The sequence below is a fragment of the Emydura macquarii genome, unplaced genomic scaffold, assembly GCF_026122565.2.
Source record: "Emydura macquarii macquarii isolate MOO-44397 ecotype Brisbane River unplaced genomic scaffold, CSIRO-AGI_Emac_v2 contig_2734, whole genome shotgun sequence".
Taxonomy (NCBI): domain Eukaryota; kingdom Metazoa; phylum Chordata; order Testudines; family Chelidae; genus Emydura; species Emydura macquarii.
This window is the reverse complement of record NW_027132871.1, coordinates 1855156-1927244: the sequence shown is the minus strand read 5'-3', so window position 1 is coordinate 1927244 and position 72089 is coordinate 1855156. Positions and strand designations below refer to the sequence as shown.

General features: G+C 41.2%; 1 protein-coding gene across 1 annotated transcript; it reads left to right on the top strand.

The window, feature by feature from the left end:
- Positions 1 to 37283: 37283 nt before the first annotated feature.
- GRPR (gastrin releasing peptide receptor) lies at positions 37284 to 70412 on the top strand. The gene is made up of 3 exons (XM_067566144.1): positions 37284 to 37702; positions 63606 to 63957; positions 69362 to 70412. Exons 1-3 carry the CDS (start codon positions 37284 to 37286, stop codon positions 69752 to 69754), a joined length of 1164 nt encoding a protein of 387 aa, XP_067422245.1. The 3' UTR covers positions 69755 to 70412.
- The last annotated feature ends 1677 nt before the right edge of the window (positions 70413 to 72089 follow it).

Here is a 72089-nt window from a genome sequence, read left to right as displayed (position 1 = left end):
GTGTGATACCTTTGAAAAATCTCATCTAAGTTTTTTTTAAAAACTTAAATGCCATCATTATGACTCTTATGAACTGTTTTTAGGGCATGAATTAAGGGCTTTGCATCAAGTCCGTAATGAATTTTACATCCAAATGCATATATCTATAATGGCACTCTTTAAACATTGAAATATAATGAATGTAAAGGAAATAGCTCTCGGAGAGGCCTATTTGCCAGATTTCATTAACTGCCTTTTAGATTTGGCCTATGTTAAAGTGGTTTCAGAGCATGCAGGAGGAACCTGTCCCTTTCAAAATGACCCTTTGGGCTACCATTAAAGGAATGAAAGTCCATTTAGAAACAGAGTGAGAAAAAGGTTATATTTCCTTAAACAAGAATATAAAACAAGTTGATGGAACAAAATAAGGACTGTTGAAGGCTAACACAATGTCTTTGCATATAGTGGTCCAGATAATTCCCACTGTACTGGCATAGCTGAGCTCTAACTCTGGCTCAGTATATCTATTCAGAATGTCTTCAGCTTTTAGTCATGAGAATGATAGGTGATTGTCGCTGCAGAATATACCTGCTACTGTACTGAGAATACACAATACATGCGGCTCATCAAACCCTCTGCCTTATGGTTAGCCTGGGAAGGCGAAAGGCTAAGGAAGCTGCCCCTGACAGAAAAGCCCCACTCTCTTGTGAGTGAATTTGGGAGAATGTAAGGCTATGAGAGTAAACTCAGAGAGAAAATCCAGAGTGGATCCCCTGGTCTGGTACTAACATTTTAGTATAATTTCAGCAACTCCTGAAGTGGATTGGGTACCAGATGTACTGGTTCTTCCTCTCCTCTGGACTTTACCAGTGACACCAAGGGGGGAGGAGCCCTGATGCCTAGGCAACTCAGGACCTCCATATTATCTGCTCAGGCCTGCACCCTGGAGAGGTCCTTCAGCTTCACCTTGAGCATCGATGAACAAATTTTTTACCTCTCGGGGTGCATACCCATAGTCTCTTGAGACTGAAGGATGCCTACTATTGCTGTCATTGCAAGCATGATTTAGTCATTGAGAGGCTGGTCTTAAGCAGCCTCTTGAGCATTCAATAAAATCTGCTAGGGGAAGAAATGTAACCTCTTCAGAAGCAGAGAGCTAGAAGTTTTGACATAGAACTAAACAGTTCCCAAATCCCTGTCAAATAAACACATTTCGAAATTCATTCTTCTCTTTGATATTAAACTACATAAATTAGAGAATTCAGCCATCTATATATTTTCCTGCCAAATTTTTATCTGATATAAGTAAGTTTGGCAGAATTCAATTTTTAAAAAAAATAATGTTAACAGGAAATATCTGTTTATTTTTAAGCATTTTTTATTTTTATCCATTTGACTTTTCACAGTTGCAGGAAATTATGTGGGGGGTAAAAAAAATGACAGTAGACATTGAGATTAAAAAAGTTAAAGCTTTATAACCGTAAAAACACAAATTGTCAACATTGCATGTCAAAATATACAAAATAAATATCCTTAAATCAAACTCCTGCTAAGTTCTCAAGCAGCATTTTTCTTACTTTGCCTGTCTGTATATCTTGATTATTATTGATAGAAATATTTTTTCATAAGCTTGTGTATGTACAGTAAAATTGATGATTACTGACATTTACTAATAAAAATCTAATCCTTCCAATCCTAGATATAAATTTGTCCAAAGAGAACTCAGATCAGTTCCATTCTCTACTGAAAGTATGAACAAAAGGAGACCAACTGACTTCTGAAGCCCAATATCCTTTTTTATTGTCATGAGGTAGCTATACCAGTTTATTTGCATGCACCTTGCTCTTTTTTGCATAGGGTTAGCTTTATTGTTCCCCCATTTTTAATAGAAAAAGCAAGGGGAAAAATCACTGATAGTGGTTAAAAAAAAAAAAAAAAAGGAAATGTCTTTACATCCTTGATTTGTGACAGAATTCTACTTCCATTGTTTAGTGTCCAGACATTGGAAAATACTACTGAAAACAAAGAAAATAAGCCACATGTGATTAATACATTTGGCCTTCCTATACATCAAGCTGAGGCCAGTGAAGGTATTCAATTGTCATATATGAATGAAGTGTATGTTTTTAAGTAATCCATTTATTGGATTTGATTTAATTATATGTCATTTATTTGTATTTTACATTTAGTTGTGTATTCTTGCTGCCTTTGGTTCTTATCTTCAGGTTGTAGGTTCTTCTTCCGTAAACCTTTACTGGTAATATCACATTACCCATAATTGACATAAGTACTGCTTGATATGTTTTTGAGATCTTTATTTCCAGCTTGTTTGTTCTATATTCTATACAAAATATACAAGCTGTTGTACCAAGCTTATTCTTTTCCTTATGGCATTTTTCAAAATCATACTTAGACTTATGAAGAACAAAACCATTTTTTTTATCATTTATCACATTAGCACTTAATTAGCACGTTTATTGAGCACCAATCAAGGCCTATTTTACGCAAGCTGATGGTGTGGGTTTTTTCTCTTTTATCTAGTTTATATATGCTATGGCCAAAAGATACAGGTATCGATATCACAAATAAAATCAGCAGTACTTGGAAAACTGGTGAAAACAAGGTTAAAATTGCTTTCAAGTCTGGAGTATGACTTAAGAAGAGCTAAAGGGAAAAATATATAGATTTACTTCCTCGATAGATAGCAGAATCTGGGTTAGAGGAAAAGAAAATTATAGAAGGTTGCCATGATAAAGCCTGGTGGTATGTTCAGATAGAATGAAAGTCATATTATAACTCAGTAGCTTGATTTGAATGGGTTGTCCCCTTCTAGCCAGTGTGGGTTGATGGTGCTTTTTACCTATTTAAACATTGTTCTCATCTTTGGTTATTGGGCATCTCCTGTGTGTCTGTCAAACCACTGTCCTGACAAATGATGTCTTTTATAGAAGAAGACTCCTTAGTCCATGGCCTTTTGACTGAGGATCCTGAGTCGATTAAGCTCCAGATGTCCTTCCTTCACTTGTTGATAGGCCTGGTCTATTCTGGGAAAATGCACGTGAACTTACAATTTAACAAACATAATGTTAGACACCTTGTGCCTTTAGTGTGATCAGGATAGGTGTGTTTAACACGTTTGCTGGATGTGGTTAACTCTAGGATATGTCTAACATAACTAGCATAACTAGCATAACTAGAGTCTAACATACTCTTGGCAAAGTAAAGTTAGGTAGATAATTCTAATGTTTCAAATCAGTATGGTTGAAGATTTCTTAGGTATATGTCCAGACAGTGCTTTTCTCAACCTCTCTAATCCATCTGACAGGGACACATCCCCTTTTTAGGGTTAAATCCTGATTCTGTTGAAGTCAATAGGATTAAATTGCTTGTGATAGGAAAAATCTATGAAACCTTCTTTTTTAAGCACGTCATCACGCCTACCTTTCTTATCCAGAGCACAAACAAGTACGTGAATGACCTCTGATATTTTTCCTTTATGCTTTATTGATGTTTTTGCAAAAGTTATCTAAGGTGTTACCAGATTTGCCCTTCACCTTGGGGTATGCTCATTTATTAGGGTTACCTTCCTGGAAGGGGGTGTGATTCTAGGGGTGTGATTCTACTAATGTACTGCTTGTGTTACTTGTGTGTTCATAGGGCTACAAGCCCCCTCCCAATGGAGCTACCCTGCAGGACCTAAGGTTTTCAGGGCTGGGTTCCTCCAGCACCAGATTCAAATAAACCCCCCACAGATACACACACACATTCCAGATTAACTGAGCGCGTCTGAGCGGACCGGGCTATCAGCACTGTCAGCTGATCCCTTATGTGTCCCTGAACTCAGCAGGCTGGGTGACACCACACTTTCAGTGGCTACTCTTATATGCCCCTTTGCCACGCACCAGAATAGAGCACACTTCTTGAGCAGGCTAGGTCCAAACAGCACATTTTGGCTACTCCCCTTAATTGCCCCTGGACTCAATCAGGCTGGGTCAAACAGCACTTTGAGCCGCACCCTTATTTGCCCCTGGACTCCATAGGCTAGGCAGAGTATCACTTCCCGGCTGTCCCCTTCATATGCCCCTTTACACCACAATTGTTCTAGCAGTAACCCCCTTGATGAGCAAACCTCATAGAATTTTTGGGCACTCCCGAGATCTTTGGCTTAGGTAAGAGAAGCGTTACTACAGAGCAAGATAGGGACCAAGAACACAAAGGAGTAAAATAAAGTTTGGGGGGGGAGAGAGAGAGAGGGGCAACCAGCATGATTATAACAGTTATTTTATTGCTAGGTTTATAATACCATACAAGGAGAGAAAAACAATCAAATGCTTACAATACTACACAATTACAGTTGGGGTATTGGAGAAAGCTATCCCAGATTTGATTACAAAAGTAGAAGGTTATACCTGGACTAAGAAAGAGAGAGGGAGAGAGACAAAAAGTGTGTTGGAGTAGAAGGGGGAGGAGCGGTCTCACCATTCCATGCAGCTCAGAGGATCCCAGGAACAGGCTTGTCAGCTTAGGGTCTGGAGCGCTTTGAGTCTGGCAGAGTCCCCAGCCCGATCAGTCAGGAAGAGGGGGAAGTTATAGTGGAACTGATGCACCATTATGGATCCAAGCATCAGAACAGAGGTTTGACTTCTGATAGGGGGTTTTGTAGACCCCAGATTTGTTTATGGATAAACAATGTCTGGACAAAAGGAGCTGATCCTTCCTGGAAGGGCGTCTTTCCTTGAAAGAGAGCTCACAATGCAACCAGGATATATTCAGTGTTTTGCATATCAATAACTAGAATGGTCTGATAACTGTGGAGCTGGATGTGTACAGGTGTTAGTTCATTTACATCAAGAGCATAGATCTCCCAACATGCAGTGCTTCCCTGCTTTGGAAATCCCAGCGTTTTCTGCTTTACCAATCCCAGAGTTCAGTGCGTGTTCCATCTTCGATGTAGATGGGGCTTCTGTATGCCCCCTTTTTACATCTTTGATGTAGATGAGGCATGTGGAGTTGTATCACCCTTGATGGGAGGGTTTTCCACTGCTTTTTCATATTGAAATGTCTTTGGTTTCTGGTTCAAGCAGCCTTTGGTTTGTGGTTCAAGCATGGGCTGCGTAGGGGTATTGAGGAGGTGGTATTCAGATGAGCCAGCGAGAGAGTCGGGATTTTGCGCCCTGGTTCCCCAAGAACACAGAGCTGCTAGGTAACAAAGGTCACAAAAATTGCCAGTCAGAGCTGTATTGCTCCTTGACAATATGGGTGTTCATCCAGCCAGTGAAACATTATGAGTAGTTGATAAACTCTGGTAGTTTCGCCTAGCCAACATAATAGCAAAAATTCAACCTATGGGCCAATGAAGTCTGGAAAACTGAAATGGTGATACAGAACCAAACTTATTCCAGTGACTGTAAATGAAGAGCACTCTTTAGTAAAAGTGATAAAGTCTGTTTCAATTAAAGATGCACTATGCATTATGTCTAATGCATGAAGTGACAAAGTAATTGACACTTTTCATTACGTGAGCTTCAAAATGTTCAGGAGGTCATAGCACCCAGTGTGGATCTACAAGAAGAATCCAGAGCTGCACAAGAACTATTTATATTTGGTCTTTGAAAATACATAGAAAAGAACATGATGAGAATGATGCAGGTGGTAGGGATAAAACCAACAATAAGATTTTAGCAGCAGTTCTGTATAATAGGGACTCTATTCTAAAAGTAATTTGCCATTTGCTATGACAAAGAAGAAGAGAAAGTTGGGAAAGCTGTTCCACTTGGAAGCCATTTAATCTTTTGGGAAATGCTTTTGTGTGGGTAGAAAAATAAAAATGTTACTGATTGTGTGCACCTTCTTTTAAGGCAATGCTTCAGAAAGATGAAAGGGAAAATAAATAATATAAAGAAACAAACTGTCATTATGGATTTCACATCTTATATGTTTAAAGCAGTAAAGAACACACAATTTTAATTAGATAATTCATTAATTTAATTGGTTTAATATATTGGATTAAAAACTGTTTTGCAATTAATTGGACTCTGCAGTTTCTTAATTGCAGTGTTATTTAAACATTACATAAACTCAACACTGAACATTAATATCTTCTCTTTATACATATTCAGCTATTATGGGTTTCATGTATGAAATGTATAAATAATAAAACCACACAACTATTATTTAAATTAGATAATTAATTAGATTGTTGATGGATTAAATAAACACAGCCCTGAACATTTTTATCTCTGCCAGTTATTCATTGGCTCCCAGGATCTTAGCAAAATATGGGTTTTTTTAGCCGTGATAATTTTGAATTGCTGCTCTAGTACGTACCTTGGGTAACCTACATACTATGTGTTTTTTAAGTTATGAGGTTTTTTCATGTTGAATATATTTACGTTCCTGAACCACTTTGCAGCTACTTGAGGGCATGCCCCTGAGTTGCTACACAGAACCTTTCACTGAGTCCAGAGAAGAAAGAAGGCTGTTTTGATCTTTAGGTTCACAACTCTTTGCTGCAAACTAGATCTTTTGAGATGAAATATACGCATGATATAAAGACAGACCAAGCAAGCCTGGGTACAAAGATCAATGAATCTAGAATGATAAAGGAGCTCAGCCATGACAAGCCAGAAGATGACATCTTTAAAATGTATGTAGAAAAACAAAAGGTCATTCAGCAAAGATACTTAGAACAAAGACAAATAAACATGACTCAAAAGCATCATTGAATACACAAAAGGCATGCAAAACAAGCGAAGATCATCAGAAACAAATATCAATAGAACACATGGAAGAGTGAAAGATAGCAAGTCAACACATAGGTATTTTTAGAAAAGATTTTAGAAAGACAAAGCTGTTTCAGAACATTCTCAGTGGATACAGAATGAGAATAAAATGACAACACAAAGTAAAATTTTGGATGGAGAAAAAGAGCAAGCATATGCAATGCAAATTTGAGCAAACTATCAAAGAGAGCATGATTTATCCTATTAAATTAACTGAAAAAAGTTCTCCCAGGGAGTCAATTTATATAATGTGAAGAAAATTAGTATTACTTATAGAATTATTTTAAGAGAGGGCCTGAATCCCTGAACAGTGCAATAAAAGCCATTGTTAAAATAGTAAACACTATAATTTAAGAGTCACCTTCTTTAGACTTTAAACAAGGAAACATAGAGTTGGGGTGAGTGTTAAAAAGCATGCAGGGAAATGGCGGCGGGGAATAAATAACTAAGGGGTAAACAATAGTCGTAATATTTACATTTGCACAGGACCCATGGACCCAAGAGTCCGAGTCTCAAATGGCTGTAAATCATGGTAACGTTGTTTACTTCTGGGAGTATATGGCCTCAAGTGTTTAAAATTTGCAATTAAGTGGCTCAGACAGATGTCAAGTAAGAGGGAAATACATCACAGTAATAGTATAATTGCCTGATAATCTGAGACAATACTGTGGTATTCTTAGTTTGCAGTGCAGATCCCCACCAAGAAAAGTCTCAAAATCTGGGAGGTAGCCAAGACTGCACCATTAATAGCTTTAAAAGTCAAAGTGCCAACTTAGTCATTCTGTCACTTCACAGAGAGCCAATGTAATGAGCACAGAGAGCGCATTACAGGGTGATGGTCACCCCAAACCAGGAGACAAATGTTTCTGCATTCTGAAAAAGTAGAAGTGTTCTGCTGAAAGCACTACTAAGCAGGAATTGCAATCATAAATCCTTAGTCACAGAGGCATGTGTTGCTGTTACACGTATGCTATTATGTTATGGAATATATATGGGTACAGTCTATGCACAGTTCTCCACTTGAAACAGCATTTTTGTACTATATCCAGCTCATGCCTTTCCATGGAAAGAGTATTTTGAAAGCAATGCTAAGATTCATAATGTTTCTTAACTACCTATGATTACTGTTCTGTTTATTCACTCTGACTCACCTGGCATTGGCCACTGTCAGAAGACAGGATTCTGGGCTAGATGGACCATTGGCCTGACCCAATGTGGCCGTTCTTATGTTCTCAAGGTCTAATAAACTGGACATAAAGAAAAGACAACATCCTCCTAATTAGAACCATGACCTCTACCCCACAGAAAGATTTGTGTCCCATGGTTAATGCCAAAGTAGCTTTGATGCAGTCAGCATTCCTCCAAAGCAGAGACCCAAGATATATCTATACTAGACTTTTTACTTTGAGCTAATTGACACGAGGTAGTTAACATATTTGTGAAGACTAGGGTGGACACTTCCCAAATCTTTGTTCCAGGTATGCTAAAGATAAAGCATACATGTTTGTTTTTTGGAACAAACGGTCGGAGACTGTCCACATTAGCCTTTACAAATGTGTTGGTTACCTTGAGTTAGCTGGCTATCAATTAACTCCAGTTAAAGTTTATTCTAAGTCTAGACATATCCTAAATGTACAGATTTCATGGGGAAAGCGCTACTGTATGTCATTGCAGTACTGATGATAGTTTTAGAAATGATCGTGCCATTAGGCATATTTTAACATGGGAGAGATTCCACACAGAGAGACAAAGCGGGCGAGGTAATGTCTTTTATTAGACCAACTTCTGTTAGTGAGAGAGAGAAGCTTTTGAGCCACACAGAGTTCTTCTTCAGGTGACCTCACCCACCTTGTCTCTAAAATCCTGACTTGGCTACAACTATATTGCATACAGATTCTACCTAGAAAATCTCGCTCTGTGTTGAGACACAGTTGGCATATAAGCAATGTACATTCAGAAGCTAAAGATTGGACTAACAGGATCAGTTTGACTGCAGAGAAGACTAACTTGTAACTTGTCAAAGCATGAGGAAAGCAAGAAGAAGCATGCCGTAAAAGTGGAGGCTGTCTTTTATCAAAGGAAAAATTGCTGTGGGAAAAGGAGGCTTAAGGATCATCCACAAAGGACAGCATCCTAGCAAAGCTTTTAAAAAAGAAACAAAGTATGTGGTGCTATTTTTTTTTTATACGTGAGGCTAAATTGTAACTTTTGACTGGTTGAAATGGAAATGTGTATAGGGCATATAATCATCAGCTACACAATTGGTTTCTCAGTAAGCATGCCATATGGAAAAAAAGGTGGGAGGACTCTCACAATAGTTTGCCCAAATTCTGGCAAATCATTACAGTACCATAAAACCTGGGCTAGAGAAACGTTGAGCCATGATACTAGACTTTGGGTCTGCAAACTTTGTTAAGGAACTAAAGCAAAAGAGCAGTTACAGGAGTCTATGTTCATAAGATGAACTATGTTTCCAGGATCGTGCATATATTTTTAGAATAGTTCACCAATTACTAATGGCACAGAAAACATTTCTGTGTGTGAATGTAATGATCTAGATCCTCAGCTAGCGTAAAGCAGCATTACTCCATTCGAGTCAATGAGGCTATGCTGATTTACACCAGCTGTGGATCTGGCCCCACTATCTTTTTCATTGTTTCTCCTGACTTATCTGAGGCAGATAAGCATGGAATTTAATCACCAAAGTATCAAGCATTTTTCTCAATAAAAATGTGCTACACACAAACTATAAAACTTAGGCAAATTATGTGTAAGGCTATACATAAATTCTGAATGCCAGTTTGTATGGAGATCCTGCTTTATAGCTCACAGTTATCATAGTTTCCAAGGCCAGAAGGGACCATTCTGATCATCTAACATGGTCCAAAGAACTTCCCCAAAATAGTACAGCTTTTAGAAAAACATCCAGTCTTGATCATGGGTAGAGTTTGACTGTTTAAGGGGCAAGGGGTAGGGAGGTTAGATATATATGTGGCCAGAAGCAGGAGGTTCACGAAGCGACCAGCCGAGAATAAGCTGCCCGATACTCTAGTTGCCAAGGTAGCTTAAGCAGAGCATTGGCAGTAGCTTATTCATGTGACCAGAAGCTGGAAGTGCTTGTTTTTCCACCAGGCCCACCCAAGTCAGCTGAAGGCCCTGCCAAAAGATAAGTCCTAAAAAATCATCATAAGTTTGCCGGTGCGATGCCCTCCATACCCCTCCAAACTCCACCCATGTTCTTGATTTAAAAATTGTCAGTGATGGAGAATCCACCATGAGTTGCCTCTTGGTAAGTTGTTCTAACTGTTAATTCATTAGAACAGTTATTCTGACTGTTAAAAATGAATATCTTCTTTCCAGCCTGAATTTGTGTCTATCTTCAAATTCTAGCCATTGGGTTGTGTTATACCTTTCTCTACTAGATTGAAGAGCCCATTATTGCATTTTTTTGTTCCCCATGTAGATACGTATAGACTTTATAGTCATCCTTTATCCTGCTCTTTGCTAAGCTAAATAGACTAAGCTCCTTGAATCTATCACTATAAGCCATATTTTCTAATCTTTTAATCATTCTCATAAGTCTTATCTGAACCCTCTCCAATTTATCAACATCCTTCTTGAATTGTGAGTGCCAGAACTAGACACAGTATTCCAGCAGTGTTTGCTCCAGTGCCAAAGATAGAGGTAAAATAAGTTCTCTACTTCTACTCAAGATTCCCCTGTTGATGCATCCCAGGATCACATAAGCTCTTTTGGCCACAGTGTCACATCGGGAGCTCGTGTTCTGCTGATTATCTACCATGACACCTAAATCTTTTTCAGAGTCACTGCTTCCCAGGATAGTGTCCCCCAACCTGTAAGTATGGCCTATATTCTTTGATCCCAGATGTATACATTTGCACTTAGCTTCATTAAAACACATATTGTTTGCTTGCGCCCAATTTACCAACTGATTTACCCTGAATCAGAGACATGTCCTGTTCATTATTTATCACTGCCCCAATTTTGTGTCATTTTCAAACTTTATCAGTGATGATTTTATGTTTTCTTTTACGTCATTGATAAAAATATTAAATACAGTTGGACCAAGAACTGATCCCTGAAGGACTCCACTGGAAATACATCTGCTCAATGATGATTCCCTATTTATAGTGACATTTTGAGACCTATCTGTTAGCCAGTTTTAAATCTATTTAATGTGTGCCATTTTATATTTTATATTGTTATACTTATATTTATATTTATACTTTTTAAATCAAAACATTGTGTGGTACCAAGTCAAGCATCTTACTGAAGTCTAAGTATATTATGATAACGCTATTACCTTTATCAATCAAACTTGTAATCTCATCAAAAAAAGAAATCAAGTTAGTTTGACAGGATTTATTTTGCATAAACCCATGTTGTTTTGCATTAATCATTTTAATCTACTTTATTTTTTTATTAATTGAATCCTGTATCAACCACTCCATCATTTTGCCTGGGACTGATGTCAAGCTGACAGGTCTATAATTAACTGGGTCACCAATTTACTCTTTTTAAAAATTTGAATGGTATTAGCTTTCTTTCTGTCTTCTGGAACTTCCCAAGTGTTCCAAGACTTATTGAAAATCAACATTAGTGGTCCAGCGAACTCCTAAACAAGCTCTTTATACTGTATTGCCACTTTATAAATCCATGATACATCTACATCTTAAATACTGCATGCAATCTGGTTGCCCCCTTTTCAAAAAAGATATATCGGAATTGGAAAAGCTACAGAAAAGGGCAACAAACATGATTAGGGGTATGGGAAAGCTTCCATATGAGGAGAGATTAATAAGACTGGGACTTTTCATCTTGGAAAAGAGACAACTAAGGAGGGACATGATAGAGGTCTATAAAATCACGACTGATGTGGAGAAAGTAAATAAGGAAGTGTTATTTACTCCCTCTCATAACACAAAAAGTAGGGGTCACCAAATGAAATTAATAGGCAGCATGTTTAAAACGAACAAAAGGAAGTATTTCTTCACACAACACAGTGAACCTGTGGAACTCCTTGCCAGAGGATATTGTGAAGGCCAAGAGTGTAATGGGGTTCATAAAAGAACTAGATATATTCATGGAAATAGGTCCATCAATGGCTATTAGCCAGGATAGACAGTGATTGCTGTTTGCCAGAGGTTGAGAATGGCCAATGGAATGGATCACTTGATTACCTGTTTTATTCATTCCCTCTGTGGCACCTGGCATTGGCGAGTGTCGGAAGACAGGATACTGAACTAGATGGACCATTGGTCTGACCCAGTATGACTGTTCGTATGTTCTTATGTTCTTTAAAAACTCTTGGATGCAAGTTATGCGGACTTGCTGATTTTAAAATGTCTAACTTTAGTAGCTTCTGTTTAACATCCTTCAGGGATACTAGTGGACTGGAAAAAGTGTTCTCATCACCATATGATGAGAATATATCATTTGTTGTTCCTCAAATACAGAACAGAAATATTTATTGCCTTTCTGAATTATTATTGATAATTCTACCATTTCCATCTGGAAATGGACCAATACCTTTGTCAAGATCCTTTTTGTTCCTAATATATTTTAAAAACTCCTTCTTAGTATTATTATGTTAGTGTGAATGTTCTTTTAATTACAAATCCAGTTCTCTTTAGACTCTAGCATGTTCATGTTATACTGTTGCAGTGGAATACCAAGGGTTATTTTAGAGTATTTGTGATTCAGATCAATTGCCTCTAAAATGCCAGCATGAGTGATCTCAGCACACTGCAAGGAGAAGTAAACAGATTCTAAAGCAAGCACAGATCATTTCAGGCTTCAGTGAAATACACTCTGACATCAGTCAGAGCAAATACACTCTAAACCCTGGCAGGAAAGCACTGAGCATACTACACATGTATTCAGGAACAGAAACTCTTGGAGAATTATATTGCAGTTCAAATACAATCAGCTATAGTGTGTCAGTGACAACAAAACAGGAAAAGGACACCGTGAATACTATGATAACAAGTGCGACTTAACAGATCATTGCTTATGTGCATATGGACATTTCCATCTTTTTAATTACATTTATTAAAAGAAAAGGAACATTTATTTCCAGCAAGGCCTGCACTTTTTTTTTTTATTCTGCTTGTCGTATAATAGCACTTCTTTACTTGTATTCTTCCTCCCTCCTTCACTTTCCTTTCCTAGTGTTCATCCTTGTTCTCAACAAACTGTGCTGTCTTAGCAGCAGTAAGACTCAGGTGTCTGAGTATTTTGTTCCAGGAGGATGGCTAAGTTTTAGATTGTCTTCTTGGCCTTATACCACTATTTGGTTAGTAGTTTGCATTTTTGGTGACATTTTAAACAGTTGTTGTGGACTTCATAACTGTTTGTTCCACTGACTATGGAATAGCTTAATGATTATGTTGATAATGAGCTGGTTGAGTATCCTTATCAACCTGAAGACATTGTTTCTATGACTCATGTAGAATTATCACCCACAAGTTTATAATTTAAAAAAAAAATTATTCCTGTTTATGGATTCCAGAAAAAAAACAAGAACTGTATTTATAAAGGAAGTTATTTAACTTTTATAACATTGCTGATTTTCCATACAAATGCATGGACCTCTGATTAAATGCTTATTACATTTCAATTATAGTTGGACTTTAAACAAAATGCCTACTATTGTATGCAGGAGCCTATCTGTAACTCCCAAAATATGTATTCCAGGTGTCTGAACATAAAAGGATGGTATTAAGCCAAAAGAGTTGCTGAAAGAAAGATAAATTAAATGCAGCATCACTAAGAGTTGTTCTGTCTCATATTAGAAATTGTAGTATAAACATGTTATTAAAATAAAAGGGCCTATATAGACTACTGGATCTCTCTCAAGTCTTACTGATATCTCTATAGAGAGAAGGGTACTTTTAATTGGTTTAGTACTGTATTTGTTCAGTGATTCTCCTAAAAGCACTACTATCTCTGCCCATTATTTATTAGTCTTTAATTAAACAGGATAGTTCAAGTCTAATCAGTTGTTAATCTTAGAGTTAGATATTTCAATTAAATGTTCACGGCTTGGAGCAATCCCAGGGGTTCACCAGGGCTCAAACAGAGGCCCCACCACCCTTGTGGGTACTAAATAGAGGTTTATTTAAATACCTTAGAAATATTTCCTCCACCAAAAGTTCCTGGTTCACCAGAGAATGCTTCAGCAAAACCGAGACTCCTAAAACCATCTAGATTCAGAGTCTCTCATCCTCCAGCAAAATGCAGTCCTTCTCTGGTAGCCGGAGCCCAAATCATTCTTTTAAAGACTCAGGCCCGATCCACAAAGACATGTAGGCATTGCAATGCTCAGCTCTCGCCCCATCAATGCATAGGAAGGGATAGGCGCCTGGAAATGAGATCCACAAAAACCAGCACAGTAGGGGAGGAACCGTCTAAGCTAGCCAATAGCAGACACCAAGGAGAAGAGGGTGTCCCAAGTCTTACACCTTCACAGAGCTAGACACCTAAGTCTGATCTGCAGGGAGCACCTATCTCTGCTTGTGATATGCAATCATCCTGAAGTTAGGCACCTAAGTCGTTTCTTACCAGAATGGCAGCAGAGCACGACTAACTCCACACAAAATGGCAGCACTCAGGGTCCTCACCCAGGATATGTGAGACCCAGGTTCCAGTCTCCCTCTCTGCCGTTGTGTCCGTGTTAGAAGTGCTCAGAGCACGCCTGCTGGATCAGTCCCTGCTGGCAAGATAGGCAGGGCTTGAGGATCGTGCTGGGGTTTAGGCATCAGATAGGCATCCCGGTTCTTGCCTGAGGTAGCAGTGTCCCTGCCCAGAGGCAGAAACGTAGGTGCCTAGGGGATTTTTACATCAAACATTTAGGCACCTTCAGGGTTAAGTGACAGCCAAGGGGGGGTTTTGTGGATTGCAGTAGTGTGTAAATCGGAGCTTCAGGCTCCTTATTCGCTTTGTGGCTCTGGGCTTTCCTTCCTTACCAAAACCTGTAAGCCACTGCTTTCAGGACATCTTGTCTAATCCCTAAGGGGGTGAAAAGTACTCTTCCTACTTTAGAAGCCTTTTTTATCCCTTCCCCCTCCCCAGCTGGGACTTGTCTACATACACCCTATCATTCTACTATCGAAACAGTGAATGTAGCAAGAATTTATGCACCAGATTTATCAGAAGTGAGTGGGGTGCCAGGAAATTCTCCAAAAATATAGTGGGCAAAACAGTTGTCCATGCTCATAATGAAATTTACACTGATGTCAGTGCCAAGACAGAGGGGAGGTGGCTCACATCTACACTGTTCAGGGGTTTGTCTAAGGCCAGTACCTTAACCACGCCTTAACTTTCATACCTCTTCAGTGATCCCCGAATGCCATTTCAGGGGTGCAGACTTGTTAGGCCATAAGATCACCATGCCTCTTCCTGCTCCTGATATGTGGTATTGCTCGTCTGGCCTAGCCAGCCTCTGCTCCCTCTCTCTCTCCCCAAATGCTCTGGGTGGTAGGGGAGTGCAGAGCTGATGAAGGTATCTGCACCGAGGACATTTGTGGGGGGGAAAGAGGGTTTACACCCAGCCTACTGTGCCTTTTTACCACCCTAGCACCCTACCTCTGTCCCGAGTCAGTGACTGATTTTTGTTGATTTGAAAGTTCTTCAAATTTTGGCTATTTTTGCATAAAAGGTGCCAACTCATCACCACTGACAAGTATCTTGTCCATTTTATGTTTGTAGAGTGGCTTGCTGGCTCACCAATTGCTCTTGATTACGGCCACTTGGACCAGCTCCAGTGAAAGTGTTAAAGGCTCCAGTGAACCAACCATAAATGGATAGGGAGCGAGAAAGTATTAGTAATGGGCTGGCCAGATTGGTAGCAACCAACTAAAGGAAAGTATACAACTAATGTGGATTTAGTGCACTGGGAGAATGTGGTTTATGCATGACACAGTAAAATATGAAAATTCATATTTTCATGAATGAGAAATGCGAGAGCCTTTGGAACAAACCTCCGAAACATAGTTATATTTAGTAATCACCTAGCATTTTCTACTCAAAGCCCTATGGGTGAAATCCTAGGCCTCCTGCAATTAGTGGCAGTTTTACATTTGACTTCAGTGGAACCAAGATTTTGTCCTAGTGCACTTTACCAACATCTGTTTAACCTCTCAAACCATCACTCCCCTTTGAGGTAGGTCTTATTAACCACATATTTAGAGATGAGGAAACTAAGACGGAGAGAAATTAATAGTCTGGTTTTCAGAGGTGCTGAGCATCTGTAGCTCCCATGAATGACATGCTTCAAAGATTGCACAGAAACTGACATAACTTGAAATGTTTTTTTTAGAACCCTTCAGTTTTGTGAAATCTGCTTACTGAAGCTTATAAATGTAATGTGACCTCACTCAAAACTGGGGCACTTTTGTGACAAGAAATTTTTTACGGTTGCAAAACAGTAAAAAAAAAAAGAAAGACATAAGTGCACTTTTGTTAAGTGTGTGTTGGCATTGCTACTGCCAGCTTGTGATTCAGCAATGATATGTGCATATTTCTTGGAGTGAAGGATTGTTTCATGTAGTGTAGTGAAGAAGTTTGTCATGAAACACTGAATAAGCAGTGTTATTCACTATTATTCACTTTGAGCTAATGGACAGCTTGGATGGTGAAATGAGATGCCTTTTTCGTGCTGTGTTACAAAGTAAATAAGTCATTAGTATGAATTAGTGAGGAGGTCTTATTTTATATTAAACTCTTGAGCCAGGAAATGGAACCTGGTGATCCCTTAGCACCTTGAGGCCCTTTGTTATGTGTGTTGATAATAGTTATTGTAACTCCTTTATGGCTGCTAAAAGGAATAGATCTTTTATAGTGACATACTTAAACAGCTGGCAGCAAATTGAGATCAGATCAGTAAAACTCAGTTGGAGGCACTTTCCTATTCACTGATTTATGGACAGCTATTAATAGCTCTTTGTAGTTTTCAGGCACACTGCATCACATCCCATTTAACCAAGCAGGCAAACTAGAAATATGGCAAAAATCAGATTAACTAGTATATGAAATAAATAACCTCAAATGTTTTCTGCTTAAGTAAACATCCCGTCTGTGCTCATCCCAAATAATTTGGTCATATTGTGGTGTTATAGCAACCAAGGCTTTAATTGTGTCATTCTTTTCTAGAGAACCCACAAAGCATTTTGTGGAGAGATGTTGTCCATCTCTTTATTCTGAGTTCTTCTGAAACCCTAAATACAAAATAGACAAGCTTTTATCTGGCCATTATCTCTCTTGAAGCTGAGAGAAAATAATTATCCTAGCAGTTATTAGAATCAGTTATTGTGCTATGGTGAAATCCACTTGGGATTTGTATGAATGGGATGCTTGATTAAGCTTGATAATATGCTGGAAAAAAATTAGTTTAATTTATTTAATGTACCACCTTGTCTGTTTATTGGCAAACTTCTAGCTTTCCTACTCAGTTAATGAGAAGTATTATAGTGTGGCTGAAAACTAGGAAGAGCTGTTAACAGCTGCCAATAAACCTGTAAACTCAGAAATTGCCTCCATCTGAGTTTAACTGATCGGATTTTGAGTTTAACTGATCATATTTATTGTATTTAGTGATCATATTGATTGATGATTGTGTGTATATCCTGATAGATCTTTTTTCTTTTAAATAGCCATAATGAAGGAGTCACAACAACCGTTCCAGGAGACAAAATTATGATCCTTGAAGCTCTAGGGATCTCATATCTTAGTTGCTTAATATACATATAGTATGATGAAGATGGGAAGCTAAGCCTAAGGCGGGTCTATATCATGGCAGAATGACATAATTGAAACCTTGGTTAAAACACAATTGAGAAGTGATGGCTGGGCAGATTTGAGGATAATCTTTCCTAAGTTTCCAGAGACTCAGGAAAACTGGTCTTATTCATAAACCTAATTCATATGCATTTTCTCTACAGACCTGTTTTTATTTCTTTTCCTACAGAAACAAGGAACTTTTGTTGTTAATGAATTCCTATATCAATGACCTGTTATTCCCTTTAGTGGATATACTACGTTTTCCCTCATTTGTAAATTACAATCTTTATTATTCAGTTTCAAGGCCAGGTTTTCAAAGTTCATACATAACTGCACATCTAATTTGTGTCTTCAGTTCCTGTTCTTGTGCCTGTAGTTGCTGAAATTATGCATAAAATTAGATGAACACACTTGCCTGTATATTTTTCTGAAAATCTGTCCCACAAATTTAATTTGCATCTTCTCACTTACTAAAGCGACAGATATCTACTGCTCTTAATATAATGGACCTGATTGTGGTGTCATTTACACCACAGTAAATCAGAAGTAATTCCATTCAGGTCTGGGAAGTTACATTGTTATAAAATTGATGTCAGCTCAGCATCTCACTGTCTCAATGTTAATGAAGCCACATTCCAAATATGAACAACAAGTTTCTTCACCAGGCCTACATCCAGTTTAATTTCTCATGTAATTTTCTGCCTCTCTTCTGTGCTGTATCCATTCTGTGGATAAAACTCTCTTATATCACCCTTGTAACTCTTATCCCACAACCTTTACTTCATCCTTTTTCACTCTTTATCAATTCTGATCAAAATATTTGTTGCAAGCAATTTATTTTTCACTTTTTCCCCACTCTTAATGAATTAATCACATTTTATATATTTATAAGTGTAGCCGGGAGGGGTGGTCCCCCTCTGAGAAGGACCCAGAGGGGGAGCCAGACCCACTCTGGCTGATAGAGCCCAAAGGAGAAACCCTGACCAGAAGCAGGTGGGTGGGTCCAGGCCTTTAAAAGCTTCAGGGACACCACCTGACTGGAAGCGGGGGCGGAGCCAGGCCTTTAAAAGCCAGACCTGCGAGCTTAGTCAAGAGAGGCCAGGCCAGGCACCCATGCTGAAAGGGAGCTGCTGGGGTTCCCCTGGGAGCTGGAAGAGCTGCCCTCTGAGGACAAACCCATGGAGCTGCCACCTGTGGATGAGGAGGGCCTTGTTGGGCTACCACGCCCCAGTGACCCAAAGGAGGCAGGTACCAGGGGTTTTGGGGAGGAAGAAGCCCAGGGGTAGCCACAAGTTTGTGGCTGAGTCTGGGGCAACCCGGGTGGCATGTTGCAGCAGGAGCCCTGCTGACCCCGTGGCAAATGCCTTTTGCCACTTCAAGGGCCCTGGGCTGGGATGCAGTGGAGACGGGTGGGCCTGCGTCCCTCTCCCCCCTTCCCTAAAACCCTGAGAGAGCCTTACCCTCCATACCGCTCCAGAGAGTGGCCTGCTTACCTGGCCAGCCCTGCCTGAGGACTGGGTGAAAGAGTGCTAGCCCAGGAAGAGGGCTCAAGACTGCTCCTGGTGGGAGGTAGCCGGGAGGGGTGGTCCCCCTCTGAGAAGGACCCAGAGGGAGAAGCCCGAACGCTGCTCCCTGCTTCCAGGGGCCCATCCACAATGAGATAGTCTTAACTGAACAATGAACAGTTTCTGTGGACATCTTTGAGCCCATAGATTTTCACAAATAGTTCATAGTGCGCATTCCTCTGAGTGTATGATATTTGTAATTTGGGATTCAGTCTATGTAATTAATCCCTTAAATTGCTAATGTTTTCTCTTCCCTGATTGGATGGCCTAATTTGTATAAAGAGGAGCAGTACTTGAAGTAATCACGAATAGGGTACAAGAATCTTTTAAGGGGTAGAAAGGAGGGGGAGAATTTTATAGCAAGAAAAACATAGGAAATAAACAGGCCTAGATGATTTTTGGACTTAAAAATATCCTCCTTTTCTCTCTTTCTTGAGAAAGGGCATTATACTTGGTTACAAAATTTTACCTTAGATTGTAAATGATCTCATCTATTGTTCATAGTTTTGACAGCTTGTTTCTACACAATCACTTTCTACAATCAATGCTTCATAAACTGAAGCTCTTGTTTTGGGTTAAGTCCTCTCGTCTTTACTGCATCCCCTCCCATTTTGCTTACTCTGCCATTACTCTCCTCAGGCAGACTTTATTTTTGCTACTAAGGCCAGAAATCTTGCATCCATCCTTTCCTGTAGCCTTTCTTTCCACTCTCTGTTCAGGCTAAGCTGTTGCTGGCACTCTGCTTAAGCTACCTTAGCAACTGGAGTGTCAGACAACTTAGATGTGTACCACTGGCAGGTGGCCTGCATACCACTGGTGGTATGCGTACCACAGTTTGGAACCCCTGATCTAGAATTTTCTGCTGCCTGTCTCCAAGCCACTAAATCTCTTTCCCTTCACATCTCCCTTTAAAACTTTTTTTTTCTCATTATCATTTGATCTGACTTTTGCACAGTAGCTTAGGATTCTCTGAATAATATTCTATACAAATGAATTGTATACTATCATCTAAATTCTTCTCTCAAGTCGAGACCATTTACTTTGTAGAAAAAAATTATTCTGCTGTCTCTTGTTAGTTTAAGGTCCTCCTCAGTTAAGGTAACCAGCTGAAGCCAAGTACTCTTCAGTTGTGAATTCCTTTTGAAGTTTTCCTCTCAGATCCACTGGCTCAGACAGTGATGATTTAGCCATCATTAAGCATCTCTTCCAATTGCTGTTAGAGTGATAAAATAATTCATTGCAGCCCACATTCAACCCAATTATAATAATTTTTCAAAAGCCTGTGCATTTAATTTAAACTTTTTAGTTTAGCTTTTTCCCCCCTCTACATGGAGCTAATTACATTATTTGGCTTTTTGTCATTTCTGTATCTGCCCCTTTTGCCCCTCACAGACTGCAGTGATGATTCTGTAGTATGCAGTGAAGAGAAATGTTATACTATATGCAGCAATTGCTATTAAAGATCAGCATTTGCTAAATTACCACACAATGAGATTCCCATTGTCTTTTGTGTATTAGAGTTCAGAGATATGATAACGATGTAGTAATGATGGGCAGATGTTGACTTTTAAATGGCTTCTATGCACATACCCTTTTGACTTTGACCTATTTAGCAGCCAATCTAGATTTAACTGAACTGCAGAAACTAATTAGTTCCTCTAGATGTCGTTAGGAAACTGATTACAAAGTCAAAAGGCATCTGTCTCTGGCTTATGATTTCAAGAGTGAATATTGACAGAATTAACGTAACTTTAAATTAAGCATGGATTATAATTTATCCAGCTATGTCTGGATGATCTTGATAAGAAAATAAAATCCATTTATTCATGTCTGAATATTGGTGACATCATAGCAGAATTTTCAGAAGCCTTCCCAATCCACTGCTAGCTTCGAGCTGTGAGCAGCTGACTTGCCAGTGTTCTTCTGCACACCAGCTATCCATCTTCTCACAGGTTGTCCCCCACTATGATGACTTGCCACCATTCCCTCCATGATAAGTTTCTCAAGGTTATTTCCATCTCTATGCCAGATGTGACCAATGTATATAGGGTTGTGCCTGTTGATTTCCAACAGCAGGGTCTGCTTCTCTCCAGTCATGTTTTTAACATAAGCACTAAACTTGCTATTCAGGGGATATGCAGCTGTCTTTGCCAGCACTCCATCACAAAGGCTTCAATTTTCTTCTTGTCATCAGCATTCACGTCCCACAATTCACATCCTCATGTTGCTATGGAAAAAAATCAAGCTTTTCACTAGCTGAGCCTTCATACATTTTGAGGTGCCATGTTTTTTCCAAACTTTTATAAGGGAGGCCATGACTGAGTGAGCCATCACTAATCTTCTTCCAATTTCTTTGGAACAGCCTCCTTGGTTGGATATGGATTATCCCAGATAATTGAATAGATCTACTGCCTCTATAGCTTGACCATTGATCATGATGTCTGCTTGCATCCTGTTTTAGTTAATCATGTCAATGTACATGCTGTGACCTGTATGTGCATAGGGTAGCCCACCTGAAAATGTCAAGGGCAAGGCAGGCTGCAAAAAAAAGCAAAGTCTCCCAAAACTGGTGCTAAACCAAAGTTAGAGTCACTAACCAGTCATAAACAATGCTCCTCCTGATTCCCCACACTAGTTGTCAAGAAGCCACCCTCCTCCTAAAAAAGAAATACACAGTCCCCTTTATTGAATCTATGGCTCCCAATTAGCAGCTAGGTCCAGTAAAGAGATAAGTTATTTAAAACTTTGCTTACTGTATAAAATGTTCTTCTGATCCACAAAGGGTCAGTCACAGTACCAGATCAATGTTGGATTGGATCTTACCCAAAATACCACGCTGTCAGCCAATCCTTTAGTATCTAAAATGAAAGGTTTATTATAAAAGCTGTTCATATTGAACAGTATTGAATACTTTTGAGAAGTCAATGAAACATGTGATCACACAGTGATTGTACTCTACAGTTTTCAATGATGTGATGGATGTTCACGATTTGATCACTTGTGCCTCAACCCAGCTTGTTGTTGTGGTAGTTCTGCTCCTATCACCCCCTTCATGAGGTCTGGCCTGGGTTATGTAGAGGAAAGTTTTGCCCACACACAATATCTGGGAGATGATTATTGTTATAGCTCCTTTCTTTGGAAAGCGGGAAAGATTGTCAAGCCAATTTCTAGTCATCTGTACATCAAAGCAAATTTTCCAGTGAGATCATTACCATGGTAATTGGTCACTTTGAACAATTTTGCTGGTACATTATCAGACTCTGATGCTTTCCCCTGCTCAGTGACTCTTTAATTGCTTATCGAAAGTAGAATGGCTTCAATAGGAGTGACTAAGGAAGATCCACATCCACTGCCTCCTTCTCTGGCAATTCTTACAAGAAATGGCATAGGCACCTAAGCTGCCTGACTCCAGGAGACAAAGGGACCTGTCTCTGAGAGAGGAGGGGTTTAGTACACACCCCTCTAGTTGGCATCTTCCATTGGCTATCTTAGGTGGGGAAACATCGAGCATGTGGATCACATTCTTAGGCAGCTGTCTTTCCCTCTTCCTTGTAAAGGCAGCATAGGCCCCTTATTCAGGGCCTGTGGATCCCATTGTTGCTCCAGTGATTTTTTTAGATGCCTCAGCATTGCAACGCCCAAGTCCCTTTGTGAATCTGGGCCAATTTCACTTAATGATGAGCCTCCAAATGACTCTTGGGGGAACTGACAACTTCTGCGCTTTAGGTTAAACTCCATCTGGCTGCTGAGCATGATACACTAGTAGAGCAAAACTTGTATTTACATTAGAAGCCATTTAAAAATGAGCATTTGCCAGTTGTTCATACACCATTATCACAGGTATCTCCCATTCTCCGGCTGAGGATTCCGAAACCCTATGGTGCCCTCTGTGTGATAACAGGTGGCTAATGCTGATGGTAGCACTATATGCAGAACAGCACACCCAGTTCCTGTTAACTGCAGACATCATTCCCATCTTTGAAGGCCAGAAAATTTAGACCCACAAATGAACAAAACTCAAATGATGTAATTAACATCCTCTATTGAAAAACATACTTTCTAGTTGCTCAGATACCATGGTGATGTGGATGGTATAAATCCTATACTGTTGGGGTGATATCCTGTATGATTATTTTGGAGTTATTGTATTTCCCTACCTCAGATAACATAATATTTCAGTCTGTGGTGTATGCTTCTTTGACTTTCTTTTAGACCTTATTGAGCTTTCTGAATGGAGATGGCCAGATTCAAGTGTGCTCAACTGTTGTGGAAGTACTGATAACTTTAATTATGCATTTAAAGTGATACTTATTCCCTCTTCTCTGAAATCCTTGAACTAGGACTTAAAATAGCTGATGGATCTCTTTTCTTTTAACCTTTAAATGAAAAAGACCTTATTAAAGTCTTTAAAACTATACGAATGACTCCATGTAGCATACTTATTCAGAGAAACTTGGTTCACACAAAGTGGGTGACAGTGATCATGGAAGAAGTAATTCATTATCTGAAAAAGTTTTCCTTTTTAGTTTTGCTGAAAACAAACTCTTTAGCTAGACCATAAAAACTCAACAATATTTTAATGTATACAATATGCAAGCATAGATATTACTGCATGTGCTGTTAAAAATATCATTTATATGAAAATAGTTTGCAATATATTGCTAGATTAAACAATATAAATATAATACTTATATTATGAATATAAACTAAAGTTTTGTTATGTAGAGGGTTTATATTGTTTATAGTCATTTCTGATGTTTCACCTTAAATAGAACTCTCTCCACATGTTCAGTAACAATTCTTGATAAATATGGCTTGTTTATACAGAGTTAATATTTGTGAAAACAAGGACAAAAGTATTCCAGCATAAAGACAAGAGGAAGGCTAGAACTCAGTTGAACCAAAACAAATAATCTGAGACTGGCTGCCAATTGTGATAAATATTATTATACCTTCGATACAATACAAATATTGTTCTGCTTGCAATGTGATATTTCATTCTGTATTCATAACCTGCGGATATGTACTTTTGCAGTAGCATAACCTGATCGCTGTGCATATTTGCCTTCAGTAAAAAGCTTTTGAAACTATAAAGGACTTTTGAATAATGCTTTAGGTTTGTTCGTTTGTTTAGTTACAAACCTTGGTCCAAACATTTAATGCTTTGTAGGATATATCTAGAAATTTGTTTTCATAGCATATGGCATTATATGAGAACAAAGTTGTCAATTGACATCCACTACTTCCCTAGAAACCTTCTTCTTTATTTATCATTAACAGAATTTTCCAGGATTTTAAAACATGTGCTACTGATATACGCTTTCAATTTAACTCCTAAATATTTGGCCCAGTCAGACTCCATATTCCATGAATTTCTGGAAACCTTCAGCTTTTAGAAATATCTGTAAATCTGCAGTAAACCTTTTACCACTTTTGTACTTTTTGCCTGGGCATCTTAAGATAATTATTGTTGTATTTAATTAGCCTTTCAAATATTTCTTTAGTACTACCTTGTTCTATCCACTAGGCAATTTTAATTGTATGATGTCGCTGCTTTATAAAATTAATTCACATAATTAAAATTGCATGGATTTTAGCTTCCTCAGTAAGCTGAAAATGTATCCTGTTAAATGCAGTTGGCAAGCATGTGGTCTCTTACACTATGAAGAGAGCAACATATAGAATATTGAAATAATCCAGAAATTTAATGAAAATGCTGTGCACACACATGTATTGCGCACATAATAAACTGTAAAGCCTTAGCACTAGATGATGGGCCAAAATTGGACCCTTTAATTTCTAAGAAATTTGAGTTCAGAACTGGGAGGATCCTGTTTTCTGATTCAGATTGGCCCAGATCTCACAAGAATAGCTGAACATGTGAGATTTCCACTGTTATTGACTTAAGTCTCTCAAACATCATCAAATCCAACCCTGAACTCTTTCTTAAACGTAACTCATACCTGTTTGTACCACATGTTTGGCCAATTTCTAAATATTATTGGTCCCTAAAATGTTATAACACCTTATAATTAATAAAGCCAAGACATGCTGTGCAGATGTGTAGACTAATGCCCTCCTTGTGTATGTACTTCTACCTCTTTCAGACCTTTGGAGAGCACAGTGGCCACTGTATTTAATGAAAAGGAGATGTAAAGTCGAGTGTCATACTGCAGACCAAAGCATCTCACTAACATCTGCTCCTGGGCCTATGTACACATTGATAAAAAAGAATGACAAGATAGGACCTGGAGGAGCTTCTTGTGTGAGCTAGAGAACAGGGGCAGCTAACAGGAGTTTTGCGAGGGAGTTCTCCAGGTGAAGGAGGAATGACCACGTGATCCTTGGGGTGGGTTTGTCTGTAGTGTTTGTGTTTGTGTCTGTGGTGTGCTTGCTGCTTGACTGAAATATATTGTGTGGTCTGTTTGTTTGGGGGAAGGTATGCTGATCCTAATAGCCTGCTAGGCAAGGCTGAGAGCTGCTTAATGAGGCTTTGATCCCCAAACTCTTTAGCACCCATCAACCCTTAGCCAGGGAGCAGGGTTACTCAGGGAGAACCAGGGTTTAAAAAGCTCACTCCTAAGCGACCAGAGGAGCTAGCTAGCAGGGACAGCTAAGAGGGGAGTTTTGTGAGGGAGTTGAGTGAGGGGGTAGATACACTTAATTAACATTCTGTAAATTAAAGACAATAGCTCCGCGGGCCCCCCCCCCCCCCCCGATATAAAACAAACAATAAAAGAACTGCAGGAGTAAAAGGAGAATGCAGGCAGAGTGGGGGCTATCCAGTTTATTGCACTGAATGCAACATGTATGATTACCTGCTCTATGGGTGGGTGGTGTATGTGTGCATTTGGTTCAAGGAACTCCTGGCCCTCAGACCTCATATGGGCTTTGGAGACTAGGATGGCTGGACTGGATGAACTAAGGGAGACAAAGGGAAACCTAGATGAGACTTTCCGGGACACAGTAGAACGGTCCAACCCCCAGAATGACAGTCTCTGTCCTGTTGAGGAGGATGAAAGTCTCAGGGAGGAACATTAAATTGGACCAGAGGGAAATGATCCCATAGTTGGGACCCTCCTTCCAGATGTCATGGTATCCTCTCTCACTGAGGACACCTCTCTGGAAGAGGGAATTCCAGTTATTAAGAAAAGACAGATATTAGAAATGGGGGACTTGATCATTAGAAACATAGATAGATGGGTTTGTGATGACCAGAAGAACCACATGGTGACTTGCCTGCTGGGTGCGAAGGTTGCAGATCTCTTGAGACATCTAGACAGACTTATGTGTAAGCTTGGGAAGAGCCAGTGGTCGTGGTACATGTAGGTACCAATGACATAGGGAAGGATAGGAGAAAGGTCCAGGAAGCCAAATTTAGTCTGCTAGGTAAGAGATTGAAGTCCAAGACCTCCATCGTAGCATTCTCTGAATTGCTTCCAATTCCACACGCAGGGCCAGTTAGACAGGGAGAACTGCAGTGGCTCAATGCATGGATGAGATAATGGTGTAGGGAGGACGGGCTTAGAGGTTTATTAGGAACTGGGGAACTGTTTGGGAAAGGAGGAGCCTATTCAGGAAGGATGGGCTTCACCTAAACCAAAAAGGAACTGAATTGCTTCCACGTAAAATTTAAAAGGTCATAGAGCAGTTTTTAAACTAAGAGCTGGGGGGAAAGCAGGCAGATGCGGAGGAGCACATGGTTCAGACAGAGTCCTTAGGGAAGGCTCTACTAATGGAGATTCTCTATATCCTAGTAAAAAGGAGAGGATGGAAGGGGATAAAATATGGGTAGGATCTGATGAGAAACAGTCAAATGAAAACGAGTCCCATTCAATTACATGACATAATGGCAGACAGACAAAAAGTGACAAATTTTTAAAGTGTTTATATACAAATGCTAGAATTTTTAAATACTAAGATGGGTGAACTTGAGTGCCTTGTATTAGATGAGGATATTGATAAAATAGGCATCACAGAAACTTGGTGGAATGAGGATAATCAATTGGACACAGTAATACCAGGGTACAAAATATATCAGAAGAACAGAAGAGGTAATACTGGTGTGGAGTGGCACTATATGTGAAAGAAAGCATAGAATCAAATGAAATGTCTTAAATGAACCAAACTGTCATAGAATCTCTATGGATAGTAATTCCATGCTTGAATAATAAGAATATAGCAGTAGGGAGATACTAGTGAGGTGGCAAAATTTGCAGATAATACAAAACTACTCAAGATAGTTAGGTCCAAAGCAGTCTGTGAAGAGTTACAAAGGGATCTCTCAAAACTGGGTGACTGGGCAACAAAATGACACATGAAATTCAACATTGATAAATTGAAAGCAATGCACATTGGAAAACATAATCCCAACTATACATATAAAATGATGGGGCCTAAGTTAGCTGTTACCACTCAAGAAAGAGATCTTGGAGTCATTGTGGATAGTTCTCTGAAAACATCCACTCAATGTGCAGTGGCAGTCAAAAAAGCTAACAGATTGTTGGGAGTCATTAGGAAAGGGATAGATAATAAGATCGAAAATATTGTATTGCCCCTTTATAAATCCATAGTATGCTCACATCTTGAATACTGCATACAGATCTGGTTGCCTCATCTCAAAAAAGATATATTGGAATTGGAAAAGAGACAGAAAAGGACAACTAAAATGATCAGGGATATGGAAAAGTTTCTATATGAGGAGAGAAATAAAACTGGGACTTTTCATCTTGGAAAAGAGACAACTAAGGAGGGGAATATGATAGAGGTCTATAAAATCATGACTGGTGTGGAGAAAGTAAATAAGGAAGTGTTTATTCCTTCTCATAACACGAGATCTAGGGGTCACCAAATGAAATTAATAGGTAGCAAGTTTAAAACGAACAAAGAAGTATTTCATCACACAACACATTGTCAATCTGTGGAACTCCTTGCCAGAGGATGTTGTGAAGGCCAAGACTATAACAGGATTCAAAAAAAGAGCTAGATAAATTCATGGAGGATAGGTTCATCTATGGCTATTAGCCAGGTTAGGCAGTGATTGCTCTTTGCCAGAGGCTGGGAATGGCTGATGGGATGGATCACTTGATGATCTATTCATTCCCTCTGAAGCACTTGGCATTGGTCACTGTTGGAAGACAGGATACCGGGCTAGATGGGACCACTGGTCTGACCAGTCCGTTCTTCTGTTCTTACGTGAGGGTCCCTATGATGAGACAGAGGCCGTGCACTAGCAGAGAAAAGGTTAAGGAGAGCCTATGGACCCAGCTAGTCCTGCTCCACTATAACTGTAGCCAGTGCCAAGCCTGAAGGGGAATAAAAAGGGAAAGGTTGGCTTAGTTCAGAGCTGACTAGCCAGAAAGGAGGACAGAGTTCTGCCTCTGAGCAGGAAGAGAGCTTCACCTGCCGAGCTGCAGAGAGAGAGGCCTGTTAGGCAGAGCAGCTACTGGAGAGGAACAGTTAAACCCCAAAGAGTGAGCAATGCATGAATCAGAGACTGTTTGAGAACCAAGCCTGAAGGAAAGAACAGGAATGTCTTCAGAAGACTGGGAGACAGCCCACTATTGAGTTACATTTGGTCTTTGCTGTAGAACATTTTGCAGCTGAGCCCCTCAATCTCTCCGGAAGGGGTAAAGAATGAAGGGATAATTAGCTGGTGGGCCAAAGCCTGCCTCAGTGGACACCAGAGGCAACTTCTTTTGGTGAAAGAGACCAGCTTTTGAGCTACACAAAGCTCGTCTTCAGGTCTGGGAAAGGTACTCAGAGTGTCACAGCTAAATACTAGGTGAAATAGATTGTTTAGCATAAATAGTTGGGATTATGTAAACAACTGGGATTATGTAAAGACTAAAAACACACTTGACACCCAGTGTCTATTGGTTACTTATGCCAAAATATTAATCGGCAGTAGACAGCAATCTGTTGCACTTTACTGGGACCTCAACACACGATAATTCAGAAGGCAACTGTTACCCACTGCAACTGTTTTCCCATTCATCTGATAAAACAAATTGTTTTTTTTATACGGGATTTGTTCTCTGTCGAACAGAAGAGAAAATAATAGAAAACTGGGATAGTAGGTGTAGAACAAAATTATTTGTTCAAAATTAGTACTGTTGAAAATCTCTGCTATATTACATGTTTTTTTACTCAAACAGTCTGAAAGGCCATAAAGGCTAATGTGACATCATGGTGTTTCTTTAATACATTTCTCTGACTTGTGTCAGCTTGTTTTGTAATCATGTATTTTTATTTAAAAAATTATTTAAACAGCCCAGCTGACAATGAACCATACACTTATTTTTCTTAGAATATATGTATTTGACATATAAATGTGTGCTGCCTCGTTCCCCCCCCCCCCCCCCATTTAAGTGCTAGCATTTATTAATGCCATTTTTGTGCCCCTTTGCATTACTTGGGAAATTGTGGAGGGCCATGATTGAATTTGAGGAAGAAAAAGAATTGTACCCTAACTGTAAGTTTAATGCTGAAGAAAAGGATTCATAACCTTCATTCTGCAATATTTTATTTCAACAATTATCTGTCAATGGCAGCTAGGAGAGAGAATTCCAACCTTGGCAACACTGGACTCACAGGAGTACACTGGAATATGAGGCGGGGGACAAAAATCTAGCAACCACCGGAAACTGGACAGTGCTCAGCCTGCTCTTTTGTCCTCACTGAACACCCACAGTCTCCAGTTATGTGTACACTGGCAACTGGATGTGTCCATAAGTAGACTTATGCCATAAGCCCCTTATTGTCCACATCTAAATCCCAGCAGCACGTGTCTGAAGGCAAGTATTGAGTGAGTAAATTAGCGTGTGTGTGTGTGTGTGTGTGTGTGTGTGTGTGTGTGTGTGTGTGTGTGTGTGTGTGTGTGTGAGAGAGAGAGAGAGAGAGAGGGGGGAATAAGAACGTGCCTTAGACTGTGGCACGGCCCCATACTCATGTCAGTATACAGTGTGATCAGGGGTTAAGGGTATGTACCAAGTCTCAAGTTGCAATAGTCCTCCACCCCCATTCCCACAATGCACTAAACCCTTTTCTGCCTGACACCCGATCTATAAAGGTCTCATCTCCCCCCCTCTCCCCACCCTGTTTTTTCACCAGTAATAGCGAGCTGCAGTGACCACGTCAAATCAGCTTTCTGCAGCACTCTTTTGATCAATACAGGGGAACATGGATCCTGCTGACCACACCTGGGTGCTGATCAATGTATGGTTGGAGCACTCCATCCTCCACATTATACCCGTATCCAGCACACCACATGGGGTCACTCATTGGGGGTATGGGGAGCATGTACACAGTCAAGTAACTACGTATGTGTGCTGATTCAGACATAACTTCTGTGTAATGGAGCACAGGAATCATTCTTACCTGTGTGTCCTTGAAGATGTGCTCCGTGTGGAAGAGGGTGGAATGGGACATGGAGAAGCTGAAGCCATGACTTTTATTGGCCCACAAAGCTGACCATGTGCTGGATGAGGAGCATATTGTGCCATCTTGAGGAATGATGTACCCTGCACCCTCCCTCTGCATGCCAGGGACATGGGGGGAGGGATAGTGCTATTTGAAACAGTCTGTCATCTCACCTGGATTGATGCTGCTCTGATCTTAATGTATTTAACAGCTTCTTCTGGTCTTCTGCACTCAAAAGGTTGCATGCTTGGCTACCACATGAAACAATGCTTCAGACGAGCCTCCCGCCAGTTTTCCCTCCTCGCCTATTAATATTGTTAATTGGCCTGGAGGTAACCCCCACCGGGTCCCAGTCAATTTCCTGGCTCCCTTGTGCTAGGCACTGCACAAACGTAAGAGGATAAAGTCCTGGTTCCAAAGAGCTTAGAGGTTATTTTTACAGAGCCCTATAACATTAGAATGTGTGTGCTATGCGTCAGACTGTACTGTGCTTGGCTGGTAGCATCTTCAGTTAAATCCATTTACATTTAAATCCAGCAGCCAGCAACTGTTAAGTTTTGCTGCTCTGTGCAAGACCCAAGAGCAGAAGCAGCACTGAACTGATTGAAGTGCAAGGCTTCAAGTATGCTTCTTGAGAATTAGTGAGCCCATGTGATGTGTGTGTTTTCCTGACCCTCGCCAACGCTGCTCTCCCCTATCTCCCCTACATTTAGGCTCAAATCCTTCCTTTCCTATGTAAAAAGACATGTAAGGGAAGAACATATGTGAAAAAAATCCACAGCTTCTGGTCAGGGTTCTTTTCATCACTTTGTCCCCTCTGGAAACTGGGGCCTGAAGTGATAAGGTTCTAGGAGAGGGAACAGTATAAAATAAGCAGATTCTAGGATCCACGGGATTAGCAGAGGACAAACCCCAAATGCCTGGCTTTCTATGCATATGGACTCTGGCTCACACCCCAGTACCACTAGTTCATGCTGTAAGAACACAGGGATCACATACTGGATCTGACCAATAGTCCATCTAGTATAGGCTTCCATCCTATGTTTCAGAGGGATGGGTGAAAAATCCCATGAGGACAGATTTTTAAAAGATCTCTCCATGTTGGGTGTTGAGCTCTTTTTGAAAAGCTGGCTGTGACAGTTTGGGGAATATGTTTGTCAACCTATGACATCCATTTTGTATGTGAAATGTGATTTATGGTTGTAGCCATCATTGTGAATTAGATCATCCTGTTGGTAGAGATGACTGCGCACACAGTGAACAGAACAGACTATGCCTGGGGAGCTGAAACGGAGCCATCAAGGCCCATCAGCAATTGAATAGCTTTACCCTAGAAGAGCAATTTTGTTGCTCTTGGCAGAACCAATGACTTGTAATGGCTCTCTGCCAGCTGTCCCACAGTGGTGCATGGAAAATCCCAAGGTAAGCAGAGGACCAGTAAAGGTATCGTAGATGGCTTTTAAAAAGAGACATGCTCTGAGTAAGGAGAGCTACACCAATGCAGAAACAGAGGATGCAGCTAGAGGGATGGGTGGGAGAACAGGAGGAGGATTTGCCTTACCACAGGGACACTGACCAAGAACCCCGGACTCTCAGGAGTGCTGAGGACTTGCATTCAAGTTTTATTGTTTTGCCTAGCTCTAACTTTCTTGTGCTACCTATGAATGAAGAATGTGTCTGTTTCAGAAGTCCATGTGCAAAGCCTGTCCCCTTGCTTTACCTGCTGTGTGTCTCTGAAGAGTTAAACTATAACCACAGCATCTGCAAGGGGAAAGCTCGGGAAGAGCATGGCTAAGCAACTGAAGAGGATCAGGTGGCTCAGCACTGGTCTCTGGGCTTAGGGCAATTGAGTGCGGAGTCTCAAGTCCCAAGGAAGGGTTTCAGACAAGCAGCTGGGACCCAGGGGTATGCCACAGAGACCTAGAGATGGAGATAGGGCTTGCCCAGAACCAGTTGGCTTGGATGCCTATGAGAGCCAAAGGTTGGGTACAATTATAAGAGTCCAGTGACCATATGCTATGGGGCTCTGCCAGGGCTGTTATGTTGGACATAGCTGTCTCAGTGAGACTGCTGAGCTCATTTGAAAATCTGGCTCCATTTGTGGAAGTTTTCAAAAGGGCCCAAGTGACTTAGACTCCTAACTCCTATTGCCTTTCAATGGGATTTAAACACATTTGTAAACTCTATCTACTGAGCTCTTGACTATCTGGTGCTAAGCTCTTTTGAAAATGTGGCCCATTGTGGACTTCCATGGAATAAGGAGAAGTTTGTTCCTTATAACTGTCTGTTAGTGGTCGACTTCTTCCCTAAATTTGAGGATTTATGACCCTTTTAAAAAAAAAATCCTATGATTTGTGACTTTGGGCTATTCTCATTATCCAGCTGAGAGACAGTGTGATGTAGTTCATAGGAACAGGATTAGGATGCAAGAGACATGGATTCTATTCCCAGCTCTGCCAATAGCCTGCCGGGTAACTTTGCAAGTCACTTCCCTTTTCTGTGCCTGAGTTTCCCCATCCGTATAATAGAGGTAATGGTACTTCCCTTGCATTGTAAAGAGACTTGAGATCTGTGGATGAAAAGCACTATGTAGGAGTGAGCTATTGGATAAATGTCCAATCCCTTTACCTGCCTGTGGTATGTAAATACTACATTAAGTGAGTGTTGTGAGTGATGAAAGGAAATATACCAATCATATACAATTTATGGTAAGAATGAAAAGACCTTTGGGAAAAGTCTTCATTGTTGCAAAAATCATTTTTGCTGAATTTACAAAGGCCAGATGTTGAAGTTTAGATAAAGTCTATCAGTGAATGTTACATGCTTCGGTACAGTGAAATGGCAAACTATGTTTGATGTAAGCAACTCAACATTTCTGTAACATAAATACTGTTTCAAGCGTCACAGTATTTTGCTTTTCCTTCTCTTGCTTCATCTCTTGAACTTTCCATTCTCTGGATCTCCATTTCTAATCTTCATCTTTTCCTTTTAACAAACCGGACACAAGACTTTCTAACAACCTCTTGTAGCTGAATGTCTGCATGACACTTAATCTAAAATGCTGAACTTAAGTCAGTACTCCCAAAACTTTTATGAACTAAAGAATTTTTCAATCATATATCAGTGCCTAGTGTCATTGCTGTAGGAAGCTTGGACATCACTGAACCTGATGAGCTGACTGGACTTGCCTTTCTTCCGATAGCTGACAGAGGCACTGCAAGATGATGTCCAAAAAGAGGTGAAAGAGAGGGATGGAAAATAAAGGAACCCACTTGACAAAGACAGAGTTCAGCTAATTGTCCCAACTTTACATTATTTTCTTTTGTTTATTTGTCCCAAATGGTTTGAATGAAGGAGACCTTACATCCTAAAGTGTGATGGGTTGTGAACTTGTGTAGTCAATCTCTCCTGTGAGCTAAAAGAAATGAGACTGGCATGTGCTGTGATTTTGACTGTATTTGTTGTTTAGTTTTAAAAAGGGCCCATTTTCGGAACAGACATTATTGCAGATCCAACCAGTCATTTCTGAAATGAGTCTTAAAGTACACTGGCACTTACTGAAAACACACCATGCTGAATGGCCATTCCCCATTCTCCTTTTCTCCAGCAGTGTCCCTGCTGCCCTTGCAGATCTGAGTGCCAGCGCAATCCCCAGAGAGGTAATGGCGTAGGTGCTACTATTAGAGCCTCTCTTCTCTTCTACATAGCCACATGATCTCATTTCTGTGGGACTCCCATGATTTGGCTCCCCATCACCTTGCAGGGAAACACAGGCTGCTATGGTAACCAACAATAGAGGCTGATAGAGCTTCTGTGTATGTGTGTGTCCATTCTGTGCCAAATGCATGGAATGTTCTCAAGAGTAAACTTTGTCATACCTTTTGGTTTCAAACAGGCACCAGGAGATTTACTTCTTTTCCTACTGTCTTCCAGTAAGCACTGCGGCCTTGCTGCAGCAAAGCATCATTCATCTGCTTGATTTTAATCATGGAAGTAGTCCTGGTTAAAGTGAAGCATGTACTTAAATTCATTGCTGAATCAGGGCCTGATTGAATAGCAGCGAAGCTAGCATCAAAATAACTGAAGAATGCTTATATAGGTCACATGGCTGAGCATCAAAATTCAATTACTGTTAGGCTACAATGCTCCTTCTGACTCTTAACCCCATTTTAGCATGCAACTCCTGAGATTCTGGCAATTAAAGTTCATCCAAAGGATATTTGGAAATATTCAGCTCACTCTAATGGTCAGTAATGGTCAGACACCCTCAGTGTCTGTGTATAGCTGTATCCCTGGTTCAGCAGCGTTGACCCCAGCACCTGTCAGCAATACTCCAGTCACACTCTGGCTTTCACCAGCCTTGGTTACAAGCTGCAAGGTGACCCCAACATACTCCCAGTCCTGAATTTTCCCAAAAAACATGGGTTCTGCACTGTCCAGCCCTCTCCTGGACAGTTCAGATATTAACCGTCTGTTGCCTGTGTAAAGGGTCAATATTCAACTGTTTGCACTTTAACTGGAGTTACCAAACAATTCAGTTTAAACACAACACCGGATTAGTTTAGACTAAAAACCAAACAAATTTATTTAACTATAAAGAGAGATTTTCAATGATTACAAGTATAAGGTATTAAAGTCAGAAATGGTTACAAGAGAAATAAAGATGAAATGCTTCCTAGTAGCTAAAACTTAACAAGCTAGACTTGATTCAAGGTAAAAGCCTTGCCACAGGTTCCCAGCAACATTGCTGACCAAATTCTGGTTTCTTTGTCTTCTTATGTGAAACAGAAAAAGAGCTACCTTGGGGGTGTTTTTGGCCCTTAGAGTTATAGTCCAGTCACTCTCTGAAATGGATTCTTCTGAGGATTACCCCTCAAAGCAAAGTGTATTCAAATAGTAAAGAAGCCACCATGGTGTCTGGTAGTGAAGGTGGCTCTATGCTCTTTTTTTCTCCCTATGTATGCTGAAATGCAGCATTGCCTTGTATCCTGCCATTTCTTCCTCTTGCTGTCTCAAGGACCTATTTGCTACTTATCTGTAAATTGAGGCAAACACACATTCCTTTGTTTAGGATAGACCTGTTTAACAACTTTCTCCTAGTCAGACCTGTGTGGGCTTGAACATGTGCTAACAATATCATACAAGTGGAATTCATAACTTTACATATAATGTTCCTACATACATTTCACCATGATATTATTGACCAGCAAGTTATTAGTTTTCAAATGATACTTCCCAAGATATATTTTTACAAAGATTAATACAACAGTGTGTAGGTTATAAATACAGGGTGCTTTCGATCACAACCAGTTGCAAGGGTAACTGTCAAATTATATAACACCATTGATTTTTATAGTCTGATTTAAATTTACCCTCATTTCTTCATTAGAAGGAGTCATCATATTGTGAATTGCATTTCTGTGATAAAGCAGTGAGGAATTAGTTATAATTATCCCTTGATTAATTTATAAGACAGAGCACCTGCAATTCTTGGAATTACCTAGATACAACACCCCCATGCTTCATCTAAATGTGCATCATTGTTTTGTGTACACAGTTACATTGAAGAGAAACATTTGAAATACCAGCATGAAAGGCACCTCATAAATAGAAATTCCTGAGTTCAACAGTAAAATTTACCATTTACCATGGTTGCCATGGTATTCCTGAATTATAGCAATTTTTCCAATAATGTGCAGATTTCAGGCTGCTTGGCTTATAGCAGTTGCTTAGTTTTCATAACTGTCTACGTAGGCTAACTATAATATTGATTTTGTCTTAATTGGTCAAGTTCAGTGGAGTTGTCCTGGGGGATGAATTTGGTTCCTTGTCTTTATTTGATTTTATTGAAGCATGTTGAATGTTAGAATGCTAGCACTCTATTTGCAAAAGTATAATTGCTGTGCAAACCATGGTATTTGCAGGCTAATACAACAGTGATAATTTTAAGGCATTCCCTGAACCACATCCAAATGTGAATTAAATGAAAATAATGAAACTCTTTTAATTTATAATACTGAAATAAACAAGAGGTAACAATAACACAGTTTTATTGGTCTAAAGAGTTAACAGCAACTTCTTTGTGAGCAGGCAGTGATTAAATTGTCCAGTAGGTGGCTGGCATTCTCCAGCAGTAGCCTGCAGCTTCCATACTTACTATTACTGTAATCGTTTAAGAAAGCTTGATATCCTCCGCAAAGCAGGGAGAGTGTTGACGTCCAGAGATTCCTGCCTATAGGATCAGAGTCTTTAAAAGAGCTGTTCCCTTCCCTCACTTTTAAACCCAGCCTACAGCTGCAGGTTCTGAGAACCGGAAGAGACTGGGAAATGCAGTTTGACAGCCTCAGTCAAAAGTTCTTGCAAAATATAATTCATGTAATTCAGACTGAACTCTGCTCAGGAGCAGTGTGCTGATGCTGAGAATTTAACTAGCCTGGATTCTGAAAATGCCTTGTGTCTATTTGTCTCTTAATCTGGTAAATGGCCTTTTAGAACTGAGTAATACTTGCAAGCCAAATGAATGAGAGAGAGAAAGTTCCAGCATCAACCTGGTTCCAGTTTATGGAAATAGTTCTGTTCAGTGACTTTTAAAAAAAAGATATATCACATAGTGATATATGACTTTCAGTCTCTTCTATTTAAAACAAGCGTATGACAACAAAACTCAACTCTAAGAAGCTTTATGTGAGGATTTTTGAACAAGAAAATTATCTGCCAGTAGAACTGAATTCAGACAATGGCTTCTGAAGAGTGCTTTCTTCTAGATCTGGAAGTGGATAACTTTATTCTTTGCAACATCTCCATCAATGAAAGTGCAAACTTTTCCATTCTGAGTGATGATTGGTTCTACCCAGGATTCCTGTATGCCATTCCAACTATTTATGGAATCATCATTTTGATAGGACTTATTGGCAATATCACTTTGATTAAGATCTTTTGTACTGTGAAGTCCATGAGAAATGTTCCTAATTTGTTCATCTCCAGTCTGGCTTTAGGAGATCTGCTCCTCTTAGTGACCTGTGTCCCTGTGGATGCCAGCAGGTACCTAGCTGATGAATGGCTCTTTGGCCGGGTTGGATGTAAACTTATCCCCTTTATACAGCTCACTTCAGTGGGGGTGTCAGTCTTCACACTTACAGCTCTCTCAGCAGACAGGTGAGCTTCCTACTGAAAGCTTGAAATGTGATATAGTTTTTTATGGACCTACAGGCTAAATAAGGTACAAATGCAGAGAGGTAAAATATATATTATTGGCAATCTAGCATAGTAGATTAATGCAATTTCAGTTTATTTCTGGTGTTCATGCCTCCAAGCACAAATATTAGTGGGGAAGTTTTCTGAGGCTACACTGAGTCTTTGTGCAGTTTAGTTAACATGAGCAATTTAATTTAATGCAAAGAAAAATGATAGCAGATGAAGATAAAGTTAAAGCCTGGTGAGAAAAGTATCCATTAGTGAAGGATAATTTGTCCAAAAGCAGTATTCTCATTTTTTTTAGATAAGATGATTTAGTCCCAGGTCTTCACCAGTTCACATTTCAAGAAGTGTGAAGAAACTGAAGTAGCCATTTAAACTATAATTGAAATCACGTCTCTGTGATGGCTCAGTTTTCACACAGCTGATTTCATCTGAGGCAACGATTTATAATGTTTATTCAAAATATCCAAAATTAAGTGCCGGAAGTTAGGCACCTAAATCTATATCAGACAGCTCAGTGGCCTGATTTGCTGAGATCCTGCCCTCAATAAGTTTGCCTGATTCCTTGATTTGCCCTTATCTAACCAAAACTGATCTGTGCAAGAATTTTTGGCTAAATTTTTTTTTTTTCAATTAGTAGTCAGTAAAAAATGAAATTGAGCTACTACATTCTAGGAAATGTATAAACGTTTCATTTCTTAAAACTGATGTAGGGGTAGAAATCAAGCTGTTTTAGATTCATGTAAGGCTTTTTTTAATCAATTTTACAAACTTTAATCTTCAAACGTCAACAGACATTTGAATTGTAATATTATTTCTAAGTACACAGGCTACTTTTCTGATAGATTCCAAGAATTCACTTGCAGTGTGGCTCTTGCATAATTACATGCCTATGTCAAACAGCACAGAATGTCTTATTTGCACTCTCTGTGCTGCAGAATTAAAGTCACAGATGAATGAATAGTGCTACACCTGCTATAAGTTCTGAAACCTCAAAGAGGTGCCGACTCTTCCAATGAGAAAAATGGTGTCAGTTTTGTTCTGCACAGAAACATTGTGGATGGAATTTTCCTATTAATAAGAAAGTTAAATAGAAACTGCTGTGCGTAGACAGAATTAACCATGTGTCAGTCTGATTGGGTTTTTCCTTCAAAAAATATTGTTCAAATATTTTCATTTCACTTTAAAGGGAGTTTACCCATTCACTCCTACATATGGAGTGTGGCTTAAAGAAGAAAAAAAGAAAAAGACCAGCTCATGACAATTCTGAGAGTGGGAAAATATCAATGGGAATGGAATACAGTTTTGTAGTCAATGATTCAATTACTATGATATTAGTGAACACATGAAGATACTATTATCAGGGTCGGTCCTAGCTAAAAGATACACCTCAATGAAGACAATACTTTTCAGTCATTTTGCCGTAAGAAAAGCTAGAAAACTAGCAAAGCTACACAAATCCACCAGAACAGGTTCACATGCACCTGTGCTCTTAATGTCTGTGTGACAGACAACCGGGCTCGTCACCTAACAGAGCTCATTTGAAATCTTACAGAAAAGCAGAGATCTGTCATGATAGCATATCCTTCTCTAGAAACCATTGAAAATCAGTATCCTTTCCATGGGTTTAATATAAATCACTTAAAACATGTCACTGTAAAGAACAAATTAAAGATTTGTTGCTACCTGATCGCATGCTGGTAAAAGCAAACAGTGCAGAAGTTTTTTATTAAACTGTATGTGAAGACCAGCAACTGCTGGAGCAAGGGAACAGAACAGAAAATTGCAGCTGTAGCAAGCTGTTTTCCGGAGACAAACTCTTCATTTCAGCCCCATTTGAACTCAAAGCCATTTGCCCATCAAGCTGTGTTGATAGTTGAAAATTGCACCAGAACAGAAATGTCATTTGGGGAAAATGACATAAGAAACTAAAAGGCGCCCTTCTTTCTGGCACAATCTGCCCACTCTCTGAGGTAGATTTTGAATTCACTGTATGAGGCTGTATCCGTGAAACTTCTATTAGCCTTATTTGGAGTGAAGAAACTTAAATCCAGTGCATCACGCTGGAAATGTTCCTCTTGTGGTCTTCCCTGTTTAGTTTACTAAGATTTTTATTTTGGTTGTTCTCAGTGGTACTGGGACAATACAGCTGCAAAAGAATCAAGGTCACAGTGGGCCAGTGCGCAGAAGCTCAATGGTATAATGTCTATTTTCTGGAGACTGTCAGCATATGCTCCAGATCCAATTTAAGATTTACAGAATCATTGAAAAACAAACAAAAAACCGACCTCTCTAATCCTTCTAGGTGCAAAGAAAGCCTTCCAGGTGTGAACCACATGTAAACCAATGCAGCAGTTCTGCCTGGATCGGCAGTTAGCCTGGAACGGTAGCTTTGACATGTATGAATTTTGTCATTCATCTGAGTAACGTGTTCACACTTAAACCCAATGTTTATAGTTTCATTGTTAACTATTTAAGTGTTGATCAAAGTATGTAAGGAAGGACAAGGAGGATCATATTCCTGAGGAGCTGCTCGATCTACTTTGAATGTCATCCGAAGCTCACTACAGTTAGCTTAGCCCACAGAACTCAGCTGTGCATCTGAGCCCAACCAAGGAGGAGTCCAGTCCCAGGATCCCAGTAGGACATGCCATCCACAATAAGGGGAACCGAACCTGAAGGACCCAGCAGGGCATCTGATAGTTAATAAGGGGAGCCCAGTTGGCTTTGCTCAGTGAGGCATCTGAACCCCACTGCCCCATTATACCAAAGCCATGAAGCCCAGAGGAGCATGAACATTGCACAGTCTGCTCTGAGTGGCATCCCATTTTTACATCTCTAGTGGAAGCATCTCAAACTTCTTTCCCAATTCATCTTCCGCATAAGAGTAAATTCAATTCTAGTGTGCCTCATGCACCAGTAACAAAGTTGCATAGTGTATTGACTGCTAAAAAAATGCTACTATTATTGTTTATTGACGTGGTGCCTAGAGGCCTCCGTTAGGGATCAGAGCTCCATTGTCCTAGCCGCTGTAAGAACATATAGTAAAAATAGAGTCTCTGCCCAAATAGCTTACAATCTGTATTTTACAATCTAAGCACAAAGTGAGAGACAGTAGGTAGAATCAACAAACAGATTGGGGGTGAGGGTCACAAAGTAGCAGTGACGTCAGTATGATAGTATAATAAGCGGCAGTCACAGCATCCCGTTTTGTAGGCATCATGGCAGAGGTGAGTCTTAAGAAATTGGAAAGAGGATGGTGAAGTGACTTCGTAGATTTTTCTGAGGAGCTGCTCTCTTGCAGTCTTGTTCTGATATTTCCACTGAACTAACTTGATATAGAAATAATGGACAAAGAATAAATAGGAAACCGCAGACGTTTGACCGTAATGACACTTTAACCACTAAGCCACCATACTATTTTACGTTGCTTCTAGTAGAGAAACCAGCAAAGCTAGAAAAAAACTTAATCAGACAGAACGCCACTGAGAATTTTATATATTTATTTACTTTACTGACTATTTAATTGCTAAATGCACTGAACTTATCAGCCAGGAAAAGTTTAATGAAAGTACAATGTAGAAATGGCCAGGAAGGTTTTGAGGAATGTAATTTTAGGGGTTCACCAAATTTGAATAAGTCAAAACATGAAATGTTCAGAGGATATATTCAAACACCTTCTATAGAACTCGTCCATCAGAAACAATGATAAATGACTCCTACCCCTCAGATAGATTCCTCCCCCATTTATTTTAATCTTTAGAGCCCTTCCTTGCTCTCACATATGCCCCTATTTCTAGAACTGCCTCACACAACTTCTAATTGAAAAAGCTCAATCTAAAATAATTAAATATGTTGATTCAAGTCAATTTAACACACCCTGTGGTCAGAGAAAGAGAGCATCCCAATTAGCAGAGTCCATGACTATCATACCGCAGCTCCTGGCAATAAATAACCCATTGACCTTGACAGTCTTTTACACACTTACACACACACACACACGCAAAGTGAAATGGTTATTTAATGACAGTAAGAGTGATGGAAACTGCAGCAATGAAATGTGACTTTTCCTAACTTTTTTCATTAATCAAAATTTAAGTTTGTATTTTATATGCAAAGGTTCATACTGCTCTGGTTTTGTGAAGTTAATTTTAACATAAATTAATCTGTGTTCTCTTCACCTCATGATTGCTCTCATGTTTTTCCACTGTGTTGAAAAATCCATTCCATCGGACTCCAGTCAGATCTGGAATCTTTAAGAAACAACCCACTCAAAAATATTCCACTCATGATAAGCTTTCAATGAAGTGATCTTCCCCTGAAAGGTCATTTTAACTGATTTGGAGACATTTGTATTTTCTTTTGACTTGCTAGCACAATTAGTTTTATATTTTCTTTAGGTTCATTTTTTCCTTTGAGCATGTCATAAGGAAGAATGAATTCACTGGAACAGTGAAATGAAATTATGATCTTTAAGACGTCTGTTTGTTTAGTGTTTCCTAGAGAGGATGAACAGAACTTCTCTATTGAGCAATCAGTTGTGATCTCAGACCACAAAGCAGTTCAGTAATATAAGAAGCAGCATGCTCTAGTGGAATAAGCACAAGACTAGGAGCAAGGGATTCCTGCTTTCTAATCATGGATCTAATGTGGACTTCCTCTGTGGACATAATTATGTCACTTACTCTCTCTGTTGTAGTTTTCCCAGATGTAAAATGGGGATGTGACCACCATCCTACCACACAGAGTGTTTGCAAACTACTGTATAAGTGCTAAACTTCACTAACATAGACACAAAATCCTCCAGAACTTGCAGGGACCTAAAACTTATTTAGATAATTGAATTATCACTTGCAAAACTTTTGTCATTGTTAGCAGCTATGCACAAATACTCAGACAAACTTCTGAGGCTAGGTTGGGGGCCTGAAAAGCTCTTTCCTCCTCCTCCTCCTCGGCACACTCCCCTCCCCCAAAAATGAATTGGTTAAATGTAGGTGTACCCTAAAGAATCATCTCACAAACTATCCGCTAAACCCTTAAGCCGGCCCTGTGAATAGTAATGTGATCATGGTAGACAGGAATCAGTAGTTTTGCTGGATGAGATGGGGCATTCTACTTACCGTTTACTATTTATTTATTCTTTATGTTACAGTATAGCCCAGAGGCTCCAATCAGGGGTCACATTCCCATTGTGCTAGGTGCTGTACAAACAAATAGTAAATTCTTTAGTGTATGGACCGTTTAAATACAAGACATAACATTGTGCGCGCCTCTGCTCAGCTGTTTTGGGTATGAGCAAGGAAGATATTGTGCAGTTTGGCCATGTATCCGCCAGGGTGGCTTCTGTTTTCCTGTTAGTTCTGCAGGGGTGTAGAGGCAGATAGTAAAGGATGTGGTGTATTTGAAGCTGTGTTCCATGGCCTATCAGACACCACTGCTGGACGTGAAAGAACAAGGAACTAAGCAGTAGCTGTGTGGTGGACGAGAGAGGTCAGGCTAAAAGAGGGTATGTGAGTACTTGGTGACAGAGTGTGTATATTTTCTAAAGTTTGAGAGTAAACCCTGCTGAGGGAAGGACATTCATCTGGGTTGTTGTTCTATCCTGGAAAAGGACAGGCGTTTTTGTGGCACTGTTTATTAAATCCCACACAAGGACTGACTTTGAGTTTGTCTGCTTGGGTGTTCGCTGGACACAGCTATGTGGCAAGAGCACACACCTGAGACACTAGCCTATCCAGCAAAGTCAAAACTGGCTGTGTAGGTGAGGGAAATTAGTACAAGGCTTTGTGAAATAAGAAAAAAAAGACAGTTAATTTAATAGTCCTTGTCCCTGAAGATTTCTCGGTTGGTTTGTAATTGAGCTTTCCCTCAGATCATGAGACTGACAGGCATTTTATGTTTTTTATTTCAATGAGCTGGGCTGCCAGGCACTGAACACACACTCTCCATTTTTCCCAGAGCTTGTTAAAACAAATGTCAAGGTTTTCATGTAGTGAGTTACAGCCTTTCATCTTCCCAACATAATATTGTTTTCACAAAATACAGGAGGAAGAAATGGAATTGCAGTGAACTTGCAAATGGCATATTTATTTTAAGCATACTAGGTCAGTGGCTTTGAACCTTTTTTTCATTTGCGGACCCCTGAAAAATTTCTAATGGAAGTGCGGATCCCTTTGGAAATCTTAGACATAATCTGTGGCCCCACTGTTGTCCGCAGACCACAGGTTGAAAAACACTGTTGTATCAAGGTCTTGATACTTGCAGATTATAGGGTTGTGTGCCACTCAGATCTCTAAGAAAACCATATAGTTGTAGACTACAACAGCATTTGATATACTTATGTGCAGGAGTTCTGAGCATACATCTAGGGGCTACATCTACAAAGGGAATTCAGGGCCACCGTTGCGATGTCTAACTTTAGGTGGCCTGACAACAAGTGGAATCCACAGCCCTGACATAGATGCCCAGGTTCTGTAAACAATTCATGGGGAGAGTTAAGCACTTAAGATTCAAAATTCACAAAATCCATCATGCCACGTGGGGAGCTGTCTAAGCTAGCCATTAGAAAGGTGGGGTGTCTGGCCTGAAAGGGACTTGGGCAGCTTCCTTTGCTTGGGATTCACAGTTGTGAGCCCTCTCCTGAAGTTAGGTGCCTAAGCCATACCCGCCCTTTCTCACCAAAAAAAAAAAAAAGAGGCAAAATCCCCCAATAGCCTAATGGTTAGCCACTCTCCCAGACTGTGGGTTCAAGTCTGTACTCTGCCTGATTCAGAGCTAAGGTTTGAATGCAAATCTCCCACTTCCTAGCTGTGTGCCCTAACCCCCAGACTATGAGGCATTCTGGGATGGGACTCTCTACTGCTGAAGCTGTTGCACTGTGTATAAATATTGATTGGGCCAGAGAGTAAATGAGAGTGGTGCTACAGTTCAATGGTGAGGGCTCCCACCTGTGATGGGGGAGAGTCAAGTTCGAGTCTCTCCTCTAATAAATATTTAATTATCGATACAAAATGGAGCAGCTTCAGCAGGAAACCTCAAGATAGCCATAACCCAGGGTTAGGGCGATCGTCTAAGGTCATGTTCTTGCTCCATGTCAGGCAAAGAGAGGATTTGAAGCTTGTTCTCCCACATCTTCAGTGAGTACTCTAATCACTGAGCTATGGGGAGAGGAAAGGGACTTCCAGATGTATTTGGTGTCTGATGGAGTAGGCATGCTCTAAGGTAGCCTCTGAGCACTCCTCCCTGATTGGGCTCTGCAGGCAAGGTAGGAGGTGAAATACCTAGTTTGAGGAGCTTGCTGGGACTTGGGCATGCGCAGAGCATCAGGCCTTAGGTAGCTGGGCGACACTGGCAGTAATTTAGGTACCTAGGGGACTTCCTTGGTGGAAACTCAGGCAGCTGTGGGAGTTCAGCCGCCTACAAGGCTAGGCGGCAGCTGAGTGGGAGTTTTGAGGATTGAAATTTTGGATTTAGTTGCCAAAAGTGGTAGTTAGGCACCTAAATCCCATTGTGGATCTAGAGGTTGGTTGTTTACAGTTGAAGACAATGGTAGCTGCAGTAGTTCAGTGCTTGAAAATCAGGCTCGGGGTGTCTAAAGTTGGGTACTTAAAGATTGAGGCCACTTTTGAAATGTTGGCCCTAATGCTTGAATTTGTATTGTTTTGGACAGCCGCAGAAATGGAATTAAAACTTGGACACACCTAAATCTCTGTCCTGTGCTTAGACTATGTTACAGTAAGTGTGAATATGCAAAGAATGTGTGCTTCTCCTATGTACTTTTATTAGTTTATTGAGCTCAAGAAAATTATGGAAGGAAAAGAAATTCAAGCCCTTGGAGAAGATATTTCCAAGGGTTCAACATTAGAGAAGCCAGTCTCCTTACCTGTTGGATTAACCTCTTCTGTTCCCTGTGGACAAGCTGCGTGCATTAGTAACTATATGTATAATACCAGAAGAAAGGGTAATTCCTGTAGATCCATTCAGCTGTTCACTTTTATTTCTAGCGAATGACAGTGTCCACAGTGGGATTAAACAAAACATGGCACACTGAAATAAAACCACAGTGTGGCTTGCTTTTCTACCTAGATTGGATTTCCATTATATTGTTTTAAAAGTTTGATTCTTTGAGGCTGAAAGAAGCTTGAAATCATTTTTAGCATGGGTTGTAAAACTTCAGTGTGCATCTAGGTTATGAATGTATTCCAGACAATCTAGTTTACAAGTTATGAATTTCTTCCAGGGCACTAAATCACTGTTTTCAGGTAATTTGCTTGTTCTGCTATAATTTTCTGTGTAGTAACAGGAAGTTTTTGAGTAAAGGCTGAATAAACCATTTTCTGGAAAAACAAAAGATTGCCTGTTCAAGCATATGAAAATTTGCTGAATGGTTCCTTCACGATTACTTTCTGGATTCAGATATGAGGGCTCTGAACCTGAACGTTAGCATTTCCAGTTCGGATAAGAAAATCTAAACCTGCTGAATGGCTGAGGGTTTGATCCAACTCCCATTGAATTCAATTGAAAATCTCCATTGACTTCGGTGGGAGTTGGATTGGGCCCTTAAGAATTGTTTCCTCATGATAGCTTTTGAATAGTTCTTATTGTGCTGCATGCACGGTATGTATGTAGATATGCATATCTCTTTTGCTTGATGTACAGAATGTTACATCCTGTGTTGCTTTCCACTGTGTCAACACCATACAAATCCTTATAACAGCCTCATTTTTAGTTTGCATTAGCTCAGCTCCCTGGCCCATCTGCACCAAGAGAGACAGCTCAAACAGCATGCTTTCTTAATATCTTGATTACACTTCCAACTAAAGCAGATGGCTTAAACATGATGGACCCAATTCAATTATCAAAAACACATACAAGTCCCTTTTAAATCAATGGGACTTGTGAATGAAAATCTGAGGGCAAAATCGGTGCTAATAGGCCAGTGCGTGTCAATATTTAAGCAACAGATGGATATGGTGGGTTATTATTTAATATTTGATGTTATTAGGCATTACTGTAATAGAGTCAAGAACTCTGGCTCCATTGTGCTAGGCACTGTCCAGATAATTAACAAAAAGGAGCCCTTTTTCTTTCCCAGGGACCACACAATCTATATGTCAGATGGAATGCAATGGGGGATAAAACAGAAAAATAGGATGTAAGTGAATTGGGAGGATGAGCTTACTGTAAAGAAAACTGTGATAGATATTAGTCGGGTCCATCAATTTACTACTGGAAGGCACTTACACCTGGATCCACAAAGGGACTGAGGCATTGCAACGCTCAGCATTGCAGCACCTAGAAAATCACAGGGCCAATGCTATGATTCACAAAGTCTGAGCTAGGTTCCCTATACAATGAATGGGGAGAGAACAGCACTATAGAATGCAGTCCACAAAAGCCAGCCTACTAGCCAGGGAGCTCCCTAAGCTAGCCAGTGGGAGATGCCAAGAGAAAGGGTGTGTCTCTTGGAGTTAGGTGCCTAGCTCATGCCACACAGAACAACTGTTCCATCGTGGATGAATACTTAAAATAGTCTATGGGCCAGAAAGACCGAGAGCGGGAGTGAGAGAGTGAGTGATTCTGTAGCCTCATGGTTCAGGCACCCACATAGGTGATCCCTGCTCCAATCCATGGGTGCCGGGTCTATAAGGCCAGCCAGGTGTGGCTCTGCCCACACTCAGCCCCCGGCGGCGGCTGTCTTAGCCGGCCTCTCCATTGAAGTAGGCAGGAGCAGGGATGCAGGCAGCCGCCTAGCTGGGGCAGACAAGTCGGTCCGGGACAAGCCCAGCACAGCGCTGTGGTATGGCGTGGGCCGGCAGCTAGGAGCACGGGGGCCAGGCCTGGGGCAGACTGGCCAGCCCGGGCTGGGGTGGGTCAGCACTGTGCCACTGGGGCAGGCCAGCGGCGCTCTGGGTCCAACTGGCCAGCCTGGGTCCACGCTGGTGCATTCTCGCAGTGCCAGCTTGGGGCCAGGGTGGGTTGGGGCAGACAGCGCTGGTGCATGGGCTCTGGTGGCATTCAGGCTGCCTAGAGCTAGTGCTGGGATGCTCTGGCACTGGGACTATCCGGCCTCCCTGGATGGGGTGGGGCTCTGATGGGAGAGGCGGTGGAAGGAGCGTGGCTTTGGGCAGAATGGGCAGGGTCAGGGGGCTAGCCTCCCCGAACAAGCGGTCCATGAGCTGCCCATGCTCCAGTCACTCTTTCATTATTTATACACAGTGGAACAGCTTCAACAGAAGAGACTGAGGGAGCTCCTAGATCAGAATAGCCTATAGCTCAGTGATTAAAACACTCTCTCCAAGAGAGGGGAAACCCCTTCCCCAGTTCAAATCCTTTCTCCCTCACCTCCAGAGAGGGGGGGCACTCAATCTGGGTATCCCACATTCCCAAGGATGTCTCTAACCCCTGGGCTAAAAGTTACAAGATGGGCACCACCTCCTCCAGCTGGATTTCAAATCATATTCTGCCTTATCCAGCTGAATTTTGAATGGGACCCAATCCAGCAGGCAGCCTCTAATCATACGTACAGGATTAGGCCCCACATGTGAGTTAGGTGGATGAGCACCTATCGATTCATGGATAACATAACTCTGGGGCTTAAGCAGGAAGTAGGCATCCAGATGCCTAGTGTGAGACACTATTGCATGTGCCCAGGAGGCAGAAAGTTTGACGCTGAGGGAGCTTTTAAGCATTAAAACTTAAGTGCTGAGAGAGTTCAGTGGGAGTTTTGTAGATCACAGTGGAACTATAAAACTTGCATCTGGGGTTTAGGTGCCTACGTATCTTTGTGGATCAGGGCCTTAGATACTACAGGAATGAGGGAGGCATAAGAACCTACACGAAATAGAACAGAGTTTAGCAGAAAATTAGAACCTTGCCGTCATGAAAAATGGATTTGCAGCAATATATAACATATAGACACATCCAGAACAATGGATAGGCACCATTGTTTTAAATTATGTTTTCTCTCTGAAAAGTGACTTTAAACATGGTATTGTGGGGGTTCCATTGGCTGTTTTTCACTGATTCCATATCTGATGTGCCTATTTTATAAGTAAAATGATGGGTTCCTTCTAAATGTTATCCTTGCAAACTCAGTCTGGGATCAAAATTAACCCGTATTTTCCTTCTCATTTATCCTCACCATGAATAAAGATTCTTCAGACTTAATTAGGCTGTTAGCTGAATATAAGGAGCTCTTTTTTTTCATATTACTATTATTTTTACATATGCCTGTGACTGTCTTTAACCATGAAGAATGCAGGATTTGGGGTTTCACAGTGTGAATGGACTGTTAATCTTCATCAGAGGGACTGTGGTGCTTGTGCAAGATGCCATATTGTCAGACTAAAACAGAGTACAGGACTCCATAAATTAAGAAGAGCAAGAACAGGAGCAGTGTAAGCTTCTTCACCATGCTATCAATGCCTAAAATCTGTTCTAGAGCAGATCACTTCCAAGAGTAGAAGACCATTTTGTCTCCATGCTCATTCAGTTCTTCCTTCTGCCATCTGCCACGATTGCTAATGGCTTGTCTACAACGTGGGATCCGCAGCGATCAATGCAGCAGGATTGATTGAGCAGGTCGTGTATGTAGCTTGCGTATCTCCCTTCGACTGCCAATGGCAGTGTAGACCAGTCCTAAGACTTCCAAATTGTATGATGTTTTTAAATATATGGGTACACCACTTGCTAGGATCGGGACTGAGACCTTGAATCTCATTGCACAAAAGATAAACAGCGGTCTAAAGACAAACCATGAAATCCTGGCCCCTTTGAAGAAGCAGAGTTTTGCCATGAACTTCAGTGGGACCAGGATTTCACCCAGACTTCTGACTGATAATCACTAGTAGAGAACTATTATCACTGATATGAAAGGCACTGTTTGCTAAGGAATGGACTGTCGCTAGAGCTGCCATTACTCCAGTGCAATAGGCCACTCACCTCTTCAAAAGTTCTGTTTTCTATTTTTAAAATTAATTTGTGATAGATTTCAGTGCTCATGACAGGAAGAATCTACAGCAATGTTGTTAGCCAGGAACAGTGCAGTCACTGTTAAAGAGTCACTGTTAAGCTCTCCTTCCCAAAATAACATTGAAATTTAGTTCTTCTCTAAACCCCGTTTGCTGTATCAGTCCTGAGTCATTCCTGAACTGTAATTTCAATTAATCCAGATGGTATGGCGATTTTGTAATGTGCACAAGTGAGGAGTAGGATTTGAATTCAGGTCATGCAAAGTACCTACCATGCTAACTCTGCCCCTGGGTGCCTGTTCTTTTCCATTTAAATTCAGTGGGAAAAAAAGAAGAGGAAATTAATGACATTCCAAACAGTAGCTGCTTATATATATATATATGAATGTCCCAACACAGAGGTACAGTTTATTAAAATCAACAAGCTTCAAATACAGATTTCAATAACAACGAAAGTCCTCCCCAGAATCAACCATCATAACCACAATCTGAAACAAAGCCCTAGGAAAAACAGGCCCACTATGGATCGCTGGGCAGCTGTCAGGAGTGTCTTAGTGAGTTGCACAGTCCAGCATCCTTGTGTGGGAATATATGTATTTAACAGATTTGCTGATTTACTTATCCACAGATGTATAAATATTTGTACTGTTCATTTCTGAAAACAAACAAATAAACAAAAAAAACCCCAAAGTTTTTGGCATTGCCCTGCTCACTGATGCTGCAGCTGTCTAGTCAGATTTCTTTTTAATTTCTCCTGTGAAATGCTTTTTTACTATCAAAAAGACTCCTTCCTATGTTTAATTAATATAGTAGTTCATACATGTAGCAAGATTAAACTTCTCCCTCCCCCTGCTTACGGCCTTTTGCATATTAATTAAACCAGCTGGATCATGCCAACATGTTACATTTCATGGGGAACAATAAAAAATGGTAGTTACATATCTTTAATGAGATGATTTTCAAATCTTTGATTTATACGCTGAAGCTCAGATTGGGGGTGCATGTATTATGTTTAGCAAAAGGGATAGAGGAACTAGTTCAGGTGAAATTTTAAACATACATTGAACCTGAACCTTTTTGACCTTTGGAAAAGTTTAATTTTTTTTAATTGTTCATGTTTTTCGGTTCCTTTCAGCTGGGAGCTGAAGTATGGGAAGACAGTAATAAGAGCTGTTTTTTCCTCATTACAGTGGGACACACCAGATACTTCATGAAAGTTTGTTTTCTAGAGCTGTGTGGAACCCCACAGTTTCACTTCCCAGAAATTCACCACAACATTTTGAACACTTCAATTCATCTGAATTTGGTCCTGCTTTGAGCAGGGGGTTGGACTAGATTACCTCCTGAGGTCCCTTCCAACCCTAATCTTCTATGATTCTATGAATTAATACCCTGCCCCCTGACTTTTTTCTTTAAATTTCAGGAGGAAATGAACCGAGCATCTCAAAGTAAAACTCAAACTATTTGAGTCAACATTTAAAAAAAAAAGACATGATTTCAATGCAAAACCTGACACTGGCATGAAATTGGCTCCAACTCAGACTGAAAGGTTCACAAAGCATTCAGCAAACCTGGTACAGTCTGAAGGTTGGGTTTGTATTAAAACAGGCAAATTTTCTGGAATTTTGTTGTGAACATTTTGCCCAGGACTTTTTTTCCCCTAATGTACCCGAGTTTTCTGTCCACTTTATAAACTGTAGAGAGTGGACTAAGATTTTGTTTGATAAACTGTACAAAACATAGCAGCAATAGAATTCTTTTTAGTAGACAGCATGTGAGCCTTGTTCTAAGACCTTCCTACAGTCCCAGCCCAGAGCAGTGCTGTAGAAGAGGTGGTGCAGTTTTCTCCTCATGTTTCTCTCCCCAAGATGCATGCAGAGCCTTAGAACCCTGCCATATAGGAACAAGGCTTCAACCCCGTCTGTGGTGGGACAGTGAAAGTGTGCTCTGATGAGAAAACCAAGGGTCTCTGGAGGGATTGGTAGACAAGAGACCAGGAGTCTGTGGGGGCTCATGTCTACTCAAAATCTGGTGGAGTGTTGGAATAAGTCCAATCTGCCCTAGTGGTCGCACTAGGTAAGGCAGATATAGGATGTCTGAGAAAGTGGGCGTTATTATGAATGGCTAATAAGGGAATGGAGGGGGGGAAGTAGGTGGAACAGATATTCTGGGAGAGGGCTGTGAAGTTAAGCAGGCTAGGGGATAGTATGCTACATGTTCTGATAATTTTTCTGAGTAAAGATCATTTTCTGAGCTAGATATCCAAAGCCCATCAAGTCAGAGGGGAGATGCAATCTTAGATACTGCCCTTTGAATAAGCGGAATGAGGAAATTCTTCTGATTGTCACCAAATCAGTGCATGTTAGAGGGAGATCTACATCTGATTATCAAGTTGAAAGTATGCGTGACTTCTGAACAGTAAGATAAGGTTTGAGTATACAAAATTGGCATCATGTTGAGATATACTGTTGAACATCCGGCTCACCTTCCATTGCAAATTCTTTGCTGGAAATTACTGACTTTGAGAAATCTGTGCTGTTATAAATTAAAATAAAGCTTCATGACAAGTCATGTTTATCAGGGAAGCTACAGGCTTCAGTTGTTTATGGGGCTAAGCCAGGGCTATGGGTAATTTGACATTTGTGAATTCATGATATCTTATACAACTATATTGGGAACCAGGCTTTGGGAAAAGCTATAGGGCTCCTGTTCACTCTGAGTTTTCAACTGGGCTCTACCCAGGCCTCCATTTTTGTAAGCAGGAGTGTAAATAGTTGTAAACACCCTTTAGCTGCCATGCTCATTTGTACCCACAATTGAGGTTGCTTAGAAGTCTAAGTCTTTGACTGCATCCACAAATAAAAAATCCAGACTTAAGTTGTGAGCAAAAATAATTGCAGGAACAAAATTACACCTTCAGTTATCTGCACACTGAAAATCTGTCTGAAAATCTGGCCTTAAATATCCCGAAGGACGGAGACTTTGTGTAGTTTAATATGAGCTCTAATGACTGCAGCTTCTCAGAGATGCAGATTCTTCAAAGAGCTGTCATTGTTTAGTTAAGCATTCCCATGGTTTGTTCTGTTATTCTGTTTCTGGGGCCCAAAATTTCCACTTCTAGATCAGTGCACTGTGAGATCATTTTCTGTGAGAGCAGAGCAAAACATTTTGAACAAAACTTAGTTTTTGCCAAAAAAAATAAAATAAAATGCATTTTCAGGTCAACTGAAACATTTCACAAATTCATGTCCATTTCAGCAAATTGGCTAGGTTGAAATTAATTTTTCTTTCAACGTTATCAAAAAGAAAACATTTTGATTTTTTGGAGCTAGATGCACAGAAACCAAGATGAAGGTAGTGGAGGGTCTCTTATACCCAACAGCTCATTGGCTAAAGTATTCACCTGAGAGGAGAAAGACCTATGTTCAGATCCCTGTCCCAGTACAGACATTTGGTCTGCTCTCCCTCACAGCCCGGGTAAATGCTCTGAGCCCTGGACTATCAGATATAAGGAGAGGTACCTCCTTGGTTTTTGTAAAGCCAGCCCTTCATTTCTTTTGCCTCCATTTAAAGGGGTGAAAATGGCCGCAAACCAAAATGTGTCATTTAACCCAAAACAATTTTTTTTTTTTACTTTTGATTTGCCCACAATTCTGAAAAATGTCAGTTTCAGTTCAGGTCAAAACAGTTTTGGGTTTTTTTTTCAGAACTGCCAGCAAATCAAAAAAGTCAATTATTCATCCAGTTCTGTTGTCTGCCCCATCTACATCAACTCCTCCAGCACATTTATTGTTTTAGGGGTTGCTGCATGTTGGTGCAAGCTAACAGGGGATCTGTCATAGCAATCCCCTTCATTAGTGAGCCCCAACTGAGATGAGGGCCCCATGGTGCTAGGTGTTAGGACAGGTACATAAACAGAGAGAGTTCCTACCCAAAGAGCTTATATTCTTTAGAGAGATAGAGCTCCATTGGTAGAAATCCTTTTGTTAGGGGAGTGTGACAATCAGAAATACCACAGTGACCCCCCATCAAGGGCTTTATGGTGAAGCACAGTGCAGTGATTCAAACTTCACCTACACTTGCTTCAACGGATGACCCGAAAGAGGGAGGAAAAAAAGGCATGAAACAGAAATGAAAGTCAAGGCTGGCCTGGGGCACCAGCTTCCTCACACAGCGCAGAATTACCTCCTTTAAACAAGTGACCGAAACCAAGACATATAAGGCTAAATGGATTTAAATCCTGAAGGAAAACATCAGCTGTCTTTCCCCAGTTTTAGTAATTTTAAGATGATTTTGCAGATGCAACACCATAGGTAACTCCTCAGCTGTAAGTAACAAGGAAAAAACCAAAAACCACTAAGGACTTAGAGTGCTGAGGTATACAACGTCCCACTCCCTGCTGTGGAAATAAAACTGCCCCTCAAGTCTCTACAGTTAGGAGTGTCTGAGCAATAATACACTGGGGCAGCTCCTCAGCTGGTATACATTGTCTTAGCTCTGTAGAGGAGCACTTGGAGCTAAACCAATGGATTTAAGCTGACCAGGAACACAGTCAGTAGTGTGGAGATTTGTTCCGATGAGTGTCTTTAGAGAATATGCATGCAGTTCTTTTTTCTTTTGACACAAATATTAGTCTGTCAATGAGGCATTAGTGCTGTTTGTATGGCTGAAACTGTAAAGTACATTAGTGGTGGTGATAGTAGTATTATTACATATCGGAATAACAACACAATTTCTCAATGTTTTCTGAGACATATTAACTTCAGTAGGAAAAAACCTTACCATACCTATCTGCTGTCTGTGGCATTTATTAGAAAGGTAGAGTGGTTTCCATGATTGTAGCAGCAGGAAATAATTATCCAATGATCACAGTACAGATCCAGCCAGCTGCACATAAATAGAGGCCTGCTGGGATTTAATCAAGAATAGGCCTCCAGGATTGTCCTGCAGTCTCCAGGAATTAAAGATTAATCTTTAATTAAAGATTATGTCATGTGATGAAACCTCCAAGAATACTGCCAACCAAAACTGGCAACCAAAGAGACACAGCCTTAGAGAGACTTAAGTACTGTACTCTCCTTGGCAGCCTGTCTTCTAGGCCTCTCCTGTCGTAGTTTTTAATTCTGGCAGATATAACAAATTTGCAAGAGCAAAAAATAAATAAATCAGACTGCACATTGGAGGGAGTCAGTTAGCCACTGCTCATGAAAAGGGGTTAGACTAGGAAGTGCTCTCAGTGAAACACGACTGGGTATTATCCTGCTTCTAAGGCTATAGCAGGGACCACACTCGGTCAGGTTTTATTAGTCATATTCTTGCCTACTTCAAATCTGAGAAAAATTCATCTTACATAATTCAGTCTGAGAGAAGTTTTTTGGACTTTAGAGTCCATGGGCCAGAACCTGAGCCTTGGCTGGGGAGAGCTGGGTGCAGCTCACAGGACAAGACACAAAAGGGACCATTTGGATCTTCCAAGTGGCTCAACACCTGACCAAGCCCCCAGCCCATATTAGAGCTGTGTTCTGAACTGGGCTGGCTGCCCATGATCCCCCCCCCCCGGGTTGTTCTAGCAGCCAGACATTGCCAGGGACAGGGACAAACTGGACAGGCCCCCTTTGAAAAGTCCAGAAAAAAGGACTAGTGTTGGAGCTGTTAGAGAAGCCCTTTGCCATCCTAAGGGGTTCCCTGGGCAGGGGGAATTGTAAAATGGCTAGCTGAGCTGGCTTTAGGGCAGTTATGTGCTGCTGAAGCACTGGCCGAGCACCCAGACCTATGTTTTTATGATTGACTGCTTTCCAGCTTAGACTACATATGTTGACGGGTTTAAATGGTTTTGTTTAAAGCTTCATCTATGATTCCTTTGTACTGGCAGAGAATAGGATCCCAAGACACACAAACTCTGGCAGCCATCCTGCATATGAGGCCATTAGTGGCTTCTGTGTGAGTCTCTGTCTAACATGTACAATGGGTACAGAGAAGTTCAAAGTCTGAACAGAAGCAGAGGTCAGTCTCATTCATATTTCCAATTGAATCAGCAAGCCAGTCTTTTTCATCTGTGCAGAGTGGCAATTTGGAGTGCTTGGAACTGAAAATGGTTCTTGACCAGCATCACATTTTATGTGATTGAGTCTTCAAAAGGCACCTTCTACTTTTTAAATGTTGGCCTTTATTATGGCACATGAATCATCTCTTGCTTTTTTAATCCTTTGTGGGGATTTCTTTAGGCATTTCAGCTGAAAAATATCAGTACCACATGATAATAAGGGATATTGAATTTGAGAGCAAACTGGGGTAGCAAAGCCGGCAAGGTGGTGGCTAGGTTTGTTACTGAGAGCTGAATCGTGCTGCATGATGCACACCTCAACCTGCCATTGAGTTGAGGGGTGTGTGTGTCTGTCTGTCTATAATGGCAGGATCAGGCCCTTATTCTCACTGCATGGATTGCAGAGAACACATTGTTTTAAGAGCTTCAGTTAGGCCTGTCTCAGCAGGGTACTTAAACTCTTGGCTAAGTTTCAGTATCCCCACAGAAGTTCTATTTGAAGCGTATGAAACTACCCTGACCCAGCAATCTTAGTGACAACAGAGGTAGTCCATAGGAGGTTACAGGAATCTCCTGACTTTCTTACTTAAATTCTAGCTCACCAGTGTCATGTGAGCTCTCCAATAACAGCCTCTGTCACTCTGGTCATCAATATCCTGGTGAAATGTCTGAACAGATCCTATGTAAGGAGTTATGTGTATACATACACTGAAAATGCGTTCTTAAAGTCTGGGTCTAGGTCACCAGCAAATGTGAAAAACAGAGTGTGTCAGACAAGAAATGTTTATCTATCTGGCTGTTTACATGTAAATTAGGTATTGTGTAGTTCACAGTGGGTTGCCACCCACCAGCCTGAACTGAATGCAAATGGAGGATTGTGAGAATTCAAAAGAAAGAAACTAAGGCCTTGTCTACACTTGAAAAAGAAGTCCACATATTTATGTCGACTTTCAGCCACTGGTGACTGATGTCCGCATGGCTATCCTTGGGTCGGTGGAGTGCGTTCTCACCAGGAGCGCTTCCACCGACCTAAGGGGAAGTGCGGAGGGAGCCAAGAGAGCCATCTCACAGCTCCCTGCCAGGAGCCCACAGGCTCCCAGGTTCCCTGTAGGCTGCTTCCCGCCACTGCTGATCCCAGCCGATCCCAGCCGGGAGCCAGGGCAGCTGCATGGGGACTTCTCTGCTCCCTGGTCCAAGCCAGGAACCGGCTGCAGCCCTGCGTCCTGCGAAGCACTGAAATTGACAAGTATGACAGTCCCTCCACCGCTCTAAGGGGACACAGTGTCTACGCTGATACTGCATCACCCTAGCTCTGCTGACAAAAGCCCTACACCTCTCATAGAGGTGGCTTTATTTTGTCGAAAAAACAGGGCAATTTTGTTGGCGGGGAGATGACTGTAGTGTGTACACCAGCACTCTTTTGTTGACAAAAGCTGACTTTTGTCAACAAAATGCTTTAGTGTAGACCAGGCCTAAGAGGAAGAGAAAAACAGCAGGGGGGGGGGGCGGCAGGAGATGGTAAGGGGAGGGAGAACCCTGTCCGGAAGTGCACGTCAAAAGATTATCTCCTATATTTAAGGGACAAAGAAAATACCTTATCACCCTTCCATGAGGAAGTAAGCAGACAACAAGTTTCCTTCATGAAAAGGGCTCTTAGCCAGGCTTTTGAAAATTCTGGCAAGAACTTTGTGTGAGAAACTTCTTTAGACAGAAGGTTACCTTTAGTTAAGTTTAGTCTCTAGAAAGAAAGCATGTTATGATTTGTTTTACATGTAACTGTTGGTTTCCGAAATTCTTACTATCACTTGAATCTCTATTCTTTGATAATATATATATTTATAGGGAAAACAATAAGTTTATGTGCTGTGGTGTTAAGCAAACTGGTGATCCTCAGTGTACTGTGACTTTGGGAACAGCAGGCCTGGTAATTAGGCGAGTGTCCAGTGGATAAGGGGATGGCACTGCAGAGAACGCCCTGAGGAGCTTGGTGTGTGCCTATCGTTACCTGTACAGAGAAGGAGAGGCCTGGGGAAGCCTAGAAGGCAGTGCTTGTGCTTTCAGAGAGCTGATCCACCACAGGCACAGACAAGACTGCTTCATGCTAAAGGTAGGAGGTGGGGGTGAGGAGCCTCACAACCCTGGGTACTTTGGGGAGCGTCACAATTGCTCCCATACTTAACGTTAGGTATGTGCTTAAGTGGCTCGCTGTCTAATATGAAGAGTGGGAGAAGCAGAGATCATGATTATCCTCCAGATGTGTGGTATCAGTAACCACGAGAGGCAAATATGTTGATTGCTGTACTTTTACCCATCCTTGGCTCTGATCCAATGTCTTCCCACTGATTTCAGTAGGCAGACTCCCAGTGACTTCTCTGTGCACTAAGTTGGGCACGAAAGGTGCCCCACCATCGTTTTCAATATTATTTCTGGACATTTGATATTCTATAAAAGGGCTTTTGGGCAATATATCACTAGCTGCACAGCAGTCAATGTGGATGTGCCTCTAGATATTTATGGGTAGTGACCATTTTGAACCAAGTTCTGAGCTCTGAAGAATGTTTACGTGTTGAACACATGACAGAACAAACAACATAATATAATTCTGAGTGACAGTGAAAGATTTAGAACAAGCTTTCAAGAAACTTGACTGAACTGGTCTTTTGGGGTAGACATGGCATCCAAATGGATACCAGTTATGCCACAAGGGGGTGGCCTTCATTACAAAATGTATGTTACTGTGATCAGTTGACATGATGCTGATCATAGTTGATCTGCCGATGCAGATGAGGGAAAATTGTGGTCTGCCTTGTGGCAGCTTAACTCAATTCTTTGCAACTGTCTGCAAACACGATAAAATGCCCTGATGATGATGAGAAATCCTGAGGTGATGATTTTTGCCTTCAAGGGAGTAGTGTGACCCCACAGTATGTGCCATTCAGTACGATCATTAATAACGTGTATCACAGGGAACTGCACAGGCCAGCCTCTCTATTAGTTGGAAAAAAGTTAATATATTTGCTACTGACTGATGGAGAAAAGATAAAGTCATAGATTAGTAGGTAGATATTAGACAAATCCTTACCGTGTCTGAAATACCATTTGACCCATCACATAAAAGTACAAGAGGAGAATTAACTGCCATTGAAGTCACATGTATCCTGACACAGAGCTTGAGATGGAGACAAGAGGTTTTTTAAATTAATTATAAACCTCATGATTGATTAAACTTCCTCAGCAGAAATCTGTAAAGAGAAATGGTGGGGAAAGCAAGGGGGCAAGGGAGACCTTTGTTAATGCTAGCTAAAGTGCTTGGGAGATGGTTACGTTAGAGATAGGTGCTCCATTTGTCATGCTTTTAAGACCAGAACAAAGAAACAGAGAGGAATGTCTCATTATATCCTTATGGAGGTCACCCTTAGACCAGCCTTCTGTCAGTGAAGGGTTGTTCCTTGAAGACTCTTACCCAAATCGCTTCCCCAGCCCTGGCAGCAGACTGGAGCCAAAGTTGATTCCCACCACGGGGATCATCTTATTCAAATCCCAGGACTCAGGAACAGCCCCAGACACAGAAGCTTCAGAAGAAATTGGAATCCAGTTATTTAAAGTCCAGAAGATGGCATTCCTCTACAGAAGGTTGATCCAGTACCAGTGGTAAGTGCACTCTCCAGGTCCCTGAGAGGGATTCAGCAAAGGATTGAGACACTTGGGCCAGGCACGCTGGGGGCCCAGTGCCATACCAGCCCCCTCAGTGGCTTCACTGGTTGCCCTCGAAGATGCCTTCTACAACTAGGTCTATTTCACCACGCTCCCATTTAACTAGATCTTCCAGGAGGGAGCTTTCTCCAGTCCATACCAAGAGACCGGTCATGGTCAGTACCAATCAGCCTTTGGCCTTTCAAAACGCAGGATTTGCTTCAGCTGGTTCTGGAGCAGCAATCTGCCCCAGTACCACATAAGCAACCTCAGGAGCTTTCACCTTTACCTCCCCTGCAGTCATTGTCCTCATCTCCTGATGAGGCCCTGGTAATGGAGACATTCTCCCTGGTACTAGATTACCTTAAGGTACATCAGGAGCTCCTCAGGAGGATGGCAGTCTCCCTGGGCATTCAACTGGAGATTGTGGAAGAGAATGCTCACAAACTGGTTGATATTCTCCATCCCACCACAGCAGGGGAGGTGGCCTATCCATAAGTGTCACCATTATGCAGCTTTGCAAAAAAGTCAGCAAATACCTTCCTCTGGTGGCCAAAAGAATGGAATAATAATAGTGGATTCCATTCCAGTGATTCAATTACAGGCCACTGTCCATCAGACCCTCTGTCTTATCAATATCCTGGGCCTGAAATTGAACAAACTTTAGGGCTCAGCAGAGGATAGAGCTCATCAGGGCAGTCCTGGATTTAATCTTGGTCAGGTCTTTCCTGCCTCTTTCCAGATTTCACACTATATGGGATCTCGACCATTCTCAGAGCACTGTGAAGAATTCTTCCAGACTTAGGACACATGGTATCATGTTTGTATGTCAGAGTTTTGCAGGCATGGCTCAAGTAGGTTTATCGCTCTCAGATTCATCATCCAGACAAGTGATTGTGAATCCTGGATGGGATACTATCATCTCTAATCTGGTGGATGAGCCAAGACAATTTGTGCAAGGAATTTCCATTCTCTCCCCCCTCCCTACTATGACATTGGTAATTGATGTCCCACCTATGGGTGGGAAATGAATCTGAACAATCTTTGAGCTCAAAGTTTGTGGACTGCCCACGAGGCCAGGTTACACATAAAAGTGTTCAAACTGTGCACAATATCCTGTACATGTCAGTAGTTCCTGCCTCACATTCAGGGCAAGACTGTCCAGGTGGTCAGTGACACCACAGTGGTATTTTAGCTGAACAAGCAAGGGGGTGCCAGGTCAGACAGTGATGCATTCAGAGCTTGGTCACTCGCAAGGCATCACACTGGAAGTGGTTCAAAATAGCCTGGTGGATTGTCTGAGCAGGTCCTTCACTTTAGACCATAAATGATCCCTTAACATGAATGTTCTAGCATGGGTCTTCAGCTAAGGTGGTTGCAACTTGACAGAACAAGAAGTGTCCCCATTTTTGTTCCAGAGTGAGACACAGCCAAGGATCAATATCTGGCACTTTTCTGTTTCCATGGAACAAAGAGCTCCTCTTTGCCTACCTGCTAGTGCCTCTGATTCCCAGGCTCATTCTCAAGCTCAAGCAAGATCAGGGCAGGATGAGCCTTATAGCTCCAGCCTGGCTGAGACAGACATGGTGCTCAGAATTCTGCAGCCTGTCCACCTGTGAACCTTGACTGTTACCAGTAGCCAGAGATCGGACACAGAACAACAGCCGGGTGCTGCACCTTATGGCATGGCTCATCAGTGGTTGAATATAGAGGTGGCACATTGCTCAGTAGCAGTTCAGAAAGTGTTCCTTAATAGCTGAAAGCCATCCACAAGATCTACTTATCTGAGTAAATGGAAGTGTTTTTCCATCTGGGCAAACTGAATTCCAAAGTGAATGTGGCCCTAACTTAAATGAAGATTCACTCAATTCAGGACTATTCTTTTCAATAGCTTAAGGAGTCAGATCTAGCCCTTAGCTCCATGAGGGCATATCTGGAGGCCATCTTGGCATTTCACTCTTGCATAGATGGTTAGGCTGTTTTCACTTGCCCAATAACTACCAGGTTCCTTAAGGGTCTTGATAAATTGTTTCCACCTGTCAGGGACCCAACACCTTCCTGGGATTTAAATCTGCTATTGTCTGCACTTATGGACCCTCCTTTTGGGCCTTTAACATCATGCTCATTTTGATACCTGTCAGCAAAGGTAGCCTTCTTAGAGGACATTACTGCCCTCAGGTGGATGAGCGAACTGAATGCACTGGCCACAGATCCACCCTACACAGTCTTCTACAAAGACAAGGTTCAGTTGAGAATATACCCGTTTCCTCTCAAAGATGGTGTTCAATTTCCATTTGAATCAGTTTATCTACCTACCAGTTTTCTTCCTGAATCACATACACATAAGGACAAGCGGAGACTCCATAACATGACCGTTCACTAGTCATTAGTGTTTGACCTAGATAGGACAAAGCTTTTTCCTGTGTCTCCCCAGCTTTGTCTTTGATGCTGAATCTATGAGAGGCCACCCGCTTACAACGCAGACACTCAAAATGGATCACCAACTGCATTACAATATGATATGCTGGCAAAGGAGTAATGCCTCCTGACAAACACATACCGCACTCGACTAGAGCCCTTTCGACCTCAGCAGCTTTTGTGGCACATGTCCTAGTTACGGACATCTGTAGAGTAGCAACATGGTCTTTCATTCGTACATTCACCAAGCACTGTATGCTGCATCACAGGAAGATGCAAAGACAGGGAAGCAATCCCTCATGGAGACGACTCCATGCCCTGCCTCCTGGGGTAACAGCTTGGGAATCACCTAGAGTCTAATAGGCATATTTAAGCACTTGAAAAAAATTAAAAAGGTTACTCACCTTCTAGTAATTGTTGTTTGAGATGTGTGGCTTATGTCCATTACACAACCCACCCTCCTTTCCTGATGAATCAGAGTCTACTATTGGTTCTGGTATGAAGGAACTGATGGTGGGATGGGGCAACTTTGCCCTTTATACCCTTGCTTCACAGCATGAGGTGCTCAGTAGTGGGCAGAACCATCCATGCAGGTACCACTAGGGAAAACTCTCGGGCACTGGCGGACATGATGCGCAGACACCTAAGGTGTAATAGACATATACAACACATCTCTATGAACAAGAGTTATGAGAAAGTGAGTCACCATTTAGATTTTAGTCTACGATTCCATAAGGATTAATTTTCCATGTAATCATTTAAAAAGCGATTGGGCAAATAAAAATATCTAGGTTGTAAGTATAGAATGGCATATAATTTCCATGATCACGGGTATGATTAATTGAATACTGTATAAAAATTGTAGATATTTCCTAAATGCCAGCGTTTTCTAATTTACACTTTAAATATATTTATGAACAGTGAATTTTTAAATACACCTATGCCAGTCTGGAGCTGTTTATATGTGGCTATTTTGTTACATGGGCTTTTCATTCTACATACAAGCTTCAAATATACTTTGCTTGTGTGCTGAATTAGAAATAGAACTTTTTTAAAAGTTTTAAATTCTGAAAAATGTGTACAGCAACACAAAAAACCTCTTACGCATTTTTACATAGTGTAGCATGCAATTTCTTTGTTCAAAGCATGTCTTCTATAAACGACAACAACTACTTAATCTAGATACAATTAATTATGGACAAATGGAAATTGCAACCTAGACCACACATCAGTAATTAAAATGGAAGAATGTCTGTTACAATTTTGAAAACGCAAAAGACCTGAGTTTCAGAAGTGCTGTGCACCCTCATCTCCAAAACAAGTCACCAGCAGCTTTTACAAACTCTTTCAGCAATATCTAGTCTAGTTTCCCTGAACAATACTGTATGAAGTGCTATTATATTAGTAGTAGTAGTATCTAACATTTCTGCTTTACAAGTAAACTCATTTATTTAACTTATTCTTAATGCCATTTGTACGCATATACAGAAATTTCAGAACGTATCTGCACATGTTAAAATCAATACATCTGAAGTTGAATCAACTGGTGACAAGTTAAGCTGCTTGCAAAATTTAAAAATTTGAAAAATTTCAACCAGCACCAGTTGAAACCCATTGCGGGGATTTTCCAAAATGTAAAGGGAAATCAGTGAAAGGTTGGACAAAGATAAATTTGACCCAGTATGACTATTGTTCAACACCATGGTTAGTAACAATTCTCTCTCTTTGCTCTTAGGTATAAAGCGATAGTGAGACCAATGGATATCCAAGCCTCCCATGCGCTGATGAAGATTTGTGTGAAAGCTGCTATGATCTGGATTTTTTCCATGCTGCTTGCCATTCCTGAAGCTGTGTTTTCTGACTTGCACCCTTTCCATGACAGAGGCACTAACAAAACATTCATCAGCTGTGCTCCTTACCCACATTCTGATGGGCTACATCCAAAAATTCATTCAATGGCTTCATTTATGATCTTTTACATCATTCCTCTATCGGTCATTTCAATGTATTACTATTTCATTGCTAAAAATTTGATCCGGAGTGCTTACAACATACCCGTGGAAGGAAACATACATGTTAGGAAACAGGTATGCATTTATTTTTAGTTGAAAGTTAAGTACATTGCCCTCCTGGGGGTTGGAATGACATGAAGTTTGTACCGTGTATAGAGAAACTTACACTGAGAGAATGCGGATCTCTGTTCCCATTTAGTGGCTGGAGATTTATGAATCTACTACTGCTTCCAGCTAAAGGCACATAAAGTATGTCTATACTGGAGATGATGGCCTGGTCTACACTTACCTTTTAATTCGTCGGCAGTCAACGGGAGTTATGCAAGCTACGCAGAGTAGAAGAGGAGTTATGAAGTCGTACTCTGCGTAGCTTGCATAACTCCCGTCGACTTCGTAACTCCTCTTCTACACAGCGTCTTCACTGCACTGCACCAACTGGAAATGCATTCCCGTCGACGCATTGCTACGCCGTTTGAGGGGGTGGTTTTAACGCATCGACTTCCAGATCAATTGAGTGGGTCTTCACTGACCGCTCAATCGATCCGTATAGATCGATCTGGCGGCGGCGAATTTGCCGCTGTCAGTGAAGACATATCCGATATAATTTCTGGCTCGGGTAGACACACCTTTCATAGCTTTGATCAAGCTAGCGCACTAAAAATAACAGCATCCATGGGGCACAAGCAGTGAGCTGGGTTAGCTGCCCCAAATACGATCCTGTCTGAAACCCTTGGTATTACTTGGGTGCATAGTTGCTTGCACCAGTATGGCTTCACTCCTACTTTTAGCATGTTAGGTTGATCACAGGTATGTGTCCTCATGATGGAAATGGCACAGGTATATCTCCTCCAGCTCCAGTGTGCCCCTACCCTTAGATCTTGTCTAAATGAAAAAGTTACACTGCTTTAACTTGAATTGTTTTTAAACTGTTTTAAACTAGTACAACCCCTTGTGCGGACATCCCTATTTCAGTTTACTAATGGATTATTTCAGTCTGGGGTTAAACTGATTCCCACTTGACTCAAAGTAAACTGAAGTAAGTCACCCTTGAACTGAAATAAGTATAAGCACAGGGTTTTGCACCAGTTTAAATAAATCAGTTTAAATCCTCACCGTAAGTTGAGCTGGTGCAACTTTCTCACATAAGTCAGCCCTTGGTACTTTAGCTCAATCAGTAGAGGGTCATGCTTTTATATTTCAGGATCTAGCTCTGCTGTTAGCCTGAGTGGGGTCAGTTGTACAAACCATAGACTTTATCTTCTCGGTCAGTAACAGGTATCTGAACTGAATTTCTTGAACCTTTAGAAGTTTTCCAATCACTAGTTATAAGGTAGCACCACATGGCTGGAAAGGTGTGCTTTCAGAACATTAAATGGGGGCATTTCACAAAGGGCTTATCTTACATTACTTTTGAATGTTAATAAGTCTTTCTCCCACCACTTCCACTTTTCTGCCTGTTTGACGACTGCTCTGATTACCAACTAAAGTGCACTAGAAGTATAAAGAGTCACTTCTTGTCTGTCCTTTCCCCCAATGGTTTTGTATATAGAATTATAAAGATAGCAAAGTCTGAGTCTGCTCCAGCATAGTCCGTCAATGATTTCACTCCTGCAGTACATTCAGTAGCTATAGGTTTCTGTCTGAGATAAGTGATATTGATTTTTTTATTGCATTGCTTCTTTTCTTTATAGTGCAGATGTGGGCCACAATAGCTTCAGTATCAAATTAAGGATACATTAAAAAATATACAGTTCACTCATGGAGAGACCTCTCCCACAAGGTTTAATTTACAGTTAGATCTTTGGGGACATTTGACTGTCATCTGGTCCATGTCAATCTTTTCTGAATTCAATAGCTAATTTTCAGTTTATGCAATTAAAGGAACACAAAATAAAGTCATGATGTGCTATGCCAGTGTTCGGCTGCCTGCTCTGTGCTTGCTCCTATCATGGGAAAAGATCTGCTTTTTGTGAACAGCTTAATTCTCAATTTACTTTAAGTGCTTTGGGATGTGACTATGTGACTCAAATCTTTCATGTGAGTAATGAGAATATAGCCTTTGTCACATTGGATGAGAGCACAAAAAGCCTCAAATCTTACCTCAAACAGTGCCTAATGACAGTGCCCCTGGCTGATTGTGCAATGCTATACAGTTTCCCCCCTTATGTATAGTGTGAAAAAGAGTGGCTGATAAGACTTTACACTTTATGAACTTTTATACCTCAGATGAGACCCATCTAACTCTCCTTCTGTGTTATGAGTGCGAGAGCTGGGACTCTGGATATGTCTACACAGCAAAAGCTGTGCACAGGTTCATCTATCCAAGCTAGCCTGAGTCCAGCTAGCACAGGTAACAAAAGCAGTGAAGACATCCCAGCAAGATTTTCCCAGCAGGTAGTGCGAGCCCAGCATGGACCCTGGGTATGTAGCCAGCTTGCTAGCCCATGCTGTGCTGTCTTCACTGCTATTGTTACCCATGCTAGCTGGAGTCAGGCACGCTCAGGTGAGCAAGTTTTTGCTATGTAGGCATACCCAGACTTTCAGCTCTCACCCTCCTAACCTGAAGCAATCAGAACGGAGCCCATTGCTCTACAAGGGCCTGAATGTGCTCAGCTGCTGCTTGGATATGGAAGAGCAGGTAGGCCACAAGTGGTGTTCACAATTTCAAGACTTGCATTCAAAGCAAGTGGAGCTAGTGGCAAGAGCCACTCTAGAACAGATTGGGAGGAGGTAGGGCATGACCACCAAGAGGAGTGCATACAAGCAGCCTTTTCCAGCAAGTGGTTGTGCACCCTCTGTGCCTGCCAGCTCCAGAAATCATTGCATCTCCCTTGATGTAATACTGTCCAGAGCTTCCCTGGGTGGAACAGCTATATCTCCCTCTTTTGGATGGTGGCTCCCATCTAAAGTCTTTATCTACACTAGGAAGATAGATAGATATTTACAACAAGAGAGATAACACATTGTATAACCCTAGTGCAGACAGGGTAGGTTGTAGCTTTACTTCGATTTCACTGCTAAAGGTGAACTCTAGGCTCGCCCTTAGGATTTCCCCTGAAGGTTCCCCTTAATCAGCTACCTCAATGTAAAACCGCAGCTTGCCCTGTCTGTGTATCACGTTAACTACTGTGTGGTAAAAAGACAGCTATTCCTAGTGTAGGCCAGGCCTCAGGGAGTTTGTCCTTCCACTGCATCTCGGTCTTCTCCCATCATGGTATCAGCTGGAAGATGGGGACAGCCATTTCTGAGCTGGGCCCTGGGACAAGTTGGGGGCTCTGTCTGTACAACTTACGAATGGTGCATGATATTATTAAATTGTATGAAATTTCTGTGTCATGGAAAGCCTCTATGTATATGGATCCACCATTGCCAACAGGGCATGCAGCTGGCACACACTAGACGAAGGACCATGGGGAATATTTAACATTAATGATGGTTGTTTGACCACACAAAAGTTATCCTAAAGAGTGACTGCAGTCTAGGGGAAAGCCATTGTTACGCATCCTCTCTAGGGGAGGGTTTTTGTGGAGAACAGTTACCAAACATTGAACAAAGAAACCCAGGTGACTAGGAGGGGTTTAAATAAGGAAATACACAAGAAGCTTGGAGAAGGAGAGGAAGGGTACAGGAGCTGAGGAAGAAGACTCCATGAGAGAGAAACAACCCAGAATGCAGCAGCCTGTGATGGGGTATACAAACCCCACACTGGAGGGGAAGAGTGGAGCTGCTCTGGACTCTGGCAACTCCACCCTGCCACACCTGCAAAGCATGCACAGACTGGAGGAGGAGAGTAAGAGGGAAACAGAGTAGTTCACTTGAAGGCAGCCAGTGGAGGTGAGCAGACCGATGTGCTACAAAAAGAGCTGTAGGGGAGGCCCCTCTGCTGTGGCCCCTGACCATTGATAGTCCACCTGACTTGCTGAGGGAAAAAGAGTCTGGATATTTGCAAGGTTGGAGACTCTATTCTGTGATTTATTTTGTTTACATGTCTTTGCTGTTCCCTCTTGCATGGGGAGGCTGGTAGGAAGTGATCCAGGGAGATAGCCACAAGTCAAGATTTAGCTACCTACCTTCAGGCCCTTGATTGGAACTCACTAAAGCAGGTGGGCCTGAGTTCCCCTATGGGCCCCTGGGTGGGGCGGCAGGTGAAAAACATATCTCTGATCCTAGTCCTGGGTCACTGGCCAGATCCCATATCCCAGAGAGTCCTGACTCTGGGACTTTGGCCGGGTGAGGCCTGAAGCCCCTTGCCGGTTAACAGAACCAACCTTTGTTGAACTCCTTATGTAACCTGGGAGGGGTGGACAGCAGGGCTGAGTCACAGAATGGGACAGACCACTTCAGGGAGGAATGGCTGTCAACAGTGAGTGCCAAGACAGAAGAGTTCATGGCCACTAGCCGGCAGGAGCCGATCCCCTCCACAGCACCTCATGAGACAGGAGACCCTGCCTACTACCTTCTGAAACATAGCTAGTCCAAGGGCTCCCAAGACAAGAGGGAGCTAGCGAGGGTCATTTCTTGTTTTCTAAATAACATGTGCTTGTGCTTTATATGATTAAACAGAGCAATTGTGTCAGACTCCATGCAAAGTCTCTGCTGTAAATGCTTATCCTTACCGTGACTCCAGAGAGAGTTAAACTAAACCAGAAGCTTCACTCCTCTGGGGTGGAGTTCTGGGAGAGGGTGAGTGTAAGAACGGGGGGAGTCTGAAGGCACAGCATGGAGTCTGGGGCTAGGTATCTGGATAGTGATCCCAGTTCTCAGAATGCAGGATGGTGTGCTAGACAAAAGGCCTGCTCCCTGCTGTGTGTGTCTAGAGCCCTCAAGGTTGGGGCAGTGGCTGGACTCTTCAGGCCCAGAGGTTTAAAACAAATTCATTCAATGGATGGTTTCCCCTGACAGTAGTCTGGTAGGTGGCCAGCAGGGGGTGCCCAACTTGATCTGTGACATGCCTACTTCACAATGTCCCCGTATACTGTCCCTTACAGAGAGGACCATCTCTCTCTGTATCTGTAGTTCAGCTACTATGGCCTCTGGATGCTGTTCTTGAGTGCAAAGGGCCATGAGCTGCTTGTCCCATATATGCATATGTATACCACAGGGTTCCAACTAATAACATATTTGCCCTCTGTGCAGTATGCTAGGTAGCCCCTACCATGGCTAATAAATTGCTGATTCCTGGACTTCAGTTGGTCATGCTAGGGTTAGTTATACTCTGTCACTGAGCATTAGGTTGACCTGAGTTTTTTCTTTAGGACAGAAGAGAAGTTTTTGTTAGTTGATGTTTGGTTTTTTACTTTTTGGGCAGCTAACTCCCTCAGTGTCAAAGTCCTGTCCAGTCCAGACCACCCCACATGAACTGTCTCCTCTTCCCCCATCTGCTCCCTTGGAGCAGAAAAAGTCATTTGCTTCCAATTTCACACGTTTTTGCCAGAGTGAGGAACATTTGCTAATCTACTTGTCTCTTTGTTCTTTGCAGATGGATTCTCGTAAGCGTCTGGCCAAGACAGTGCTGGTATTTGTGTGCCTCTTTGCTGTCTGCTGGCTTCCTAATCATGCCATTTATTTATACCGGTCCTTCCATTATTCAGAGGTGGACACCTCAGTGTTGCACTTCATCACCAGCATCTGTGCTCGAATTCTGGCCTTTGCTAACTCTTGCATAAACCCTTTTGCTCTCTACTTGCTCAGCAAAAGTTTTAGAAAACAGTTCAACCACCAGCTGTTGTGCTGCAGAGCCCGTCTCCTCATCAGGTCCCAAAGCATGGGCAGAAGCACCACTCGAATGACCTCCCTCAAGAGCACTAACCAGTCAGTGGCCACATTCAGCCTCATCAATGGCAACCACATCTGTCATGAAGGCTGTGTATAGGATCCATGGCAAGGGACAGCTTTGCAAACTGTTGCACAATGTAGTTAGCATGGCTGCCTGATCTGCTTTGTGGGGATAGTGGGTAGCATACATGCATAGAGAAATCAACTGCATGCAAGAACTTCAAGGTGCTTGGGTTTTATTCAGAAGTGAAGTGCTGTGATACACAGCTGGGCTTGACACCATCATAGTGAAAACCTCAGGTGATGGACTGACCTCCTATAACACCCACTGATTTTAAATTAGAGTTGAGTGCACTCAGACTCTGCCAGATCAGATCTTCACTGGCTCTGGGTCCAATCTTGAGGTCCATAGTTTTGCCTCAGTTCTGACTCAGGCAACTGCGGTCCCATAAAAACTGCATAAGGGATTCAGGGTTTGTCCCACTGTTTGCAGAAACATCTTCATGTTTTGGTTTTTTTTGTTTTGTTTTCTGGCTGAAATAAACTCATCTAAATGAGAAAGACCCTTTTAAAAAGTTAAACGTGGATCATTTCCTCCAGTTGTCAAATATTTATAAAAGTTTTGAGTACAGTATTCATAGAGTAAAAAGATTTTAACAGTGTTGTTTACTGGGTGCATTGGCCCCATCTGAACTGAGCAGCGTCTTGTACACTATCAATGTGAAAGCAGAAACATTTGAATAAATGTAAGTTAGAAGATGTTTACAGTTTGAGTGTGCGCATTTTGCCATATTACAGAGGAAAAAGCACAGTACTGTGAGAGTTACTGACTATTCTGCTCTTTTCTTCAGGGTGAAAAATAAGGGAGGTTATATTATTAAATGTGCAATACAGAATTTTAGTTGTCTGATTAAGGATGAACAACAAACGTCAAATGAAGCACAGAAGTTCTTCATGGGGATGTACTGTAATATGGGGATGTACAGTGAATGTCATTAAAAACTCAGGGCCTAGTCTCCAAGCCATTGCAGCACCTTTATCCCTGTATTTCCACTGAAATCTGTGGAGTTACCCTGACATAAAACTGGTGGAGAATCAGGCCTCCTCTATTTTCCACTCCTAGTGGATGTGGGACAATAGTATGTATTATTCTAAGAACAGGAAGATAGTGTGCCACAGATACTGACAATTGCAAACCCTGCTTTTACATAAGGCGAAATCCACTCCCATTGAAGTGACAGGGATACAGATTGAGCTTTACAGTTATAAACCTCTTAAAGCAAACTGGTGCAAGTGAGAGCAGAATTTGACCCTCAGAGCAGTGCATGCTAAGTTAATGGTGCATATTGTTGGGCGGGGGGGGCGGGGGAGGGAATTAGACATAGAAAGAATGAAACCAGCAAGACTTTGTGGTAAATTTATATTGAAAATGCAAAAATATAATGTAATGTTTGGGGTATAATTAGACCAAAACCTCTCAGTGCCCATTGAGTTCAGTAGGAGGTGCCTGCCTGCCTCAATGGGCTGACATTGGACATTCAACAGTTCACAAGGTTTTACTTCTGTTTCAGTCTACATGTGTGTGAGGCCTCTGAATTTCAGTTCGGGGGTGGTATTAATTCATCATTCACAGCTGTAGATACTAGCTGTGCCTGGTTTGGATGTGAAATCATAGATTGTCCTGGGATCTCATGACATTAGGCCCAGATCTGGGAACCTTAGAGAGACTCTGGGTTGCATTTCAAGCAGTTCATGAAATCCCAAATGAGGGGAGTGTATGTGGTTTTGGATTTTGCAATGAATATTTTCCATGCTCTAGTAATTAAGCAAATTGAAGTAATTTGAACTGGTAAACAGGATGAGGAAACTGTTTAGGGCTTAATCGATTTTGAGTATAATATAAGGTCATCCCATTGACTTCAAGGTGGATCTAACTTGCAGAACAGGGTGCTGAGCCACCAGACTCTGTACTAAACGACTAGTGTTGGTTTTTGGTTTTCTGACAAAAAGAGATGAGGAAAGTAGGCACTTTTTGCAAAATGGTTTCCATTTAGTCAAAAACCCAGTTTTTCGTTGAAAAAAAACTTTGATGGAACATTTTCAACTAGCAAATAATTTAATTGGGCTGGCACAAACAGATTTCTCAAATGTGTTTTGTTGGAAATTTGCAAAGAATTATTTTGTATACCAGAGAAAGAATAAATTATTTTTTCTGAAGCCTTCTTGCCAATCTGAAGCTGGAATTTGTTTTTGTCCCATCACTGTGCTAAATTATCCGAAAAATACAGCCAGGGAGATATGGGAGGACGGAGACTTTGAGAGGGTTTTTTTGTTTTTTGTTTTTAAAGATAATGTAACTAAAATGAAATATTTGGAGTTGTATTTCTTATAGTCGACTTCTTGTCTCATTACCCCAGTTTCAAAAACTGGAT

What these genes read in the sequence shown, in the direction of transcription:
- GRPR (XM_067566144.1), top strand. Translation starts at nt 37,284, where the DNA reads ATGGCTTCTGAAGAGTGCTTTCTTCTAGATCTGGAAGTGGATAACTTT. An exon ending in ACAGCTCTCTCAGCAGACAG is followed by an intron (nt 37,703 to 63,605) that starts GTGAGCTTCCTA and finishes CTTTGCTCTTAG; the next exon opens with GTATAAAGCGATAGTGAGAC. An exon ending in ACATACATGTTAGGAAACAG is followed by an intron (nt 63,958 to 69,361) that starts GTATGCATTTAT and finishes TGTTCTTTGCAG; the next exon opens with ATGGATTCTCGTAAGCGTCT.